This window comes from Opisthocomus hoazin, chromosome Z (assembly GCF_030867145.1).
Source record: "Opisthocomus hoazin isolate bOpiHoa1 chromosome Z, bOpiHoa1.hap1, whole genome shotgun sequence".
Lineage (NCBI taxonomy): Eukaryota > Metazoa > Chordata > Aves > Opisthocomiformes > Opisthocomidae > Opisthocomus > Opisthocomus hoazin.
This window is the reverse complement of record NC_134454.1, coordinates 4,729,905-4,801,416: the sequence shown is the minus strand read 5'-3', so window position 1 is coordinate 4,801,416 and position 71,512 is coordinate 4,729,905. Positions and strand designations below refer to the sequence as shown.

At 45.7% G+C, this 71,512-nt stretch overlaps 1 protein-coding gene across 1 annotated transcript; it reads left to right on the top strand.

Moving 5' to 3' along the window:
* Window positions 1–11,335: 11,335 nt before the first annotated feature.
* PCSK1 (proprotein convertase subtilisin/kexin type 1) lies at window positions 11,336–44,040 on the top strand. Its single transcript, XM_075411224.1, has 14 exons — window positions 11,336–11,515; window positions 13,356–13,460; window positions 16,923–17,033; window positions 19,295–19,441; window positions 19,904–19,980; window positions 23,486–23,574; window positions 27,647–27,819; window positions 30,094–30,306; window positions 31,482–31,582; window positions 32,568–32,801; window positions 34,396–34,553; window positions 36,663–36,796; window positions 38,624–38,785; window positions 41,109–44,040. The coding sequence occupies exons 1-14, from the start codon at window positions 11,336–11,338 to the stop codon at window positions 41,469–41,471; spliced, it is 2,247 nt and encodes a 748-aa protein (XP_075267339.1). The 3' UTR covers window positions 41,472–44,040.
* Window positions 44,041–71,512: the final 27,472 nt, after the last annotated feature.

The following is a 71,512-nucleotide window of genomic DNA, read 5'->3' as shown; positions in this document are numbered from 1 at the left end:
GAGAGTCTCTGGTTTTGCTGACTTAGGGTACAAGGAGTTTCACCAGAATGGTACCTTTCAGTCAAACAACTTAACTTTTTATGTGGTACATTCTAGCATATGGTGAAATACTAAATGCTAGTCACAAAGTCATGTCAGATTTTTACAGAAGAAAACCGTTAAAAGAGAAGAGAAGAAAGTGAAATGTCTACAGCAATTCAAAGATGAGCTGGTATGGCTTGCCTTCTATATTGATTCTGCTCTCTGCTTAGCAACAGGATTTCATGCTGGTTATATAAAAATACAGAGAAACCTGCAAATATTCTCCTGCTGTTGCAAAAACACCCAACAAAATTATTTAGGGTAACCTGATCTAGAAATGTTGCTGGTGTTAATCTTAGATGGCATTGTTATTAACTGGGAAGATTTGAACAACAAAATACAAAGCCAAAGTATTTGATCGGTGGGGAACTAACTGGAAGCACTTGCTTGTATCTGAAAAAGGCTTTGTCTTTAATTTGATTAAACAAATCTCTATATGGAGCCCTGTTCAAACACATCACAGACAACTGAGAGAGAAGACAAAGAAGATGAGTTGATGGAAAGCAGCTCAGAAAAGCAGGCTGTCTGTAATGGCATATTTCAGAGAAGAGGGTTTATTGAAAGTTATATAAAATTTCGAGATAAAACAAGTATTTCTGTTTATGTAGTTCCATGCAACTTCCCAGAAATGTGATGGTCGCATACCTGTCGGTCTAGGTTATTCTGATTATAAACAACACCCAATCTGACAGCTGTCGCAGGGCTACCGAAACATTTATTTGAGACAATTGGCCTGAAGTTTCAAACACATTTACTTTGATTTCGTTAACCTTTTATGTCTCCTTTCTAATGACACTCGATTGAGTGTATTCCCCAGAAAGAGCATTTTTGCCTGTGGCTAGGCAGCATCATCCTGGATGATGCTTAATGTTTTCGGCTGTCACTGGAATTGAGTTTAGCTTGTTGGGAGCTGAGTTTTCTTTTCTTACATGATCAGCCTCATCTGCCTGCACGGTCCCCTCTCCCGTGTCCCCCATCCCGTGGCACTGTGCTCTGCCTAAATTGTCTTTTCTTAGAGGAGAGGCTGGAAGATTGCTCTTCCCTGGACCCAGCAGTGGTAGCTAGGGAAATCACAACATGCCTTTTGTACACAGGAACAAGAAATTTCTGTCATTGTTTGGCATGATAAAGGCGATTTAGGGAAGATTGCTTTGAAGACATACATCCTTGTCCTTCTTTTGTGGCTTCCCCAAAATACAGGATGAGAATAAATCACCCAGTGACATTTGAAGCTGGTATTTTTACAAGTTATAAAGGAAATTGTTCTTCAGATAACTGGCAGCCGCCTTACGGTATCTAATATTAAAAGAAAGTCACAGAGCTGGGCTCGGGTTACCTGCTCCGTTCAGCAACCCCTGTGCGATGTCTGTGCCTCAGGGTAGTTTCCTCGCCTGTTTAGAGAGTGCAGCGTCTCCCTCAGTGCCCCACCAGCCCAGCTCTTTGCTCCTCACATGATTACCAGTTCTGCATCGCTTGCAGGGATCGGCTCTCGCCTACGCCAGCGTGCGATGCTGAGACAGTAAAGGTGGGGAAGGGGTCTTACATCTCTTCTTGGCTCCCCTATCTTTACCAGCAAAAGTCCTGAAACTCAACATGCACAATATCTTTGTGATCATCTACATATGCTAACGGCATACTGTAGTGGGCTGATCCTGGCCAGCAGCCAAGCATCCACCCTGCCTTCCACTCGCTCCCCTTTCCTGGGGGATGGAGAGAAAAAGATTCAAAGGAAGGAAAAAAGACTCATGAGTTGAGATAATGGAGTTTAATAAGGAAAGCAAAAGCTGCACATGGAAGCAAAGCAAAATGAAGAATTCATTCACTACATGCCATCGACAGGCAGACGTCCAGCTGCTTCCTGGGAAGCAGAGCCGCAGCTCGGTTAATGGCTACTTGCAAAGACAAATGTCACAGTCACTAACGTCCTCCCTTCCTCCACCTTTCCCTGAGCTTTTGTTGCTGAGCTTGATGTCATATGGCGCGGGATGTCCCTTCGGTCAGCTGGAATATCTCTATACCCTCTCCCAGGTCCATCTCACCCCCAGCCTCCTTGCTTTGGAGCAGGGTGGAAGAGACAGAGAAAGGCTTGATGCTGTGTGAGCACTGATCAGCAACAGCCAGAACACCAGTGTGTTACCAACACTGACTCAGCCACAAATGCGAAGCACGGCACTGTGTAGGCTGCTGTGAAGAAAGCGACCTCCACCCCAACCAGACCCAGTACCGGCACCAAAAAGGATTGTGGTGAGTTGAGCTTGGTTGACTGCCATATGCCAACCCAGCCATGCTCTCGCTCCCTTTCCTTGGTGGGGGCAGGGGAGAAACGAAATGGAAAAGCTTGCGGGTGGTGTAAAGACAGGGATATCATTTACTGTCTACCATCATGGGCAAAGTGAACATGACTTGGTGAAAGTTAATTTAATATTGCCAAATAGAAATAGAGAATGGTTAGACACAAAGATGAAAGCTATAAACACCTCCACCTTCACCCTGGGCTCAACTTCATGCCTGCATTCCTGAATACTATACCTCCTCCCACCCAAGCGGTGCGAGGGGATGAGGAATGGGGTCGTGACCGGTTCATAACATGCCCTTTGGCACTCCTTCCTCTTCACACGTTTCTCCTGGCTCAATGTGGGTCACTTCCCTGGTCTGCAGTCTTTCAGGACAAACCCATGCCAGTGTGGGGCCTCTCCATGGGCCACAGTTCCTGACAGAACCAGCTCCTGCATGGGCACCTCTCCCCACACCAAAACATTCCCCACACCAAAATGAAAGTAACATCATCACAACACCAACAATGGTGGACAATTTACACACACAGTAAAACTCCACAGCTTGACCCCTCACAACATTACAACAAAATATTCCCCACAATCATTCCACTCTCTGGTGATACCCAGCCCAAGTTTTGTCCACTAACTCTCCCAGTTGCTGCCTTTATCTCAAATTCCTGATCAGACCCTTCCTCCTCCTAACTAGACAGAAAGGGATTTCCAGGTACCATCCCCTGGTTCTTCCTGCTGACCCGGGGGAGCGTGTCCAGAGAAGGGCAGCGAGGCTGGGGAGGGGTCTGGAGAACAAGTCTGATGAGGAGCGGCTGAGGGAGCTGGGGCTGTTCAGTCTGGAGAAGAGGAGGATGAGGGAAGACCTCATCGCTCTCTACAACTCCCTGACAGGAGGCTGCAGTGAGGTGGGGGTTGGTCTCTTCTCTCAGATGACCAGCGATGGGACGAGAGGGAATGGCCTGAAGTTGCATCAGGGGAGGTTCAGGTTGGATATTAGGAAAAATTTCTTTCCTGAAAGAGTGGTCAGGCATTGGACCAGGCTGCTCAGGGAGGTGATTGAACACCTCGGTGGAGGTGTTCAAAAAATGTGTAGATATGGCACTTTGGGATATGGTTAAGCAGACATGGTAGTATTGGGTCAATCGTTGGACTTGATGATCTTTGAGGTCTTTTCTAGCCTTAATGATTCTATGGTTCTATGACAAGAGGAAGTGAGAAGGCAAAGCCACCTGTAAGCTGGAAGGCCACAAAAACAAACTGAGGGAGGAGACAGCTGCTCGGAAAGGATCACTGCTTCCTCACTAATCGATGGTATGGATCCATCCACCTCCAAGCCCAGTGCTTCTTTGTGACTACTGGGGCGATGACCGTAGTTGGGGTTGGGTCAGTATCTCATCCATAGCAGCCCCAGGGGTGGTCTGTGTCCCTGTCTCAACCGTGGCCCTCCCATGGTGCTGAATGGAGGCATGACAGGCAGAAGCCAAGTCGCAGCAGAGTTATGAGAGGTCAGGGTCTCCCTGAGGTCAGCAGGGCCAGGGCAGCTCAGCTGGTATGGCATGGGACACTTCATCACAGAGTCATGGGTTGAAGCCCATGGAGGAGGGAGAAGGTGTTTTTATCTTTGCTGCTCGCCACCCTATTCTACTTCCAATCAGCAACAAATTTCTGCCAATTAAAGTGAATTAATCAAATTAAATTAATTTTCCCTAACTTGTATCTGTTTTGCCTGCAAGAGTAATTGGCAAGTGATTTCCCTGTACTTACCTCGAGCCACGAGCTACCGCAGCTTATTCCTCCCCTCCACCCTGCCGAGGAGGATGAGTGAGAGAGCGGCTGGGTGGGTGCCTGGCAGCCAGACAAGGCCAGCCCACCACACATGGGAAGAAAATTAATAACTTTGTTCCCTTAATACTCTTTTTTATTTAGGGTGACATCTTGTTCTTGTTATTTTGGAATTAGATTTCTTGAAGTGCAGAAGGGTTTTGAAAACCCCACTATGCGAATCTGCTGCGGAAATCCGCTGATTTCACTACCGCATCTTTAAAGCATTTTCTAAAATGTGTACCCTGTCCCTAAAAACTGTATTTGCTTTGGCTGCCTCACTGCTCAGCACTGGTAAAAACGCTTCCCGCTAATGTGCACGACACGGATGCGCAGAAGGGCTGGCTCTGTATTCAAACAGCGGCTTTGGTCAGGGGTGAGTGATTTCATTTGAAATGCCACTGCTTTATCACAGCTGAAACTCAGCTCAAAGAATATTTAAAAACTCTTCTCCGACAGTCAGTGCTGCTCCAGTAGCTCAAACAGTTGCGCCTTTCAAGCTGGATTTTAATCATTTGATATAAATCAGCACTTGAGTTATGCAGTGAAAGCACATGGGTAGCCCTTGAAAGCGTCAGAAAGCACAACGTATGGCTGAGTGCCGCTCAGCAGGGTGGGACAGATAGCACGACACCCGAAGCACGGCCCGAGGAGGAGCAAAGTGCAGGCAGAAGACTTGCCCATCCACCACCTGATGCTGCTTTGGCGGTACTGGTCAAACCAACGTGGGGACATTTTAATTTCAGTTTAAGAATGGTTAAATTTTTTCTTCATTGACTTAATGCAAGACAAAGTTAAGTGTTTGAAACACGGATGCCCAGAAAGGAATCTTCCTCTCTTTGAACAAATCAGCCTGATTTCCAGCGAGTTTTACAGAGAGCGGGTGCATCTCCTGGTGGGGTGACCATGGACAATGATGTGGCCTCAGAAGGGCAGTCAGGTACCGTGACACACAAGGGTGGCATCAGAGTCTGGACAGGCGGGACACAAAGAAATGCCATGGGAAGATGGAGATGAAAGCCACATGCTTCCACTCACCACATGTTCACCTGTGCTTGGGGTAAGGACCAAAAGGGACTTGGTAGGTGACGGGCACTGTCCTCCTCTCTGCAGCAGGCTGGCCATCTAACGTCAGCCATTACTTGCCACCGAAAGGGTTGTCAAGCACTGGACCAGGCTTCCCAGGGAAGCAGTGGAGTCCCCATCCTTGGGGGTGTTTAAAAGACGTGCAGATGTGAGGCTTGGGGACTTGGCTTAGTGGTGGACTTGGCAGTGCTGGGTTAATGGTTGGGCTTGACGAGCTTGAGGGTGTCATCCAACCTTAGTGGTTCTGTGATTCTGTTCTATTCTATGATTCTTTTCCCTTATGGGTGTACGTTACAGTCCCAGCACAGACTTTGGTAGGAAGCAACTGTAATTTAGTTTTTCAGTTTTGTTCAGTGCGACTACTCTTTCCTTACACAAGAATATTTTCCTGAAATTTTAACCTAAAATCATGATTTATTGTCACTTTTTGTGACTCACTCATAAGTTGCAAAAAATAAGAAAGAGAGAAGGAATAGATTTTTTTTATGTAGCTTTTTATCGGATGGGGCTCTGAGCAATGTAATCCAGCTGAAGATGTCCCTGCTTGCTGCAGGGGGGTTGGGCTAGATGACCTTTAAAGGTCCCTTCCAACTGAAACCGTTCTACAGTTCCGTGATTCTATGATACAGCTTTTTGTACAGCTCTGAGTGGGGTTTAATCTGTTTACCCACGTATTTTTACTCTCCTCTCATGTATTCATGCTCTCTGCTCTTTCCGGTCTTTTCTCTTTTTCATCACACTTGAAATGGAACACGAAAAGGAATAACACTCTATAAGAGACATTGAAATTAATTAACGTACTTAGTCTTCTAAAAAGACTTCTACAAACCCACCCTCTTTAAGCTGTGTAATGAAAATTGTAACTTTGAACTCTTAGAAGTGTTTTCACCAACGCTAAATATTATTTATGCTGTTAGTAAAATATGTCAACAACTTATTTGGTCCTCAGTTAGGTATTTATTGAAGAGCTTGCAAGTGAGGACAATAAAGTCTCTTACTGTAAGTAAATTATTATTAAAAGCATAACCTAAAGATGCAGAGTTTAAAAACGTTGGGTTTTATATCTACGTAGCTGAAGTTGACAAAATGTCCCTCTAAAACCTGCCCTTTCTTTGATCACCTCTGCTACCTCTATTGCGAACAAACAGGATATGAACCTGCAACTGTGCCACTTTCCATGGCCCGCAGTAAAATACTTTGGGGGGGACCTTGCCTCTTTCACATATTGACATTATTGCTGTTTTTCTGGGGTTTTCTGCCTCTCCTACAGCCCTGCCTATGCATTTTCCAGGCTTTTTGCTTGAATTAATTTCAGCGGCAGAGTAAACAGAATTAGCCAGGTTGCCACAAATGGATGGTTGTTCACCAACTGCTTCCTGCTTGCCCGAGAGCGTGCAGCAGGTGATGCCAGCTGTCATTAGGCCCCTATTTAACCGCACGTATGGCTGGGAGGGCATGTTTGTGTTTCATTTGTACAGATATGATTAGCTGTTCTCAGTGTTCGTCTGCCGTAAAACTGAAGATGTGTCATGCGCTATTACCCAAGCAAATGTAATGCCCCCAAAATAAACATGCCCCAATAGTTTGCAGGCAGTAATTGACACAAAAACAGGTGTTTCCCATATTCTGTGTGATTGCCTACACATATGGCTTCTTTTGTACTATCCCTCAATCACTTCGTAGCGTTGGCTCCTGCAGAAAAAGAAATAGTGTTACCGAAAAAGAGTGGGTTTCAAGAGTGTTCTTTGGTCCACAACGATTTCTTTCAGAGCACGGCTTGCAGTGGTCGAGCCTTTGCACCGAGATGTGGTCTCATCCCCCTCTGCCAGTTCCGCAGCAGGGTGCAGGGACGCAGTGACACGTTCAGGACGTGTTCCTCCTGCCTCGTAGACAAGCCTCTTCTGGCTTCCCACAGCGATGGCTTATCGTCTGCCCATGAAGGACAACCAACATTTTAACCTAATTCAATTTAAATGCTCAAAGAATGCTCTGCAGGTAGAGAAAAAACTTAGTTTCATTTTGTAAAATCAAATGGGTCAACTTCATGAAGAGACATCAGAGATGAATTTGCTCTCTGGCTTTTGCCTTGTGACTGGTTCAAAACGAAATGTCATTACACAATATCCTTCTCTATCAAAAATATTCTTTCAAAATAATAAGATGATAAAATGATGGCATTCCCCTGAAACCTTTTGATATTTTTCTGCAGATAAACTTATTTCACCTGCCTTTCGTTTTCCTCATGCTCTGTTCCTGTTTATCTCTGCTCTTTCATTATTTGCCTCAGCAAGGAAGACGATCGCCGCTCTCCTACGAGGTGCACAAAGATGAAGGAACGCGACTTTATCTCTTTATAGCTTCCCGGGGTGCTTTCGTTTCCGTGACAGCTTCCTCACCTCACAAGCTGCAGGGTTTCATGCCTGCGCTTCCCACCTTGTGATCGATATATTCCTCAGGGTACCGGCTGCTGCGGAGAGGCGGTGCAGCTTTCGAGCCCTGCAGCCTTCTCCCTGTGGTGGATTTTGGCTGGCTGCGTGGCTCCGGACGGGTTTGTGGCCAGCGTGGCCGTGGTGAAGCCACATGGGACCAGCTGCTGGGAGCAATTCCCACGGTGGCCTCAGACCCTACAGCTCCTCCCGGGACCTCTTTCCAGTACAGCCCACTCCCCGTTACCACGTCCCACAGCAGTCAGGAGCAGGTGTCCGGAGCGATGCCACAGCAGTTAAGCAGAGAGTTGGGCTCAAAAATGTGGATTTGTGCTTTGAGTGAGAATTGCTAGGTCTAAACGTGTTTGCCCTACTAATGAGCAAGGAAACTGAAACATAGAATCGCAGGGTGGTTTGGGTTGGAAGGGACCTTCAGAGGCCGTCTAGCCCAACCCCCTGCAGCGAGCAGGGACATCTTCAGCTGGATCAGGGTTCTCAGAGCCCTGTCCAGCCTGGCCTCAGATGTCTCCTGGAATGGGGCATCTGTGATGGCATAGCGTGTCACACAGAAGTGCTTGGCTTTTCACAAACAGCCTGTCTCTCTTGGACATCTTTCTGAAGGATCAGAAATGCAGGTACAAAAGCACAGCCATGGCCTGAAACTCTGACATGTCTTTTGACGATGAGGAAGAAAAAGCTAATCCCAGGCAGGAGGGGGCTGGAACGTCGCCTTTGGCTACGGTGGGGCTAAGTCTTCAAGTCGGGTGTGTAAGAACATTTCCAATCCCATTTTCATCCAGACGTCCTGGAATAAGTTGCCGAACACTAACACGAAGTTCTTCAGAACACCCCTGCAAGCAAAGTGTGCTACAGGGGAGGCATCCAGAACACAGACAGATGAAGACCTGTATTTATAGTTGCTGAAGGAATATGAGATTTGAGACAAGACTCCTGCCCCATGGGTTCTGATTTTAAGTTCATTTACACTGCTGTAAACATACTTTTCTTAATAAAAAATTATTTTAGGAGAATTACTGATGATTTACACCCTCGCTAGGTGAAAATTATTCACGGCTGTCCTGGGCTACAGCCCTTTGTGGGTTAGGTTTCCATATTCAGTATCACACACTGTATTGATGGACATCTTACGTATGTGCAAGAAAACATTTTGCACTTGGTCTATAAGAAGACACTTCAGCTTGGGGAACGTAATGATTCCCACTCAGCTGCCACCCACCGAAAAAACCTCAAGAGCTGCTTCACTAACAATCCTCCACCAGAAGCAAAGAGGTCCTTAGCGAGACATAGATCCCCTAGAATCATGTTTATCTTGAATATCATGTTAAACTGGAACTATACAGCAGAAATTATATTTTTATAATTGGTCTTGTGTTTTTTTCTGATTTTAGACTCAGGCAGAATACCACTGGGCGCACTGGGGGCTAAATAAATCTTTCACTGATAAACAACAAACCTAAATTTTTTATGGAGCATGAAACAATTATCTTTGACTCCACCTGATGCTGCCGAGCAAGCTGTTCCTTTTTATTGTGCTGTTATTAGGTGGGAACGTAGTGGGTTGGACAGCATCCTCTGTTAACGGATGGGCTGACCAAGCCTGTGTAGCACATAGCTCATTCTGTAGCACAGCTCGGGGCTCCGTACACAGCCCATCCAACTCAAGTCCTGAACAGAAGGGGATCCCAATAAATAAACAGGCATTAATGAATTAATCATTCAGAAAAGAGTACTGAGATTTTCAAAACACTCTTAGGGATGTAGATGTTCTCAGTGCTACTAAAACTTGGGAATTTAAATCGCCGTCATACTTACATCTGGCTCTCTTGTCATTTCTGTGCACAGACAATGTTTCTGCACAGTTGCTTAATACAAAATGCAAAGTTCAAGCCAAGCTGCAGCCTCAGTGACGGGAAATGAGAGGTAAAAAGCTCTCTGTGTTTTAAGCAGAACAGCAGTGGTAAAACTGATATGGGAAAACCCGCGTGGACCCAGAAATCGCTTGGTGAGACAACCGCATTGAAAGAAAGCCTCACAAACACATCGCTAAGCATGGAGCGGAGGGGTCTTCAAGGCATCTGTCCAGGAAAGTGAAGGAAATAAATGTTTGGCAGTGAACGCTGAGAAAACCCTGCAGCAAATACAATAAATTAAAACGAACAGAAAACACACGTCCTAGTCGCTGGCCTGACTTTGACAAACCCTGTCCTGTCCCCACACCGTGCTGCAGAAAGCAAGTATGGGTGAATTCTGGGATGGTGCTGCAGTGTCACTTTACTGGTTTATTATTATTTGTTTTTATTCTATATTGATACCTATTGATGTTCTATTGGCGTTTCTGGTATACTTATTTCATTCTCACCGTTTTTCCCTTCCCTTGATCCATTCCGACTCCTGTTCTTGCGGGGTCCTGTAGAAGCCACGGCCCGTTATTTCAGCCGCGGTGGTCGCGGTCCCCTCGTCCCACCGGGAGCACGCGGGCCCGCGGCAGGCTGTCGGAGCCATACCTGCCCCGGCACAGTGATCTCCAGGGCTGAGATCCCAGGGGCTGGAATGCCGGCCTTTGGCAGCATTTTCCACCCCTCGTTGTTTTGTATTTATGTTTTCCATTACCTTCCTATCTCAGCAGGTAACAACGAGGAGGGCAGGCACATCCATCACTCTGTAACACACAGAAGGAAACCAGTGCTAAAGCTCGGCTCTGCGGTTTAAAAGCAACTTCTTAAAATTTCCAGAGTGAAAGCTGGAAGAACCAGGCACCGAAATACAGTCAGCTATAGACTGAGGCTGCCGACAGGTTCTGTGTCAGGCGCAGAGCGCTGAGGGAACACCGGGAATTTTTTAAGAGGCGTTTTCTGGCAGGTGGGGGAAGACGATGCAACGGCAGTAGGAAAGCTGAATAAAACGGAAGGAGCTGGGGAGACGCGGTCGGAAAACATGGAAATAAATATTAAAAAAAAAAAAAATCGAGTAACTGCGGGGAAAACTGCAACGTGCGAACCACCGGATGAGGTTTTTAAAAAAAAAGAAAATTTAAAAAATATTTTGAAATGAGTAGTTGTGCCTCGGGATGAGGAATTTTGGGGTGCCGATGGAGGCCGGGTACCTGCGGCGAGCCGGGAGCGCCGGGGAACGGGCGGGGGGTCCCGGGTGATTAGCTTAATTGGAAAGGCGTCTCCGGGCGGGGGGCGCCGAGCCCACCCGCGGAGGGGCCCGGCGGGAGCGGGGGCCGCGCTGCGGGCTCCCCTGCGGCGCTCGGGGCGGCTCGGCGGGGGTTGAGGGGGTGTGGGGGGGAAGCGGCCCCCGTTCCCCGTCCCCCGGGAGCGCTTCGCCCCCGCCCGCTCGCCTCAGCGCACGCCCCCCCCCCCCCCCCCCCCGGGGAGCTACCCCCCGCCCCCGGCTCGGGGGCCAGGTACACTTGACGTCAGGATGGCTGTCGTCGTTTTGACGTGTAAACACTCATTTCCATCCCGGCTCCGGAGGGTCCGGGCGCCGCGCAGCCCCAGGCAGCCGATCCGAGCCGATCCGAGCCGAGCCGCGCCGGCAGGCAGCGACCCGCTCCGCGCCGCCGCCCCGCTCCCCCCCCCCCCCCCCGCCGCAGCCCGCCCCGCGGCCATGGACGGGCGCCGCCGCGCCGGGCGGTGCGCGGCCCTGGCGCTGCTGGCCGCCTGCTGCCTGGCCAGCGGCGGCAGCGCCGAGCGGCAGTTCCTCAACGAGTGGGCGGCGGAGGTGCCGGCGGGCCCCGACGCCGCCAGGGCCATCGCGGAGGAGCTGGACTACGACCTGGTGGGGCAGGTACGGGGATCCCTTCGCGCCCTCTCCAGGGATGGCTGTGCGTGAGGCGACCGGGCAGCGCCGGGCAGGGCACCCGTGCGGCCCCTGAGGGGATCAGGCAGGGACCAGGCAGGGCACCCCACTCTCCCTGAGGGGACCGGGCAGGGCACCCGTGTGGTCCCTGAGGGGACCGGGCACTGCACCCCGCTGTCCCTGAGGAGCTCCGGGCAGGGCACCCGTGTGCTGTCCCTGAGGGGGCCGGGCAGGGCACCCAAATGCTCCCTGAGGGGATCAGGCAGGGACTAGGCAGGGCACCCCACTCTCCCTGAGGGGACCGGGCAGGGCACCCATGTGCTGTCCCTGAGGGGACCGGGCAGGGCACCCGTGTGGTCCCTGAGGGGACCGGGCACTGCACCCCGCTGTCCCTGAGGAGCTCCGGGCAGGGCACCCATGTGCTGTCCCTGAGGGGGCCGGGCAGGGACCAGGCAGGGCACCCCGCTGTCCCTGAGGGGACTGGGCAGGGCGGGCAGGGCACCCTGGCTCTGCCTGAAGGGGTCGGGCAGGGCACCCATGTGCTCCCTGAGGAGACCGGGCAGGGACCTATAAGGGCACCCCGCTCTCCCTGAGGGAACCAGGCACTGCGTCCCGTTATCCCTGCGAGGGACCGGGCAGGGCAGCCCGCTGTCCCTGAGGGGATCAGGCAGGGCACCCCGCTGTCCCTGAGGGGATCGGGCAGGGCACCCGTGTGCTCCCTGAGGGGATCGGCCAGGGACCAGGCAGGGCACCCCACTGTCCCTGAGGGGGCTGGACAGGGCACCCCACTGTCCCTGAGGGAACCGGGCACTGCGTCCCGTTATCCCTGCGAGGGACCGGGCAGGGCACCCCGCTCTGCCTGAGGGGACCACGCAGGGCACCCCGCTGTCCCTGCGGGGACCGGGCAGGGCACCCCGCTGTCACCGAGGGGATCAGGCAGGGCACCCCGCTGTCCCTGCGGGGACCGGGCAGGGCACCCCGCTGTCCCCGAGGGGATCAGGCAGGGCACCCCGCTGTGCCTGCGGGGACCGGGCAGCGCGTCCCGACTCTCCCCGCGGGGTCCGCGCAGGGGGAGGGCGCGGGCAGTCCCGTCCCCGCACCGCCCCCCCCGATCCTTCCCCCCCCCCCCCCCCCCGGCGGCTCCGTCACCGCCGCGGGGCTCCTCTCCCGCAGGGCCCTCCGGGCGCTCTTTCGGGATGCCGCGACGTCAGCGCTGTCAGGGATGAGTAACCGACCCCGGGCGTGATGCGTCGCGCCCCGGTGGGTCTGGCCCTGCTCCCCGCCGCCGGTGTCAGACGGGCCCTGCTCGGGAAGAGGGGTGCTTCGAGGCGGCGGGGTGCAGCCGGCTCTCCGGGCGTCCGGCCACCGCGCAGGTGAGAACGCCAGTTCTGTAGGTGCCGGTTTACAAACCCCCATCCCGCAGCGAGGTTTGTGAGGCCGCACGGAGCTTTTCACACCCGTTCAGCTGAATCCCAGTAGGAGCGGGCAGCGCTGGCGTGTGGCCATGCGTAAAACCTGTCCCTCGAAATGTGTCCCTGAGTGTACTGGTCACTCACACAAGCACTGCGTTACCGAGTGCTGTGGCATTAATGATTGCTTCCTCACTAGGTTAAGTGAAATTGCTCCCCCAGTTTCTCCTGGCAGCACACTGACTGTGATAAGCACTTCTTACTTGAAGAATACTTTAGTTTAAAATGCCTGAAGGATAGTTTCTTGCTCTTTCCTTTCCTCTTTTAAGCAGAACTAATTCGATCAGGTTGTGGTTGTTGATATTTGTTTCCAGTGGGGAAATACCTCTTGATGGTTAAAGTACGCCTCTGTCTTACAGATCGGATCACTCAAAAATCACTACCTATTCAGACACAAAAGCCATCCAAGACGGTCTCGAAGAAGTGCCATTCATATCACTAAAAGACTTTCTGATGATGAGCGGGTGAGCGTTACGTTCTCTTTCGTGCCCTCTGTTTATCTGTCTCCTGATTGCTAGCATTGTAATGAGGTCACAGGCAAGCTTTACTCGTTCTGCAAGTCTAATATATTCAGCCATCCATACTCGTGCTGAATAATACTTTATTATTCTGTCATTAACAGGCAGAATCTGACCCTCTCTTCCTGTATTTTTTGCAAGTGCTTTCCAAATTAAGATTTAAGATATGCAGCATTGCAGAGGCTGGAATTTCAGATGTCGATGTGTTGCTGATGAAAATACGAACGAGAAACCACAGGGCTCGATTCAGAGTAAAAATCCATAGATGCAGTTAGTTTAATCAGGCCACGTCTGTGCAATTACCATGGGAATTAGGTTTGATTTAAAGTGACTGAATACGAAAAAAAAATAGAGAGGTGGAAACGGCTGAGGTTTTGCTGGATTTGCTTTGTCTGTGACAAGCTAAGAAGCCTTTCCTTAAGGATCCATCACACGTTCGAGACTTGTGGTTGTTTGGTGCACTGGGATCCCACTGCAGTCAGAGAACAGGCACGCTGGAGAGCTGGGGCTCTAAGGCACGGTCCACTGGTGAAGCAGACCCCCCATTGGTTTAACTTTATTTAGGAGAGGAGCATGTCGGTTTGTAAACATACGGAGAAAGTGGGGCGGGTGGCAAATTTAGAGGAACAGACCACAATGCTGTCAGCCCGTCTTAAAAACAGTTTCTGGTAAATCTCAGAACAACAGAATCTGATTTCAAGTCATCATTACTGCAGCAATCGTAGTCAAAATATGAGCAGTTCTGAAACATGAAGTAACCTGGTTGTGAAAACCAGCAATTTGTCATATGTGGACAAATCACTTCAGAACGAGTAATTGGTTATATGGATGTTTCAGATGCAAATGTCATCTAGGAGGGAATATGCTATGAGTAGCTAGAAGAATTAAACAAGGGGGTGAGACAGGGTATTTGTTTAGCCTGTGCTGTTTCAAAACTGTATGCTCCCATCTATGCCCTTGCAAACATTGCTTTTAACAGTTAAAGTTTTCTAGGCAAAATCATTCTAAATGGGGCATGTTCAAAACCACAGCTCTAGTGTAAATTAGTGTTCTCATTTATACCCATAGCTATGATCAGATGTTCAATGCCATCGTAGTATGATGTTCAGGAGCAGAATATTGGTTGCAGTTCCTCCCTTTTTTGGACTTTGAATGCATCTCTTACAGAGGGAAGCATGACGATGTTTAATACACCAAATTCTAATGTCATAAGAAGAATGGAAGCAGTTGTGTTGCACAAATCACTGCCAAACATTATTGCAGACTTACATACTTAGATCCAAAAACAGAGCTTCAAAGTGCTGCAGGTGATTTGCTAAATTTACTCCCAATTTCCCTTGTATTTACCATCTAGTATGCAAATTAACTATGTGAATGAATGAGATGTAATTATGTCATTATGTAAGTATATAAACACAAAGCAATCATGTAATGCTGTGTAGTTATACATGGACCTTTGCTCCAAAGAGCTACTCTTCTTCAGCAGCAGCCTATTTAAAAAGATTTAAATTCAGTCTTTAAAAAGACAGAGAGAAGGGAATCCTGCTTTCGTTTGTATAATGCCTTCATGAATTTTACGGTATGTTAAGTGTGAAAGCTGGGGTAAAACTTGGCTCGAATCTGAGTATTTGTCTGCTTCCTATAGATGTCCCAGTGTTTGTTGTAAAACAGATAAAGGCTGTGAATATATTGAAAGGATATAATTACCTGGTTCCTTAACTTCTTACAGTATTTGCGCTGGCTTCCAAATCTACTTTCTCGCAAGAGACCTGAATCAAGATTATTTTCACTGCTTTCTATGTCAGTGACCGGAGATTTGGCACAGGGCCTTCAGCTCTTGCCGTAGATGGACGGTTTGAACCTCACCCAGCTGCTGAGTGACAAACGTTTGGCTTGTTTATCTGACATATGTGCTTGGTGGTTTCGGCTCATTTCCCTCAGTGCAGTTGTCCATGTCGAAAAAAATAACAAGGATGGAAGTTGTCAGTTGTTAATTACTGTTGGGTGATGAAGAGGCCAAGCTTTGCTGTGGGCAGGGAGGAGAGATAAAGGTAATTGCTCTAACCTGTGCACAAGTATGTATGGCCCTGGATATCAACAGCGCAGTTTAAAATACTTATACCTGCACGGGTAGATTTGTCTTCTGTGACTTCCTATGGTTTGTAGGGGGGTTTAGCACTAAATATAGAGCAAAGTGAATAGCATGAGAAAGCTTTCAGTAAACACGCCTGGTGTAGCTACCATTTTTAAGGGTTTATGTTCTTGTAGTGAATTTTCATTAGGCTGTCACTAGAAAATTGTACTTTAACCAAATCGATACTTTTTCTAATCACTATAATTTCTGAGTCACTCTTATTATTGTGTTGTATATGGTGATAGATGTAAGGACCATAAAGCCATTAGAGAAAAATAGCCAGTAGAGAAAAATAATTAAATCTATTCAGACATTTAAAGCAAAAGGCTAGATCCAAGGCGTCCTCCACTTGAGGCTGACAGCAGGGTCGAGGCAATCTACTGAACCTGCTCGTCCGGCAATTGGGGTGAAAAGCACCAGCTTGATCTGGGTCAGAGTGACCGTCCAGGTACTAGCAATGAATAACGTTTTATTCCCACTTCCAAAAGGAGCGCACAGCACGGAGAGAGGTATCGGAATCAGGATTTGATTTGCACTGGGTTTAGTAATGCGTTCAGGGAAACAAAGCGGGATACGCTTCTAAAATGCCGCGCACACTTTTAAAATGCAGCGTGGTGACTTAGAGATTGCTGTGTCCATGCACAAATGCTGTGCAACTCATTGTACTGATGCTTTAGCAAAACTCACAGAAGCGTTTCGGCTTTCGGTTGCCTGAAGTGGAATTATGCCAGTGATGAAGTTAGTCCAATATTCATAGCTTACTAATTGATCGCACTTCAAAACATCACTGGGAAGGAGACTTGAAGGTCCAGCTGGGCTGCGGGTAACAGCATTATTATGATTGCTAGACTAAAGCCAGAGATAATCTTTCTCCTTTCCCTTTAGCTCCCTGTAGAAACAGGCATTAAAATGTATGTAGAAGAAAGAAGCAGGCTGTGGTTTTGCTTGTTTTGGTAACCACCACTGCTTAGATAGCCTTCTAACCATACTACACGTTTGACATAAAAGCCTGCATTGTGTGGCACTCACAGGAGTTCTACTGTGAACTTGTACTTGATTTTTTAATGAATTGATTCTGTGGCATCGTGATTTCACCAAGTCCTCTGCCCCAAAGTACACTGTACTACAGTATACGTAATCCTCCCCTCTGCACTAAACATTATTCATTTTGCTTTAGGCATCAAGATTTTGCTGTGTAAGGAAACTCCTTACCCTCTAGGCTAAGAAAGTCCTAACCTATAGAGGCTTACTTGTATTTATACAAATAATTGTAGGTGTCATGGGCAGAGCAGCAATATGAAAAAAAGCGAACTAAGCGTGCCACCGTGACAGACTCAGCAGAAAATCTGTTCAATGATCCTATGTGGAATCAGCAGTGGTATCTGGTAAGAATTCATTTTGTTGTGGAACTGGGGATGGTGAATTTCGGTTGTGCTATCAGCTGTGTTGTGTCACTTGTATCAGAGTGATTGCACTGAAGGGAGTAAATGACGAGTCCCTCTCATTAGCATATGCTATAAAAATGAGAGATTTCTGTGGTAATATTTCCAGGCAATCTTCTGTTTTCTTTGAAGCGTCGTTTGTGCAAAGATTTGAAAAGCCAATTCAGCTGCTGCGTAGGGTGGGGTTTGGTATTAGAAAGCAGTGTTAACAGATAAAAGCTACGTTTATGATAATTTTAAAATATTTGCTGTTGGCATATAAGAATTCCCTTGTCTGGTGTGAAGCTGGCCATGTATCCTTTAGTAAAATTGTTAGTGCAGAGTGCATACTCGAGACGAAAACAAAAGCATATGTGTGCGTGTGACAAGCACCCTCAGCCACTTCGGCTAGGATTTAAAGGGAAGAGAGTCTCAACAGCTTACATGTTCAAAACCTCAGCGAAAAGAAATTTTCTGACCTCTATAGTTTCTGTCTTCATGTGACAACTCGGAAGTAACAGCTGATCATTTATGTTTTACATGGTTTCTTTCGAGAGTCTGTATTTCCACTGTGGGTCTAGCTGTACCTTCAGTCTAGGCTTCATTGCTTTCACTCAGAATAGAGATGGGATTAAAGGTGAGTGTAGCAAACCAAAAAGAAAGGTCAAGCACAAATGTGGCCCGAGTGGCTAGAAGTACCTTTCTCTTCTTCAGTTCAGCTTGGAGAAAACAGACCAAACTCTAGCCTGTTTGTGTAATGCTTTGCCCTCTTTTTCCTTTGTTTGAGCCTGGAAAAATAAACTGTAAACCGCATAGCATAAAATATTTCCATGAAGATTCCTGCAGACTTCAATATAAAAAATGGTTATCTTTAAGAATTTGATTTTTTCTTGAAGCTGAGTATCTGTTTGCTTCTTTGCCTGTTTCAAATAGGAAGCAGGAAATTTCCTAGCTGTCTATATTGGACAAATACACAAGCACACACGGAGTTCAGAAAAGCAGTTTTGTGAAAAAAAGCCCCAGTGTCTTGCTCTCCAGGAGATATAGTTTCTGTTCCTACCTTTCTGTCGTTTTCACTTCTTTTCCCTGTAGTTTTTTGACATGAGAAACAGAAACATGATGCTTACTCTTGTTTGCAGTGCACCTTGAATTTCTTCTGGTTAAATGCATAAATGTGTTAAATGCTTTCTTCCAAAATTTGTTCCTCGCCTTGTAGTAAAAAACTTATTTTTGCCTTATTATTGTGATTTGATGGGAACAGTTTTTAGCTCTATTCAGTGGATCTTCACACATCACCAGAAAAAATGATTATTTGATGGATTCTAGAGAACAAAACTTGAAACCTCAAATAATTCCCTGAACAGCAGCAGTCAGAAGAGAAAGCATAAAATGAAAGAAAGGCCATTCCCGTAAAAAAAATCTTTTTCTAAACCTTACATTGTATGCAACATTCCTTTGGAAGTAAAGAAATGAAAAACCTGCCATCAACTAATGTAATTATGCACAGAGAAACAGAAAGAAAATGCTTTTTTTTACACCATTTTTTTTTATGAGGATTGTAAGCAAGCTTTTGAAATTAGATGTATGTACTGCACATTTAATATTAGAGAGGAAAAATGACCCATTTCGGAGCTGCTCTTCAAAGAACTTGCTGTAGAAGAGAAGGCTGTAGATGATTCATGCTTCCAGTTGATTTACTGCAGGAACAGTAATGAGGGTAGTAAACAGAAAGTTGTGATTCAGCACAGTTGTTCCTAACCAAACGACTACCTTAATTGTTTTATCCATTAATTATTTTGCTCTGGCTAACTTGAACATCAAAGGAGAAAACACATTTGGAGAAAACGCGGCTCACTGTACTGGGGGGTTCTGTCTTGGCTTCTCATCAAGTGAAAACAACAAACATTAGCGGGTCTGATTATTAACTCATCGTTCCAAGGTTCATCTGTACATCCGTACCACTCCCGTGTTACTGCTGCCTACCTCTGATAAATAAAAGACACTCTTTGTTCGGAGAGGGTCTTCCAGGATCTGCAAGTAATGGGGTAAATCTTTCAGTGCTACAAGTATTTAAAGTGTTATTTTTATTTTATATTTGTAAAATTTGAGGCAAATATGCAAGTTCAGGCTGGGATGATTTAGAGCACCCTTAAAAAACGACTTGGGATCTGTGTAGTGTAAATGGATAGAAGTGTTGATGTATTTTATTCCTTACTGTCCCCCAGCAAGATACAAGAATAACTCCATCCCTGCCCAAACTGGATCTCCATGTTATTCCTGTATGGCAAAAAGGCATTACAGGCAAGGGTGTTGTCATCACAGTACTGGACGATGGCTTGGAGTGGAATCACACTGACATCTACACTAACTATGTAAGTTTGGACATTAGAATGCCATGGAATAAATTAATCAGTTATAAATTTGATATAGGGATGCTCTTGTCCAGCTTGCTGTCAGTTCTGTAAGTCAGCTCCTGCAGTACAGAGACTGAAATATTTGCCTTAGGCAGAATTTGGAACCTGGTCGGTGTCACAGGAATCCGAATGTTACTTAGCAATGATAGCAGGGGTTTTTTTGCTGTTTTTTTTTTTTTTTTTCTCACGATAGATTTAATTTCCAGGCATGTTAGAATACAGTGGTTTAATGCTGTGTTATTAAAGCTCCTTGAAAAATTTATGGAATCATTAATGCCTGCTGAATTCTACCAACTTGATGGCTGTCAGCAAGAGCCACACCAAATAAATACAGACTCTAGAACCCATTTTGTTACACATTTTAAAATGCATTGTTTAGTTGTCTGATTTAATTCTGTCTTGTTTTTTTTTCAAATGTAGGATCCCCAGGCAAGTTATGATTTCAATGACAACGATCATGATCCCTTTCCTAGATATGACCCAACAAACGAAAACAAGTGAGTAGCCTCCCAGTTGTGCGCAGAGAACAAAACAGTACATTATTAATTTGTCTGTTAGAACATGCAAATACAGAAACATCTATGTATGTCCCCTATGACAATTATATAATAAAAGGAAGCATTTGTGTGACAGAGTCAGAGGATGGTTGAGGCTGGAAGGGACCCCTGAAGTTTGTGTGGTCCAATCCCCCTGCCTGACCAGGCAGACCTAGAGCCGGTTGCCCAGGACCATGTCTAGATGACTTTTGCGTATTTCTGAGGAGGTAGACTCCACAACCACCCTGGCAAACCTGTGCCAGTGTTTTGCCACCCTCACAGCAAAAAAGTGTTTCCTGATGTTGGGAAGGAGCCTCCCAGGTTTCAGTTTGCACGAAGATTTGCACGCACCATTGACACAAACACTGGAAACTAAGGAAATTATATTCCCAGATGAAAAGCTTCATAAATGTAATCTTCCTATAATGACCTGAACTTCTTTGTATGTGTAAAGTACTGATATGTTTCTGTAAGTTGAAGGGAGCATTCTGTTCATGTCACTGTGTGTGTTCTAGAGTGATACCTCCCTAAGCAGATTTTGACTTCAGTTCTCTGCTTTGCACTGGGAATTTTAAAAGAACGTGTCTCCTCTGAAGGGCTCTAGAAGAGACTGTGTCTTAGAGGAACCTACTAAGAAATCCATCCCTTCAGATCAGCTTTTGTTTCCCAATGTTTTCCAGCTGTTTTCCAATGTTGGTAGCACCTTTTGGACCAATGGAACAGCTTCTAGCTCGGTGCACACCATCACACGTGAAGTCATGCTTCTGACCTCCTCTCGTGTGGGTATGAGACGTGGTCAGACACTGGAGGAGGATACATTCACTCCTGGGACAACCTTTCTGTCTCTTCTGAGGCATATAGAAGCTTATTTAGACCAGTTTTGGCCTAAATATCCTCAAGGTAATAACCTAGGAAGTTTCAAAAGGCTTGAACACAAGACAACCAGCCAGTTCACTTGGTGGACCTGTGGGATTTTTTTTGATGCCCTCGCTAGAGCTACCCCTTTGGTACTGTGTGGAACATCTTGATGGGCCTGTCGCACCTAGGCTTATCCATGTTAGTTCAGGGAGCGATTTTGTCCATCAGAAAGAGAAGAGAATGGACCTCTTTAGAAACTGGTACACAGAAGAAGTCAATTTCTTAAACCAATTAGGATGCTGCTACTCGAGAAATATACAGTAAGAAACTGATGCACTGTCACTCCAATCTTCAAAAAGGGCAAGAAGGAGAACCCAGGGAACTACAGGCCAGTCAGCCTCACCTCCATCCCGGGAAAAGTGATGGAGCAGCTTATCCTGGAGGTAATCAACAAGCAAGTGGAGGAAAAGAAGGTTATCAGGAGTAGTCAGCATGGATTCACCAAGGGGGAATCATGCCTGACCAATCTGATAGCCTTCTACAATGACATGACTGGCTGGGTAGATGAAGGGAGAGCCGTGGATGTTGTCTACCTCAACTTCAGCAAGGCTTTCGACACAGTCTCCCATAACATCCTCCTAGGGAAGGTCAGGAAGTATGGGCTGGATGAGTGGACAGTGAGGTGCACGAGAACTGGCTGAATGGCAGAACTCAGAGGGTTGTCATCAGCGGCGCTGAGTCTAGTTGGAGGCCGGTAACTAGTGGTGTCCCTCAGGGGTCAGTACTGGGCCCAGCCTTGTTTAACTTCTTCATCAACGACCTGGATGAAGAGTTAGAATGTACCCTCAGCAAATTTGCTGATGACACCAAACTGGGAGGAGTGGTGGATACACCAGAAGGCTGTGCTGCCATTCAGCGTGACCTGGATGGGCTGGAGAGCTGAGCAGAGAGGAACCTGATGAGGTTCAACAAAGGCAAATGCAGGGTCCTGCACCTGGGGAGGAACAACCCCATGCACCAGTACAGGCTTGGGGTGGACCTGCTGGAGAGCAGCTCTGCGGAGAGGGACCTGGGTGTCCTGGTGGACGACGGGTTAACCATGAGCCAGCAGTGTGCCCTGGCTGCCAAGAAAGCCAATGGCATTCTGGGATGCATTAGGAGGAGTGTGGGCAGCAGGTCGAGGGAGGTTCTCCTTCCCCTCTACTCTGCCCTAGTGAGGCCCCATCTGCAGTACTGTGTCCAGTTCTGGGCTCCCCAGTTCAAGAAAGACGAGGAGCTACTGGAGAGAGTCCAGTGGAGGGCTACGAGGATTGTGAGGGGACTGGAGCATCTCTCCTAGGAGGAGAGGCTGAGGGAGCTGGGCTTGTTCAGCCTGGAGAAGAGAAGGCTGCGAGGGGACCTAACATATACTTACAAATATCTGCAGGGTGGGTGTCAGGAGGATGGGGCCAGACTCTTTCCAGTGGTGCCCAGTGACAGGACAAGGGGCAATGGGCACAAACTGAAGCAGAGGAAGCTCCAGCTGAACATGAGGAAGAACTTCTTCCCTCTGAGGGTGACGGAGCCCTGGCCCAGGCTGCCCAGGGAGGTTGTGGAGTCTCCTTCTCTGGAGATATTCAAGCCCCACCTGGACGCGGTGCTGTGCAGCCTGCTGTAGGTGACCCTGCTTGGGCAGGGGATTGGACTGGGTGACCCACAGAGGTCGCTTCCAACCCCTGCCATGCTGGGATTCTGTGATTCTGTGATTCTGTTCCCTATTTTCTGTCAGGAAATACAGTAGCATCTACAACATAAATTAGTGTGTGAGGAAAAAACCCGATCAACCAAAGGATAAATGTCCCATGAATAAGACATTTGAAAAATGACATTTCTACTTTGTTACAGTATTATATAAGAACAAGAAGCCACTATGCTCTTGTTTGAATGACATTATCTCTTAAATCTGCCTGTATTACCTCTAATCTTTATTAATAAGTAAATGGAATTCAGCCCAGAAGCATTCAAACACTTCATTGAATAACAACCTGTAGTATTAAATAACGCAACTCTCTTACAATTACACTTACATGAAGATTTTCTGCATTGTGGAATAAGAATCGCCTAAGGCAAAAAAATATTGCGTAGAAAATAGTTACAAGAAAAAGTTAGCAATGGTGAGGATGCTTTAAAGGCTAACTTTCTGAAACCCTAAATAAATGCAGTAATTAAAAAAAGAGTATCTAATTGTGTGATTAAAGAAGACTTGTGTCGTATTTCTGTCTGAAGAGGTTTAGCAGCTTCTTAGCCCCATACTTTTACGCTGCTTTTGCACTCTAATAAAACACTGGTATCTGATAGGTCTGTGGACCTCGGTGTGACTGAGATTAGGTATTTGTCATCTCATCACAGTGTTCTCTTGGTCATTAAGCAGGTAAAATTATGTTGATTGAGGGCTAAGAGAAACAAGTATTTTTATGTCATGTAGGTACAACTCAAAAGCTATTCAATAGCTGAGTTGCATTCGTTTAAAGGAAGGCTTCCACCAATTCAAGAAGGTCATTGATGAGTCTTTGTGTACATTACACAAAGATGTTATGAGATGTTGTTTGTTCTTACTGTATTTATTCAGGCATGGGACAAGGTGTGCAGGAGAAATTGCTATGCAAGCCAACAACAGAAAATGCGGAGTTGGAGTAGCCTACAATTCCAGAGTTGGAGGTAAGAAAACCTAAATAATTAGATGTCTAGTGTGAATGGAAATGAGACAGATCCTGGGAAGTGCTGAGCGTTTTCAGCTACCATTAATCTGAAATATGAGTGATTGGTCCTTGTGAGAAAACACCAATCTTGCAGTGTTAGGCTACAAAATCTTGTCTGGCGATAGCGCAAAGCATTACATCTATATGAGAGCATTTCTTGAATGTCAGCATACTTTCTGGAATTTGGTTATCAGCTGAATATAGGTGGAATATATAACAACAGAAACAATGGTATAGGTGGTGATTATGATTATAATAGTAATATTAATATTAATAATTGTAATAGTAATAGCAACAACCTATATTGTACCCAGAGATAAGTCTATATCTTCTAAGCAGTGCTGGACCCCTTGTAGTTGGTTATCCTGGAAAGAGGCGGCTTGGGGGAACAGAGGGATTGAGTAGAGTGAAAGTAAGAATATACAAATTTATACCTACCCTTGCTTGCAGGGTATTGTGTCCATCTACAAAATTGCATTCGAAAGGTCATATCAGTCAAGATACTCGAACTGCTGTGGTTTTTCTGTCAACAGCTTACTTCTCTACTATCATCATAAGTTAATTTTGAAAATAAGTAGTCTTGCTTGCCCGTCAATCAGTGTTGTCTTTTTTTTGTTTTTGCAGCGATGACTGAAAGTTTAATCCATTAGAGGTTTATGAAATACTCATGATCAAAGTATCAGTTGCAAATGGTTATTAAGCTCAGAGGAAGATACTTGCACAGTCCTGGTTTTTCCATTACTCCCTTTTTTCCTTTTGAATAAAGGGACGATGAGTGGCAATTGACACCCATAGCTGCCATTCCCACCATTTCAGTCTTATGTTTGTAGGTTCCCATTTACTCTACTGAGCTGTCATAGATGTCAGCTTTGCAGTCTGCCTTTGCCATAATGCATTATGCTGTTGTGCTTTGTTTAAAGAAAATATCTCACTCCTAAGACGAAGACGCCAAATTTTCAAAGCAGGGCAAAACGGATGACGCTACAAAGATGTCTGAACTCCTGCTGTGCCCATATTTTAAGGCATTTACATCTACAGAGAAAGTTCTTCCACAGTTATTTGCATATGCTCTGTGTTCATTTGCAAATGCAAACTACAGATCTGTGCAGGGTGATTTGTCTAGAAAAGGAAAATAACAGGAGGAAAAGCAGTCCAGAAATCCACGTTACCCAGAAAGCTGTGTATACCTGGGCGGGGGGGGAGGAGAAAGAATAGCAAACTCGAAAGAAATTGTAAGCTGTAACATATGACCAGCCTGATTATGATAGGGATGTAACAAAAATAAGTTCAAAGAGCAATGCAAGGCAGGAGAAGTCTTCAAAAGATTCAGAGAAATGTGGAGTGGCTAAACACTGGAAGGCTTTTTTGGTTTTCCAGGCTATACACGATTCATTTCTTCACAGGCTTGCTTTCTCCTATTTTTTTCCACGTCCGTGAAATGACACATTACACACTTCTATTTGACATTAGTTCAGGATGTCTTCTGTAAGTGGCTGTTTGCTGGTAGCGATTGCCATACTGGATAAATGCGGTGGTCCGCAGCCAATGCGTTCTCTCTGATAGTCAGCAATAGCTGCTTTAGGGAAAGAAACCCTGACATTTGGAATAGCTTGTTCTCTAACCTTCAGCATCAGAGGTTGGTTTGACTTTGTCTGGAGGGGTAAAACAAAAGATTCCATTCAAAATTTTTTGTTTCCCATGAAAATGCTGGCTTCAGTGATCCCGAGTATTCTCACTGGTTGCAGCAATGCCTGGCCCTATTCTGAAACCTTGATTAGTCTCTTCGGTACTTTGTGGCTGTGAATCCCGTAGGCTTTTCTGTGCACTGTGTGAAAAAAGTACTTCTTAATGATGCTTTTCAAAGTGACGCCTTTCAGTGTCCTTTAACAGTCGCCTCTTGTTCTCCATGCAGCTGAGAAAGCTGCATGTGTGTGTGTGTTGATCACCTTTGGGGCAGAGCAGGGTGAATAAACATCTGTGTGTACCTAACCATAGCGCTGTGCTACGGTATTTCTCTGGTGCTGCCATGGAAATCAAATGATTAAGAAGCTCCATTTTACAAAGGACTGGATTGAGAGTTCCCGCACAGTGATGTGTTGCTAAAAATAGCCTTCTGCCAGGCAGATACATGTATGTGTCTGAAATTACCTTGGGCTTTGCCCTTTTGTTTTGTGGGACTGATGATGGGAGCAAGCATGTGCAAGAATAGGAGAGAGTTTATGCAAGAGGACATAATTAGAGTCTGCTTAGGGAAATACCACTGCAGTCATCAAATCTCTGGGTTGACTTAAACAAGCAGGATTTTTGGAGATCACAAAGACAAGACCACAGGCTTTTTTCTTGAGCTGTTTTCATCAGTGTGCTGTCAGTGTTCTTGTTTTCTTCCTTATTGCGTTATTTATCTGCAGGGTTGGCTTTGTCCTCCTCTGTGGGCAATATCTGTGCACTCTGCATTCCCAGTATCTCATTATGTGTTGCAAGCTAGCACCCGGAGCTTGCAGTCATTTCCACACAGGCAGATCTTTGCTCACAGCGCGCTGGTATGAAAGAATATAACAATTCTGAGCCAACTGAAAAATGAGTATTCAGAATGTTACGAGTTTAAGCCTATCCAGGGTAAGTGGTGTTTTTGGTACCTGAGGCGCAGGATATGCCTTGATTCTTTTCCCAGCTTTGTGAGTGATAGTGGAGTAGGTGTGGTTGAGCAGATTAACTCCTTTGTCTGTTTTTTGCCTCTAATTAATATGAAATAATAAAGCCCAGCTTTATCTCGGAGGTATTAAGAGTCTTAGAGGCCAGCCGTTTGGGAGAACAATTATGCTTAGTCTTTTTTTTTCCTGCTTGATAGTATAAAAAAGAACACTGAGATGCAAGGGTGAGTGTGTGGGGTTTTTTTCCCCGCCTTTTTTTTTTTTTTTTTTTTTAAATAGAACAATCACATTTTGCCTGCCGTGCTTTGGAAAAATCACCATTTTGCTGAAAATACTAGAACATGAGTACTCATAATTCACCAACTGCCATTAATGGTGCAGCTGCTGTAGTACTAACTTGCCAAGTTCAAGACAGCCCAGACATTTTTATTGCTTGAAAACACAGGCTGAATCCTGACTGCTGTGGCTCTTACATCGCTGCTGTTGCTGGGAGAGCCAGAATGGGAATTTTGCCAGGTTTCTGCTACTTCTGTCCTCCTCCAGCACTGGACAGTGGTAACAAAATCCTCCTGCAGAGCTAGGGATTTGCAAAGCGAGAGACCCAGTGCAGATGAACCGCTGTCTGCCACTGAATTTTAAGTACCACTGAGATCAGGCTTGCTCTGAAGAAGATTAGATCATGCAGTTCCTAATAAAATGTTAATGGCTACATATCTCTAGCATCTCTGGACTGCTTAAAGTAGAAAAAATGCGGCAGTAAAACAACAGTGAGAATTTTTTGTGGTGAAGATTGAAGAGCTAGTGAAATAGCAGGATCACAAAGACAGCAAAACATTAATGACTGTGAGGACAATGTGTTTAAGTGAGAGTGTTCAGCACTGCATCTTTGAACTAGGACTCTTAGGACTCTTGATAATAAAGGTAGGGTTGATAAATTCTGTTTAGTTTTAGTGGCATTGATAAATTCTGTTTAGTTTTAGTGGCATGCTTAGCAGTTTGAGAAGTCTTTGTTACAGATTTGGCAGAGAGGATGAGAGTCAAGAAAGACCTCAGTGCAATAAGAAAAATTAGGGACGGTAAGCAAAACATGATCTTCTTGGCTTTCTGTAGAAAGAGAGAAAGATGTAAATAAGAGGCAGCCGAGATTTTAAGAGGGTTTTCTTAATGTTTGTGGTGAGCACTGAGCTCCGTAAATAAAGGGTGAGTGTACTGATTCACACTGGCGTGAACTGTCCTTGGAATTACTTATATGAACAGCAGTAGGCTGTGGTTGCAATAGTTATGTATTAATTTTGCTGGAGACTTTACAAACACTTAACGAAGGGAAAGAAGAGGGAACAGAGAGTGAATCCAGTCTGCTTTTTTTTTTTTTCTGTTAAGGTATACGTATGCTGGATGGAATAGTCACCGATGCAATTGAAGCCAGTTCTATTGGTTTCAACCCAGAGCATGTGGATATTTACAGTGCAAGCTGGGGCCCTAATGATGATGGTAAAACCGTGGAGGGACCTGGGAGACTGGCACAGAAGGCTTTTGAGTATGGGATAAAACAGGTACAGTACTTAAGAGAAAGAGACAATAAAATGTGGCAGAGAACAAAATTCTAAAATGTTTGATATCAGGGAAGAAGCAACAATGGTTTGTGCTCTCTTTGCTCAAACATATTTGAAAAGGAGAAGATATATTTTAATAGTACAGGTCAGAAATTACCAGTTGGAACAGGACTTTTAAAAAAGCACCGTTAGAGCTTTGGAAGCTGGTTTTATGCTGCCGTTCTCCACAGATAAGCTTTCTTTTTCCATCCTTACTTCTGCTGCCTTTGTCTCGCCCTACCCCCACCCTTCTCTGCTGCTTGTTTTGCACTGAACAGTAATTGGATTTCTCCACTGAAAGGCTATAAAATTTAATACAAAATTTCTGCTTTCTGAATATTTTGCTTTGTGAAATAGTCATGCATTTTAGCACCCTGTGCATGGGCTTGTATTATGTTAATTGCGTTAGTTTATAAATTGGTGTGTATCGTGATCCAATTTAGATGAAGATAGTAGAAATGCATAATGAAGAGTATTGGAAACAATGTTTTACAGTTCCTTTTTATGTTATCCTCTTTAGATCTGGTTGGATGATAAGTAGGGTGCAAACTGAGAGCTACTGGGGATGTATGGATAAGCTGCTCTTGCTCTTGCCAGTGAGGTGAAAAGATGTCTAAAGATGGACAGGTACTAATACAGTGAGGAAAACTGAAACAGAGACAGCAGAGGAGAGAAATGGAGGAAAGCTTGAAGGACAGAAGCAAAGAAAAAGAGGATTTTGGAAAAAGGGCAGTTAACATTAGCAGACGGAAGGAGAGAAGAAGAAAGAAGAGTCTGACAGCTGACAAACATACTCTGAGGGAAGAATGGAGCCCGAGAGGAGTGGGCTGGTGATAAACAGAGATCTAAGTTCAGAGGTAGGCAGCAAGAGCAGAGGGAGAATTAGAGGAAATGATTAGGCAACCAATGGTCAGTGGTCTTACTCTGAAAAAGTAAGTAATCTGGTGAAGAATGTATCTTTTTTAAATAACTTGTTGTATTTCTTAAGGGAGCAGATTTACCCATTAATTTGTCAGGCTTCCTTTTGCAAGGGTCTGAATGGTCTTCATTCTGCTTAAAGTCAGCCAGAGTTGGGGTTGCCCATCGCTTTCATCCCTCACGCCTCCATTGCTGGCCTGGCAAAGCACTTAAGCATATGCTTAGCCTTAAACATCTGAGAGGCACTCTAAGTGAAGTCAAAGGAGGTGTTTACACATACCAGTGCTTTTTGGGATTGCAGCCGTTAGTCTCAAAGGAAGATACTATCTCCTTTTCTGTAATTGACATGGCTAGTCCTTCCCATTTTAGCAGAGTACAGCTTACTTTTCTTTATTTGTAATGATTTAAACACTGCAAATGTCTTAGCACTTGCACAAATAACTTCAAATCTCATATGAGTGGAATGGTAAAAGTCTGTAACTCAACTGCTGTCACCAGAGAAATGTATGTATATTTATAATGAACAGCGTAGGAACTTTTGCTTTTCACGCAAAATGGATTTTTTTCCTCTGAAGGACTAGCACAGAGTAAGACTGGGTGGGGCGATACCTGTTTCCTCTGTGATAGCTGTGGTGGTTTACACGCTGTCAGCTGTCAGCATCAGTTATTAGCTGCTGCTCCCTCATTACAGACTGGAGACCCGAGCAGGGAATGGATGTGGTTATGTCTGGAGGCTGGTGGTACTGGCCCACAGATATGTAAGAGAAGGGAGGGTTTTCAGTCAGATGTGCTTCCTGGTTTGCTGTGTTTCAGGAAGCGAATGCTAAGCGTGGAAGGCTTCCTTACAAAAAATAAATTGGTGGAAAGGTCATATCATGTACATGATTCACACTGCTTGTACCTCTGTGACTGCAGGAAAAGCGGGTGAAATAAGCCCTGATAGACTTGCCATTTATTAAAAAAAAAATGAGCCTTTTTCCTAGAAATGTTCAGGACCAAAACATCAGCATGTGGGAAAACTTACCTGTTGAGCACTGACTCTGCTTCTAACCTAAAAACCTATTCTGAGGAAAGTTGCAGTACCTGGAACACTAAACCTAGACTAGTCGAACTAAGAGATGTACTCTAGGGTGTGAAGTAGGATACCTCAGGTTGCTGGTTTCTTCTGTCTCTGTGTTCTCCAGTTCTTATGGAAAATTGTCCTTTTCTGCCTGAAAGTGTTTGATATATTAGGCTTGGGGGGTGGGTGGGAGGAGTTGTTAAGAATACATTGCAGAGCCTGAAATCTCTTTACTAACCACTCATTTCCATTTTCAGGGCCGAAACGGGAAAGGCTCCATTTTCGTATGGGCTTCTGGGAACGGAGGCCGTCAGGGTGACAACTGTGACTGTGATGGTTACACTGATAGTATCTACACTATCTCCATTAGCAGTGCTTCTCAGCAAGGCCTTTCGCCTTGGTATGCAGAGAAGTGCTCTTCAACTCTGGCCACAGCATACAGCAGTGGGGATTATACTGACCAAAGAATTGTAGGTTGTTTTTACCAGATTCAGAACAAATATAGAAACGTATTATGTGTGCAGATAACAAGTGAGAGCTCTTAAATGGTTGGTTTCAAGTGCCTGCTTTACGTTATGTGTTACATGCTTAGTGCTTTTGCCTTGAAACACTGAGGGATTTGTAATCCAAAAAAATTACTGTATTCCTAGAACATTTTCTACTGTAAAGCAATGGCTAACAAAATCGTTGTGTCAATGCAGTTACATAAGCGTGCTGAATTTGTCTGCTGTTTGTATATGACAGAGGTCTTTGCATGAAGTTTGATATGGTCCACTTCTTCAGAAATGGCGGATGAAGAGATACTTAGAGTAAAAGGGAAAAAGAACCTGTGAAGTTGGTGTACAATATGAGTCAGTACCTCTGATACACCTTGCCATTAGCTTTTGTAAGATTATCAGCCCCCACATAAGGCAGCAACAGTAGCGATTCCAAACCTGTAAAAGGTACTCTGCAAGCAGGCAGAGCAGCCTATGTGTCTTCATTAACTGTGCAAGAAATAACTTTTACTGAAGAAAATTGCTGTGATAAAATAATGTTTAAGTACTTACAATTTCTGTTCAGCCCTGGTGGATGCTAATTTTACAATAAGCTACACTGATGGGGATTAAAACAATGTCATTCCAAGTGAGCCAGGAGATCAGTCCTTCCTAAGTGGCTTCTCTTCATAGCTGAGATGTGGATACATGGGCAGATGAGTCTCGTATTTAATTTCCAAATAAAGCACGTGTTTCATTGCAAATTATAGTTCTTCTGCTGAAGAGGGAGCAGAACACCAATACTAATCCTATGAGTAATTTTCCAGCAAGCAGTAATTTTAAATGTTCTAGGCCCAACACAATGATCTGTTTTTATGATTCACCAGTAAGCCTGAAACACTTATTGTGAAACCTTAGACTAAAATAAGATATTCAGTGTGGGAGTATTTTGTTCCAACACAAAGCGTTTTGATACAAAAATTATAGCTGAAGTAAAAAGAGTGGATTGAAATATGAACGGATTTAAACATCCATCACTTTTTCTGCTGGTGAGGAATGTATTAATACGCACCAAGTAAAGGATACATGGTTACGTTTGTGAGTGTGGATATGACTGTATTTACAACTGTTTATTCATACAATCTGTTTTTTTTGTTTTTTTCTGTCAGACAAGTGCTGATCTTCACAATGAGTGTACAGAAACTCACACTGGCACCTCTGCATCTGCGCCACTGGCAGCAGGAATTTTTGCTCTGGCGCTGGAAGCAAAGTAAGATGTCAAACAATTACCTTTGAAACTCCTCTCTCTCAGCCACCCCACCATCTCCTCCGAAATGTTGTCTATTTGAAAGTAGCACCATCTCATGCTGTAGCTCCACTTTTTGTCAGTCAGACTTTCTCAGCCTGATGACAAAAATAAGCAGCTACTTGCCTCATCACCTTCTAGTAAAGCAGAACCAATGTAAGTAAAACGTGATGACCAAGGGAATTTAGTCCATTTTGTGCATTGGCAACAATTGTTTACTAAAGTCTGGTCAATGGCACTTAAAAGTAGTGAGGCTGCACATGTATCAGAAGAACGTGTTTTAGAGACAGTAGGTTGCAGGCATTTTAATTATGTCTTTAGTCAATTTACAGAACGTTTTCTGCCAGGGATGAGACTTAATATGGAAGGTACCCAAGCTTGACTGTCAGAGCAGGCAGGGAGCAGGCAGGTTCAGATCCTGCAGGGTTGGTAGTCAGAATGTACGACTTAGAGAGGGTAAGAAAGAACAGGACAGGACAGGACAACATCTTTTTCACAGAAAGCACTTCTGGCATTAGAGTGTAGGCTTAGTACTTGAATGGTGTAGGTTCAGCTCCATGTTCTGTTGCATACTCCTTTGATGACATAAGCCACGATACTTAGGGCCATATTTTAAAGGATAGAGTTAGTCACAGATGGAATCAAATACCTGGCGAATTTTCAAAGTCCAGATCCCGTAAAGGCTGAAGGGAACTACTAGGTACTAGGTAATGAAATGCCTGAGTAATTTTGAAGAATTGGACTCTAATCCTGCTAGATACCCGTTCTTCATTTACACACAAGTCTTGTCTACCTGGAGAAGTATTGTGGGGACAAGGATGCGACATGGTCTGTATTTTAAAATAATGGGATGCCATATACCTTCAAAGCGTGTTCTGTTATGGACTGATGATTGAGAGAAAATGGCAGGTAGTCCTGAAACAATTAACCAGGGACATTTTCTCAACAGCCCAAATCTAACATGGAGGGATATGCAGCACTTGGTAGTGTGGACCTCAGAATATGATCCACTGGCTGGAAATCCAGGATGGAAAAAGAATGGAGCGGGACTGATGGTCAACAGCCGATTTGGGTTTGGACTACTCAATGCCAATGCATTGGTAGATTTAGCTGATCCCAAAAGATGGAAAGGTGTACCAGAAAAGAGAGAGTGTATTGTCAAAGACAAAAGCTTTGAACCAAGGTAAGAATTTGCATTAGCAGTGGCTAAGCTTACATCTATCTAGTAAAGCCCGAAGGATAGTATTCTGCACAGATTACTGTGAACCAGACCCAGAGATTTCTTTTGATTTGTTTGGTTTTGCCTTACTGTATTCCTCAGGGGCAGGCAAGCAGCATTGCTTTGCTTGCTTTTTTTAGTGTAAGACTGATGGAAATTACTAGCATGAAGCCTTAACAAAGAATAAGATTATTATGTCTGCTTGTGCAGCCAGCGTATGGATGGATGATACTGTGAGACTGGACTTGGTCAGATAAGGTAGGAATGTTTAGACCGCTATCAGAAGATGAACAAAAAGATAGAAAAATCTCCCAGAGATTTTTTTAAAAAAAATCTGTAATCGGTCTTAGCAATTCTTCTCCTGTGACAGGCATGATATGAGTTGAAATCAAGGTGATATACTGAGCTTTAGTCACATCCGTAGCACATCTCTCATGAATACAAGTGCCTCAAAGGCTCACTAAAAAGACTTAGCAGCCACATTCACAAGTGCTCCCAGCATGGTGAGCCTAAACTGAGCTCAGCATACAGTTAACTTATAATTAGTCACTTAAGCTAATCAGTAAGGATATCTCCATCAGTAAGGATATCTACAGCATTTTTATCTCTACTTGTTCACTTAGGGTTTGTTGTCTAGAAAAAATATGGCTATTTCAAAGATCGAAATTAGACTGTGTGAGTGCACCAGAAATCTGTCTGTAGAAACAGATTACAGTGTTTTGGAGTGTCACTGCCTGATAACCTTGTTATTTATGCTATTTTCCTGTCAATTTGCTTTTATGAGCGCTCTCCTTTCCACAGAGTGCTGATCCAGTACTGATGTATGTAATACTTGCTGTTTATGTATTTTTACTGCAATCCTCTATGTTATGTTATAGAAACAAAGATCCCAAGATTCTGAGATTAGAACTGTTCACGTGTAGATTTAGATACACCTTTATCATTAGAAGTAATGGAAATTATGCAGAGAAAACTATGCGCGGTACCTCTCTGTGTAGAGAATGTATAGAAGTTGTAAGCTTTTTCCTTGAGATGGCATTGACTACGAAGGTTAAAAAGGCTGTGCCTGATGCAGTATTTTAACTCCGTGATAACAGCTCTTCAGGATATTTGAAAGAGGGATCGAAGTAGAAGTCTATTACAGTCCTGTGATGCAGCTGACAGCACAGACTGGTTTTGTTTTTTTGTAGTCTTTCTGGGACAACGAAGTGTTGACAGGAACCCTTGATTATCAGACTCTCTTGCTGGGTACCAGGGTGTCTGGCACAAGGGGATTGGACTAGATGACCCGCAGAGGTCCCTTCCAACCCCGAACTTTCTGTGATTCTGTGATTATGCCGTGCCTGTCACTTGGTCCACTTTCGTATTATCTGTGCTTCCAAAACTTCCCATGGTTTTTATTGGATCATTCAAAAAAACAATGAATGTAGAATTTGTCTTTACTTCTTCCTTTCTCATCCTTCTGAAAAGGGTGTTAAATGTGTCATTTGCACTTCACATAATGGTCCAGAATCAAAATTTTCGTTGAGTAATCAAAGAGCTGCTGTAATTTTGCCAGATTATTAAGAGCAAATGAGGAAGTCATCATTGAAATTCCCACAAAAGCCTGTGAGGGTCAAGAAAACTCCATTGCATCTCTGGAGCATGTGCAGCTTGAGGCAACGATTGAGTATTCACGTAGAGGTGATCTTCATGTCACTCTGGTATCTCCATCAGGTACGGGACGCAAAGACACGCTTTGTTTGTGTTGCTGTAGTGTGTAACATTTATTTCATTAAAAACCACCTCTGTGTTCTTCAGTGGTTTAAAAAGACCTAAATATATTGTTAGACAAATCTAGTCATCTCCAGCAAGTGAGTGTGAGGACAAAGCACCCTAGGGACTAGAGAACTGGTTCTCTGAAACCCTTTTCCAGCCTTCATGTGTTCTGGGTAATTTTTGCAGGTTGAAAAATCGTACTTCAGGAAATGAAGGCACCGTTTCTAGTAAGTTTTCGTTCTGGGAACAGGACCTATAAAAACTGAGAGTTTGTGGCAGACAAGATGTTATAGTTCAGTAAATAACACCGTAAGGAGAAAGAAAAAAGAGTGGAGAATGAGTATGAACAACTTTGTAGCAAGTAAGATCTGTTAGATCAACTGATAGAAAAAACAGGCAGGCTTTCAGGTATGAATTTAAACATCAGGCTAATCTAATTTACTGGTATTAAAGGCAAATCTAGTAATTCACAGATAATAAACCGGTAGAGCCTTGTTCGTATCATTATTGCAGGACCTCACTAGAGAACAGGGTTAAGATACTGTACATACAGTAGGTTTCTAAACCCTACCTTGTCTGGGATTCCTTTTAAGCCTTACCTTAATTCTTCCTTTGCTGAGTTTACATTTTGTCTTATGGGAGTGATGTTGCTGTGAGGTGTTTTGCCCTTGGTGGTATTTTCAAATTTGATTCCATCTCAGATCTAAGTTTTATTTTGGGAGTAAGTACCTGAAGAGGCCTATAGGAAAGATGGGGAAAATATTTTCAGCAGGGCTTGTTGCGACAGAGCAAAGAGCAATGGCTTTAAACTAAGGGAGAGCAGATCTGGGCTAGATGTAAGGAAGAAATTGTTTTACACTGAGGATGGTAAAGCACCGGAACAGATAGCCCAGAGAGGTAGTGGAGGCCCCATCCCTGGAAACGTTCAAGGCCAGGCTGGATGGGGCTCTGAGCACCCTGATCCAGTTGCAGATGTCCCTGCTCACTGCAGGGGGGCTGGGCTAGATGGCCTCTGAAGGTCCCTTCAAGCCCAAAGCATTCTATGATTCTATACATTGTGGAGATGACAGCAACAGTAGGTGTCATTCTGCTTTTACAGAGGTATTTCTCTCCCAAGACACCATTTTGCTAATGTGTAGGAAGCATGGCTTCATCTTGGAAAAACACCCCTTTTCGAAAGAATGGTGACGTCATGTGTTCTTCATCTTTGTGTCTATTCCTGTGGGTTTAGCTGAGGTGGCAATCGTGAGGTCCTGCTGCCTCCACTGTTGCATTGAGTTGCTGTCATGGTTAAACTGTTCTTTACCTTGGTTATTGCTGTTTTTCCACTTTCCTCCATAACAGTACTACCAAATGTATGTCATTCCTTTTCTATATTTATGGTGTTACTGTTAAATATATTTATAGCTTGTGATCAGGCTGCCTGGGGCTTCTCTTCTCCTTGCTATGTAAATGTAGCTCCCTTGCTCTCTCCTTGTATGCAAACAAGCACAACAGATTTCCTACTGTGCAGTGGAATCTCTTGTGCTGCTCTAATACTTTGTAAACTGCAGCATTTTTGTAATGATAATAATAACAATGCAAATGCTTTTCACCCAGTTGGAGTTCCAGGCTGGAACAATTTACATCCATTGAAAAATAAAAAATACGGTGATGAATTCAGGGTAAGGCTTTGGTTTCACGATACCGCATGAGCTGGTTTTCCTTCAAAACTTCCATCTCAGACGTTTACTGAGTTGTTTATCAGTGGAGAATACTGGTTGTGTCTGACCTCTCTTTATCATGCTTCTTTATGTGCATCCACTACTTCTTTGTGTTGGAGACTGAGCACTAAGCAAGATGTACCTTTTCGCTATGGTGTAATGTGATAGTTTTTATGCTCTCAAATACTGCTGTGAAAATAACTGAAGGAACCACTGATCAGAAACAGCATATTTTCCATTCCACAAGCCGCTGTTAAACAGTGTATTTTCCAAGTTACCGATGGACCAGATAATGTGCAAGCTGAGCAATGTGAAAAGGGAATATGTATGAACAGTCACTACTGTAAATCTTCCACTAACACAGGGACCAGCACTGTCTTACTGGCTGAGAGAGAGAGAGATAAATCTCCCAATGGCTTTAAGAACTGGGACTTCATGTCTGTCCACACGTGGGGAGAGAATCCAACAGGCACCTGGGTTTTAAGAATTACTGATGAGGTAAGTATGTCTGTATGTTAACTATCCATGTTTGGCAGCTAACACAAATAAAATGATCACAAACTACTACCAGGCATGTTGAATAGTGAGTCTTCACATTAAGCATGCTACAACAAGAGTTTATTTACCCTATATATCCATCTGGATTAAAGAAATAACATAGGGTCAGATTTTCTTTATGTAATTGCAAAGGACCATCCTCATTTCATGGACATGAACCTGTCAAAAAAAATTTATGCCTATGTTTTTCACGCATTATATGTCACTGAAAGAAATCACTTAGTATAATTTTCTGTGATTCATGGAGTGAGATATGTAATTGAATTAACATATGATTAACTGCAAATTAGGTTTTTCTTCAGAAGAGAGCACAGGATAGATCTGGTCTTCTCTTGGTGCATGTGCATAATTTGCATTAACTCAAAACCTTTTGCATTAATGAATTTCTGGTGACCTTAGAGAGCTATTCTGATGTATACCTTTCCCTAACTTCTTTCTCAGAGTAATTACTGCTGAACAGCATTTAAGGATTAAAGCAAAGAAATCTACACATATGGAATAAATAAGTTTACTAAAACCACCTGGGTATATGGATTACAACAGCGAGACACCACAATAAAGCTGCTTGATAGGCAACTGAAAAATCATTCTCTTCAAAGAGAGAGTGATCAAGCGCACTCATCTCTGGAGAATTTCATTGAAGTTGTCTGTTAATAAGCTTGTCATTAACAGTTAGATCCTGACAGAAACTGAATGCTTCCTATCAGACACTGAGCCTCCAACCCCTATTGGCCTCCAAGTGTAAACATGAGGATAATGCCAAGTACTAAACAGATGGACAAGGCAGTAGAAGTAAATACTATTATCAACAACGTAGTGTTAATGGTGCAGGCTTATAGATAACCCTGTGGCTACAGATATCCTGCTCTTTGTAATTAATATAATGCATTTTTTGGAACGAAGTTAAGAGCATTTTGTTTGCAATTATCTCTCATTTTCCTTTTTCGAGTGAAAGATTCCTGAAAATTACGATAAATGAAGCTTTTTGGCCTCAAGAGGTAGTGCACTCTTTCCTCAGCTTGTAGGGTTTTTGCGATTCCTGAAATAAATTTTCACGTTATTGACCCTAGCTGAATCACAGATTCCTGTAAATCACATAATTCCCATTAAAAAAAAAAAAAAGATTACTTGTAATTTAGGTCTTATGTAAGTTGTGTTTGTAAACTTTGGTATGGACTACTATATAGAAAACAACAGCTATCTTTAGTCACTAAATGACTGAGCAAAAATTCTGAAAGAAGCTTTGGTAAAATGAAGTTTCAGTGGTCTCGGTACTGATCTCTTCCACTTTCTACTATTTAAATACCACTGCCAAAACGAACGGACAAAGCATTTGTTGCTCACTTCCACAAGCTGTGTTTCAGATTGCTGTTGTGCACCAGTACAGAATATTATTCCAAATTACTATTCCAGTGGCAACTTTTGTGAGGAAGTTGCCAAGGAATGGCTTAGTGAACGAATACTTGTAACACAAAATACTACTGCAGTAATTTTTAGCATTCTGTGTTATGACAAAATTCCACTGATGCTTACACGATTGTTGCATCAAAATGTGAATAGTTGGAGTAGTAAAGCCCTTGTGTTAAATCCCACTTTCTGATATATCCTGTCTAATATATCAGTCTTTTGGTACTTATAAATCATTGTCTAAATTTAGATATTGAAGCATTATAATTTATTGTAGTCACTTCTGTCTACTTGACGATGAAGTGTCCTGTTTACTCGTATGTCCTGAGAAGCTGTGCTAATGCCATGCTTGTCCTTTAGTCCAGAAGAATACAAAATGAAGGAAGGATTGTAAATTGGAAATTGATTTTGCATGGCACTGCTACCCAGCCTGAACATATGAAGCAGCCACGTGTATACACGTCCTACAATGCTGTGCAAAATGACAGAAGAGGAGCGGAGAAGATGACAGACTTCGTAGAGGTAGTGTTAGATTGATTTTTTTCCTTACGTGTTTTTTCAATTTATAAGAAAATGGTATTTTTTCCTACTAGGAGGACACATATTCATTCTGTATTCATTTCTTCTAGCCCCTGACCACTTCTGGATTGTCTGTTGCAATTTTGTCCACGTCAACAACTGATGTTTTTATTAGTCTCTGTTTTCATATGCCATCATCTAAGGATTTTAGGATGGTAAGGGGATATTGCTGCTAAAGTAGTGAACTCAAAGCTCATGCAGCAGACTGGTACAAGGAGGGAGGAATACACCTCTGACAGACACACTAAATTTATCTAATTCTAGTGGAAGAGGTGTCGCATCCAAAAGGGTCTTTGCCTGCTGGAGTGCTTCCAGGGAGTTTGGAAGGAAGTTAGTGACAGAAGACACGACAACAGTCAGAGACTTGCTGGTTCTGAAGGTTTGTTTAAGTGGATCTGTTGCTGCTAGCTCCTTTGTCACCCCTTTTTTACTCTTCAGCTAGAGTGCTCTAAACATGCTCCAGGCTTCCGAGAGTGACAGTGGGTTTCTGCATGCGTGGCATGGTAGTATTGAACATTTTCACAATACTTGAATATGTCAGCATCTTTGGTATACTTTTATTAATCATATCACATCAGTTTGTCTCCCCATTAAGTAATTAGGATGTCCACAAAGTATAGAGAGATTAACCTTCCTCAGCCAGGTTATGAAAGAGAACCTGATGAAGTTCAACAAGGGCAAGTGCAGGGTCCTGCACCTGGGGAGGAACAACTTCATGCACCAGTACAGGCTTGGGGCAGACCTGCTGGAGAGCAGCTCTGCGGAGAGGGACCTGGGTGTCCTGGTGGACAACAGGTTAACCATGAGCCAGCAGTGTGCCCTGGCTGCCAAGAAAGGTAATGGGATCCTGGGGTGCATCAAGAGGAGTGTGGCCAGCAGGACGAGGGAGGTTCTCCTCCTCCTCTACTCTGCCCTGGTGAGGCCTCATCTGGAGTACTGTGTCCAGTTCTGGGGTCCCCAGTTGAAGAAAGATGAGGAGCTACTGGAGAGAGTCCAGAGGAGAGCTACGAGGATGGTGAGGGGACTGGAACATCTCTCCTATGAGGAAAGGCTGAGGGAGCTGGGCTTGTTCAGCCTGAAGAAGAGAAGGCTGAGAGGGTACCTTAGAAATGCTTATAAATATCTTCAGGGTGGGTGTCAGGAGGATGGGGCCAGATTCTTTCCAGTGGTGCCCAGTGACAGGACAAGGGGCAATGGGCACAAACTGAAGCAGAGGAAGTTCCACCTGAACTTGAGGAAGAACTTCTTCCCTCTGAGGGTGACGGAGCCCTGGCCCAGGCTGCCCAGGGAGGCTGTGGAGTCTCCTTCTCTGGAGATATTCCAGCCCCGCCTGTACGCGGTGCTGTGCAGCCTGCTCTGGGTGACCCTGCTTCGGCAGGGGGTTGGGCTGGATGACCCACAGAGGGCCGTTCCAACCCTGACCATTCTGTGATTCTGTGATTCTGTGATTCTGTGATTCTGTGATTCTGTGAGTGTGGTCTTCAAATACATTAAAGAAGTGTCTGCAGGTGTGGCAGCCACGTGCAAGAGAAGAAATTGGAAGAAAGTAAAAGCGAGTAAGTACTGTAGGAGAAGATGGTGGACATAGTAAAAACCAGATGAAGATAAAATGAGTGTTCAGTTAGAAAGACAATCCTAGTGTAAATGAGGAAGCTGTGCAGCAGCGTACTGCTGTGTCAGTATGGTAGGCATCATAGACACTGTTGAAACAAGATCCTGCCTCTGAACGACTGTACATCTGTATCTGGGATTAGTCTTCCAAAGTTTCCAAGATACACGTCATGGCCGCCCGTTAGCCATACTTCTACTGTCTTTCATCAGGTGAGATCATCTACAGAGCAGGTTACATGAAGCACCGTTTCAGTCCCTGTCACAAGGGTATGTGGCACAGTCAGAGCTGCCATCACCACTGCGTATACTGCCTTCAGTTAGACTGCTGAGGAGCTGTCTCCCATAGTACAGCCAGAAATATCTCTTAAGACTGGGACAAATCCTGCTATGAAATGACATGTTGTATCCCGCCAATGTGGAATCCGAATCTGTAATTTCCTACATTGTGGGAGGATTTGCTATTTTATACAATATAGTCCTTTTGATAGCCTGTTTTGATGTACAATGGCTTAGTTCTTTTCTAGATTCTAAGTGGCTCCTGAATGAAAAAATAGCATCTACCCACACACAGATGGAAATCACTAATCAGAGCAAATCTTAATCCAGTCTGTTTTTCATTGACGTGAACTTTTTTTTGTGCTATGCTATATTCTAGGACCATACCACACAGGAGAACTTGAGTGAAACACCCGAAGTCACAGAAGATACCAGCAGTAGCAGTGATAAAGCAGAAGATAAAATCCCATCAGAAGCTATGCTACATTTACTGCAAAGTGCTTTTAGCAGACAGATGGCTCAGAAGCGACTGCCAAAGAAGACTGCAAGTGAGAAGCTAAATATTCCATATGAACACTTCTATCAAGCCCTCGAAAAACTAAACAAGCCCTCCAAGTTGAGAGACTCAGAAGAAAGTCTGTACAGTGACTACGTTGATCTTTTTTACAATGCCAAACCATACAAGCATAGAGATGATAGACTCCTGCAAGCTTTGGTTGATATTATAAATGAAGGAAACTAAACTATAGGGTATGGCAATGAGTTGGAAAATTCATTCTCCCCACCTCACCTGTATTTTTTTTCAGAAGTGTGTTGTATTCTCTAGTTGTGTGATTGCTGCTTTGATTGCTTCATATTTAATACAAATACTAAGGAAGGGGATAAAAAACGGGTGTGGGAGGATAAGGCAGTAAACTGATGCTTTTTAGTAATAGCTTTTTTCAAAGCCTTTCTTCATTACCATCAGAGTAGATTTTTCCCCTCAGGCACGAAATGCAATAGTATTCCCCTGAAAATCCTAATGCTCTATTTTAAACAATTTTTATGTTACTTATTCTTCCTCCCTATTCACTTAGCGTGCAGTAGGATTCAAAACCTGAATTACCAAGCAGTTTTGAACTGAACTGCCAAAGCTGTGGGGAGATACTCTTATCTCCGGATTTGTAATCAATATTACATCCTTTCTTATATTTGCATTTATTCCAGATTTAACACTTGCAGCCAGTGCTGCTTCCATCATAGGTTTTGTGTTCCTTCTCCAAGCAACAATGCTCCTTTACCCTTCTGTTCTCCTGTAACGGAGCAGCTGGGAGGCTGGGGATGGAGTGGAGCATCAGTGAACGCTGATGGTTATTCATGATTTAGACTGCAGACGTAAAAGAGCCCCAAATGAGGAATCCCAGACATGGGATGGCATTCTCACCACCTGACTTTAACTACCTAAGTGAAGTGCCTGAATTATGAGCCTAGTCTTGCTAGGTTGTAAGTGGTTAATGAAGACAGAGACTCCTGTAGATAGTGCTTTGGAGCGCTTGGCTAGTCTTTATAGTGGTTCTGAGTTATCTGATCTGTTTGTATTGACTCTGAGAGCTTTGGGGGACCAAGCTCTTATCTATGGAACCTCAGTTACATTTCTGAAGTTGAATAATATAAATGCCTTCTGAGATGCCGATGTCTGCAGTGGTGAGGACAGCAAAGCTGAGATCACTTTGTCCTTTGCTTGAACTGTGACCAAAGCGAAACAGAAAGGACAATTGTACCAGCAAAGTCCACTTCAAGACTGGGTCTTGGAGTATCTGTGGTAGATTAGAACATTTCATAGAATCATAGAGTCATTAAGGTTGGAAAAGACCTCTAAGATCATGAAGTCCAACCATCATTTCCCAAATACCTAGGAAGCTAAGGCAAATGGATGGGGAGGAGTCTGAGAGAAAAAAAAATACCCCGTGAATGGACTCAGAAATGGGGGCAAGAGCCCATGGGATGTGGAGGAGGGAGAGGAACAGAAGGAAGGAGAAGGTGGAAGAAGAGGAAACAGAGGTGGTTGTCAGGAACGCAGCAAGGGCGGGCGGCTCCCCAGTGTTAGCAGTGTACTAGACAAACCGTTTTCCACACATACCCCTTTAAAGTCAGAGTCAAGATTGACATACTATCTTACTTTTCATAATGAAAAAATAATAATGCAGTGTTGGATGCTCAGAAATTAAAGGGGATCTAGAACAAAGAAACAAAGATTCCCAGGGGATAATTATCCCACTGCAGTGCTAAAGATAACCCAAACAAGTGCTGACTGTTTTGTTACTTTTCTGTCTCTCTCATGTAGTACTGAAATGTGTTTTCCAGACATTCTAGAAATAGTTGATTGTCCTTCACTGTCTATTCCTTAAAAGTATGTGGGTGCCTGCAAGACAGGAGTTCATTATTTTGGTCATAATTCATCAGTTTGGATAGAAATTTTTCAAACTTCACACTAAATTCTGTAATTTAAAGGTAAATCTATTTTCTGTAACAGTACTCAAGTCTGCTTTGATAGAAAAAGGGACTGCTTAAAGACAACTTTGAAAAGTGTCTTACCAAACCTAAAATTTAAAAATCTCTGCTTACTCATTCTTTGTGATGGTTTCATGCCTGTCTTGGGCCTAGTCTGCTTTTGCCAGCTTTAGGTTGATTGAGCTTAGTTGATTTGAAGAATTCTTCCCTGATTCTAGTTCATACTTCAAAGATAACAACTCCACCATTGGATGTCTCTTATACCGAATTGCTGCCTCTCTACTAAGAAATTTGCTTAGGATGAGAAGTGATTAAAAAAAAATCCCTGCAAGTGGTCCAGATCAGAAAACTTACTTGTGCTGTCCCTTCAACACACAAGTGTTCTGGCAGTACGTAACTACTGAAAAAGCAAAATGTAAAAATTTCTAATTGCTGATATTGCAGAGTGACAGCACTAACTTATTTCCACTAATGTTTGGTTTTCAGAATTAGGAGTTAATCTCCATGATAAATATTCCCGTCTGGTGAGGCAGGGCCACTTTTAGCCCAGTGGAATGAAGCTCAGAGGCTGATTCCCTCAAATAGCAGCGATTTTAGCCAGTCGTCATCCAGGTATGTTACAGCGAGGAAAGTACTAGTAACTTATCAGCCCCTGAAGTTTTCAGGTTAAACAGGTGGAAAACAGGACCCTCCTTGTTTTAAGATCAGTTCCCATGTTGTAGCCAAAGTTTCATCAGAGAACAAGTTTAAAATCTGTCTTTTGAATGTTTCCAACCCAGACTAGATTGTACAGGAATAAATTATTTTTATTGTTAGTCTTTCCTTGGTGCCTGTGTGGGTTTTGTGAAAAACGTAAAAGGAAAAAATGTTTTCTCTCAGAATTTTAGATTATATTTTCGTTACAGGTATTTATAATATAGCAAAGATTTTATTGAACAGACAGAATTTTAAAAGGCATAATAAATTGTATTAAAGAACCAGATTTTTCTTGGGAAAGAGACAATTTCATCCAATAAAGGTATTTTTTAAAAGGCATGTTCAAACAGCAACTGCAACATGTATGTGATATGATGTTAAAATGTGTCTACTAGTAGCATAATACAGTGTGTTAGCAGAGCTCAGCGTGTGTGGTGTTAACATTTGTAAAGAAAACACGAAGATAACATCAAGACATTGACTTAAAAGGACCGGGAAATACAGTTTAGAATTAAAAATAGCGGCTTGAGGGAGTAACAGGGGGTTGGGTGGAGAAAATGTGTAATTTCTTGGAGGTGAAGACCTGCAGAGGATTTCCTCACCAGGATCGCTGGACTCTGTCCTTTTCGCAGCTGCAGCCGAAGTAAGATTTGCCGCGGACGTCAATGGCAGCAGCACTGTCTCTAATTCAGACCCAGTGGTGCTGAATTACAAAATTCTGCGTAGTTCACATACGGATGTGTGTGAGTAGCACTATAATGAAATAATACAGCAGAATGAGTCAGGGGGTGAAATGAAATATGCAGGTCTTCATTTCTTTGCGTCAGAGCAGCAGCCATTAAAATGTTTGTTGGTTTTTTCCACCCCACTACTCTTATTTCAAGCCGGTAAAGAAACAAGCCCTTCTGTTACCCTTGATGTACTGTCATTAGATGTGGGGAACTGGTTGTTGGGGTAGCTGTCTGCTGATCCGTGCTGAGAAGCAGGCTCTGTGGGCACCATTTCGCTGTGCGCACGGTCTGGGGCGTTCCCTGGGCTGCTCTAACTGTGCTGGTGCCCAGATGTGACCAGAAGATGCAGCCGTACCTGCTCCCACTGTCAGGCTGAGGGGATGTCGTGTTTGATCTGGTTCCAAAGCTGTAACTACTTGAGGACTTACGGATCGTGCTTACACTCATAGCTTGCTTCTCAAGTCTCAGCTAACTACTGCTCAGTTAACAAAACCTGCTTTGTCAGATGCTGTAAGGATGATTAAATCTTCTCCTGTGCTTCCAGTAAGCTACATTTCCATAGCAGAAATAGTTCTAGTAAATGTGCATATAAAACAGATTTCTGAATTAGCTTAAGGAAAGAAATCTAGGTCTGCATTCAAGCACTAATAACTAGCTTCCACACAAAACAATGGCCTTTCTCTTGAGTTGGCTTGCTTTTTAAATGCCAGGTTGCATTTAAACTTTCTACCTTTAGCTGTGCTGAGCTATCTAGCAGAGTTTCTGGTCAGTCGTGTCTTGTAGCTCGAAACTGGGGAGTTTAGTTTTCAAAAGAAGTGTGCTCTTCCTTACCTCTCTCAAAGTCACCTCAATCTGAAAACAATCATAAGCGTTGTCGCTGAAAGAAAATTATTTCAAAGGAGAAAATGGGACTTCACAAATACATACTAGTGTTTTCTTCATATCGGAAATTAGGAGTGGACGTAGTTTGCTTACGAAAAGAGCATGCCTGCAGGGAGGGGAAACATCTGAATGTTGCTGATGAGCTTTTGCGAGTCTTACGAGCGGATGACACGGGAGGTGACAGCCGTGCTTCACTCCGTGTGCGTCAGAGCAACGGGAGGAGCAGCGCTCTCCCTCCTGCAACAGCAAACCAACCTCTGCCCCTGCAATTTTCCAAATGCTACAAACCTGAGGAACGTTGAGTCCAGAATTAGTTCAGCTCTGAAAACAATGGTAGTTTAAAAATTACAGGAAAAAAACGGTCATTATTATGCAACACCACTTTTGTGTTTATGCAAATATAAAATATCTGCACAGCTGAAAGCCTTTTAATCAAGTCTTTCCTTCCAGGAAGTCCATTTCCAGAGCTCCTAGGAACCACGACGTTCACAACAGCGTGTTAGAAAGGGACAACTCTAGAAATGTGTATTTTCCTCTGAATCAGCTACTCAGCTAGCTAATATTTCTGACTGCAGGCTGAAAAGGCTCAAAATCCAACCCTGCTAGGCGCTAACAGAGATCGTTCCAGTAAACATTTTTCTATTTAATGACACAAGTACTCATTAAAAATATCGCTTCTCTTATTGCAGTTTGTGAGGATAAGATAACCAGAAAGAATGAGAAATCTTGCTTCCAGCAAGGCAGTAAATGCCCAGTGGAAAAAAACAGGTCAAATGTGTTCCAAGTTCTGCTGAGATACCAGAGAAAAATAAATAGATAGTATGTGAATATGGGTAGTTATCAGGAAAATATATCTTAGTGGTTACCTAATTTGAGCTGTTTGTCTGCTTCCAATCAAATGTAGCTGAGCCTATATCTCTCTCTTTCTGATGTATGCTTGCCCTAAAACAAATGAACTGGTTGCTGCTACATGTACCATTTTGTTTGACTATGCCCGCGTTATCAGCCGGCGTTTCATACCATAAACATGCAGCATAACACCACGCCATATATTCTGATAAGGAAATGCACTTGGATCTAAGGACGTGCAGCTTCGCATGCGCTGACCCACAAAGCGCTCGTGTGAGACCGGTAAAGGTCAGGCAAAGTGGAGAGCCGTGTGCCAGCTCCATTAGACCCAGCGAATTACTCCTGCGCTCAGGAAGAGCGGTGGTGTGATGCAGAGCATCGCAAACCTCCAGGAAGCCAAGGCAATGTTCGGTGCCACGGTTCAGCTGAGTTACCATCCTGCTAATTAGCAGTTTGTAAGGGGCACATTAAAAACTGAGGATTTAGAAAAAAACTTGCAGCTATTAGTTTCTACTCTTTCGCACCGTATTTCAGTCACCCCGCTTTAGAGTGGTGCACCATACTTGACTGAAACTTGTCTGAAAATACCTGTAGATGTTAAAATCACTGCTTAGCCAGTGAGTTACATCAGGCTGTCTGACGTCAGTGCAGTTCATTGCTTACACCTTTACCTGAAAAAAATGTACATACATGTTGACATGACTCTGTGTAAGCTCTCTTTGATGGCAGAACATAGCAACTCTTGGCAGGAGCAGCAAGAAGGAAGAGGATGCAGCACTGATCTCCGCTCAGATTTGGCATCACAGTAGTATTGGTAATGTGTGTTGTTTTGGAGGATGGCAGAGGGTGAAGGGAGATTTATTCATCTGATAATTATTTTAACAGCCGGGGTATATTTTGCCAAAGAATTCTCTATTTCTGCAGTTGCTCTACTAACAAAATAACCCTACTTTTATTATGCAAACAATAGCCGTAACTCTGTAGGGAGATTCGAACAGTTTAGACAGTAACATTATTCTGGCTTTGTGAGAAAACAGAGGAGTATTGTATCGGGCACTGTAAATGCTGGATCTTGGGTCTCTTGTGAAAACACTGCAGTCAAAATTCCTTCATGGCTTTGAGCATGAAATTTGAAATTCTTTGGGGAAGGATATTCATAGTACTCTGAATATTTCTTCAGATTTCATTCAAAATTAATAGAAATAGTCTCTTTTAGATCATCTACAGGATTCAGAGGTTGCTCTGAATCACCCTGTAGAGGCGACTGTCTCATGGGTGCGTAGCAGCTCGCTTCTGAATCACACGACTAATTCAGGGGCTGAATTCACATGCTTAAAGTTAGGCAGTGTGAGTGTTGTCCTCATTTCCTTCCCCTTCTTGCTCCCAGTCCGGTGCCGAGCCGTGCTGAGCACGCCCGGGTGTGGCGGCTCCGTGCTTTTGAAAAGCTAGGCTGAAGATGTTGAGCCTCCGCTCCGACATTGGGGCTCTCCAGGCCGGTGGTTGCTACAGAAAATTTACAAGGATCTTCCACTTCCATCCAAGATTGTTCTCTATAAAGACCACGTGTGACCCCACCAGGCTTGAGGAAAATCGGCTCGGAAAATACTGGGCGTTCTCCACTTTAACCAGTCATTTAAGCACACACTGCAGGTGATGTAAAACCATTGACCGTGTGCTTAACCTTACCCAGCTTGCTTAAACCACTCTCCTCTCCTCTTGAAGCCTGTGTATGGGATGAAGTACCTGACTGAGCACCTAGCTGAACCTGCAAGGATTGGTCCTCTGGGGTGAGGAGGCGTGATGTTAAAGTTCTGCCTAGTTATTGCAAATGTCTGCTTGCAATTCTGTATGAAGTGTCGTGACTCATGCCTGGATTTCCATACAGTGTGTAACTGAGTTTGGCGAGTTGCTTACATTGCAGCGTACTGGGTCTCAGCCTGACGTGGTGAATCACTTTCCTTCGGGGCAGCGCGCGCAGGGCCTCCTTCATCAGGGAGACAGCACCCATGGAGCCCCAGGCAAGCCCTGTAGGTTTCGAGACCTTACTTCCATATCAGTTAGCTTTGTGGTCTTACCAAGCATTTCAGATGTTTGGGCATTTCGAACCGGTGTGACCTGAGTCTTCTCGTGAAGTTCAGAGAAGGCTATCCGTTGAATGAGAAGCTAGACCATAGCTTATTGTAGTAATCAGTTTAGTTTCATATTGCTGTGCTGTACAAATGCACTGGGACTGAAGAACAGTCTGAAGACAGATGTGCTGCTGCTTACTCTGACGTAAATTTTGGCTAACTCTGCTGTCCTTACAGGCTCACTCCAAATGTTCTCATGTACCCGAGAAACGAAACTAGCTGAAAATAGCTTGAGTCAGGTGTTATTCCATAGCAGTGGAAAGGGAAAGAGGGAGATGACAGATTGGAGACAGAACCAGACAAGAAAGAGTGAATTCTGTGCTTTTCCATTCTCTTTATTCAAGTAGTTACCCTGGCTTCAAAGGACAGATTTTAAAGATCTTTCTGCTGCTCATGCTGATGAGTCAGATATGGCTTGTTTTGTAACAAAACTCATTGCTTTCTTGATCTCTCATGTCTCCCTTCCTTACCAGAATTCTAATTATAAAATCCAAAGCCCAGCATTTCCAGATACGCAAGGTTCATCAGCTCTGCAGTTTGTGTTAATCAGCTCAGTTCCATGACTTTGCCCCTGTAATTTTATACTAATTGAGAGTCTAAGCCAGTATCTGCTTTTAGAGACATTCATCAACATGTGCTTACCTTTAGAGATGCTCAGTGTTTACTTTTCTCAGCAGAGCTAACGGCAGTCGTGTCAGCTCGGCTGGCTGCCGTGCTCAGCAGCCCCGCACACACCTCTCTGAGGCATCGCCACAACACCTTGTTCTTGTGAAGCTGTGCTGATGTTGGAGCCTGTCCTTGCTGAAACTTTACAAGGGAGCGGGAGGAAGCAGGGGCCCAACTTCCTTCACCTTTCAACGGCATCTGAGTACCTAAATCCCTTAGGATTTTTTTAAACCCCAGCCCATATTGCGTCTCTCTGGAACAAAATATCCCTGCCCGGATTGCGAAGTGCGGCTTGGGGATTATGCACTAAACTGAGCGTAATCATCTTCTGTTAGCACAGCGCCGAGACTCAGCCTGCACATGCCTTCTGTTTGCCTGCATCTGCAGCGCACAGAGTCACACAATTAGTTTCGTCGTGTGGGTGGAAGTAACGCTGGAAGAGATTTAATTTACTGCATTGCACCTTGCACGTAATAAAGGCCAATGTCTAGCTCGCCCTGTCTCCTTCCAGGGCCCGATCAGCTCGCCCTTCCCTCAGTCACGAAGGGAGCTGATCTGCTCACGCTCCTCTTTTTCACCAGGCAGTACGGCTCTCACTCGGTCTGTTCAAAGAACCGAGCCACGAAAAAGAGCCAACAACACCATAGGCTTTGTGCATCTGGAAAAGGACAGTGTTTTTCCTTCGGGGAGGCACCCTCCTTGCCCTCAGCCCTCAGTGAATGGCTGAAGGTGGTTTTCCCTTAGAGGCTACCTGCGTGGAACTGATCACAGGATGTACAAGAACTTAGTGAAAATGCATCTTTTTCCCTAACCTGGGACAGATTGAACAACCTGTGAAACCTGGAGTAATTCTCGTGGTGATGACAGAAGCAGGCTGGTATTTCACCTGGGTGCAGCCCAGCCCTGACCGGCCTGATGTGTGCTGCCAAAACGCCCAAATAAAAAGTCATTTCTCTCTGCTGATCTCCACCCTGCCTACAATCAGCTGAGATTTCATCTGTGCTGGGCAGCGTTTTCTGATATGTCTTGTCTAGGTGCACTTACTATCAGTGAAACCGTCATGCTGCCAGCGTAGTTCATACTGATTCTCCAAAAAGAAAAAATTATACCAGAAAAGCACTTGTTTTGCTGGTGTATGTTTTCACCAAGGTGTTCTAGCAGTCCAAACATTTCTTGCCTCTTTTACATTTAAACAGAAACTTGTGTTTTGCATTTCAGTGCATTCCCAGTGCAGTGAAATTAGTAACAAAGCACAGTATCTCATGCATTTCCTTCTCATTGAAATTGCAGGATCTACAAGTTGTGTGCAAGTTTTTCAGGTCCCATAATGCGAGAATTTATTGGTTCCTTTGCAGGTAGCAGGGCAGACTCCAGATAGTAACCAGCCTGAAATAAGGGCATGCTCAGGACTAGAAAGCTGTAAATTAGCCAAGAGATGTGAGATGTGAAACAGAACTACCCAGTCTGAAGATAGTGGTCATTCTCCTCTAGAATTACTGGTAACACACACACACAAGCACGCATGTATCCCTGTATAAAGCGATATGAAGCTTATAAAGATAAGCATTGCTAACTCCTCTCTTGAGTAGTGTTAGTTTTCCTTCAGTGATGATGTTTCACACTCGTTCATAGACAGCAACTGGAGAGCAGAGTGCAGCAGCTCCCTGGTTCCACCAGCTGCCCTAGGTTTTAATTTTTTCCAGCCTGGAGATGGCCAGGAGGAAGATGAGCACTCTCACTTCAGCTAACTGGAGAAGTAACTCTGGAGAGGTGAGATCACCTTTTGTTTACCCTGAAAGGGGGGAAGGCTGAGTCACTTCAGACACATCACGTGTTTAGTAGCTTGCTGTGCCATCTGTGTGACTGCTGTTCAAAATCCTTCTGATTTGGGGTTATTCTTAGCATGCCCTAACCACTACCAGTGACAAAGAGGTTGCTCGGAAGCCCCTCAGCCAGATTAAAATGTTATTTATGATATTTTTAGGTTTAGGTAATGTGCGAATCCACAGCAGTGCTTTTCCCTCCTTAATGATACTCTGGCTTCATCAAGATGAACAGAGCCTGACCCAGATGAAGCTGTGCTGTAACCAACCAGCCTGGCAGTAACTGCGACAATTGGAACTCCTCATCTCTGTCCCGTTGCCCAGCAGCTGTTCTTTACAATTTGGTGTGGTGAAGACCGTGCCTGTGGTGATGGCATTCGTGTTTGGTACTCTTGCCATGATCCTTCACGTGCAAAGAAATCGTTTTTGTTTTCTGAAGAATCACTGTCAGCCTCCGGGATTTTCCCGGCAGGAATGACTTGCTGTCTTCTGCTGTGAGCAGAAAGGCTGCAGGTTTTCCAGGGAGCTGCCGCTTTCCAGAGCTCCTGCTCCCTGGAAGCTGCTTAGCACCTTGCTTGACACAGCTCTGCTTTCTGCTCCAGATGGGCAGAGAAACCCACGTCCCACTGATGTCCAGCACAGAAGGTGCCTTTGCTGCTCCTCAGCAGGGCAGGGTCTGCCTTGCAGGGTCAGCAGTTTTGGATGGGCAGCTCCCTCCGCCGGCACGTCTGCCTGAGCCCCTCCTTGCCATCCGGAGACTGTCTGAAAAAGGACACATGGGAACCGCTGAAGGTTTCCCACGACCTGTAGGAAGCACTTCTTGCCAACGCTGTGCAGCACCTACTGTGGACAAAGGGATTCCAGCATGTCCGACAGAGAGATTTAGCTGGGGAAGAAGATGGTATCGTGATGTTCTCTTCCCAGAGCCCCCCAGAGCAGTGGCTTTGCCCACAGCTGGGTGACCATGAGGACCAGGCTTGCATGGAGTCGTAGACCTCGCATAAAGCAGGAGAAGACCCAGGAGGCTCGCTATGACTGTCGCTGGATGGGCACCAGCTCACCTCCTGCAGTGGCTGCAGGGCCAACGGGTGTTGTGGCAGGCAGCAACCATCCTGCTCCCTGCTGGAAAGCAAAGTGGGGAGCTGGGGCCGAGGAGCGGAGGGATGGGAGAGTGGTCACTGGGTCTGCTGAGCTGCCTCGGCTTCTGTCATGCCGGTCTGCCTGCTGACCCGATCCGACCCTGGAAAGTGTAAAGCTCCTCTCCAGTATTGCTCCCAAGCTTCCCAGTTGGTGCTCAGGGGAGCCTAGCCTTGGGACTGGCGATGGTCAGACGTATTTCTGACATTACAAATAACCGGCAGCACCAGGGGATTCCTCCTTGACCCATATTATGTGGAGGAATTAGCTCTTCGCAGTACCCAATTTTTCCTGTGAACTCGAAAGGGTTACTCTCTATGGCCTTCAATTTCCGTTCCACATGGCTCTGTTGAGATAAAAAACACCCTGTGGGCTTTCTGCCTGCTTTTCTGACTCTTTAAGAATTTTACAAGTCTTGTTGCAGCCGCATGGTGACATGGGGAAACAAACTCCACAACTGCGAGAGTTATCAAGCAGGTCTGTTTACTGCGGCGCCGGGTGCGAGGGGGATCGCTCCTCCTAACTTGCACACCGAGTCACGAAGCGTGCACCTATTTATTACAAAGCTTATCTAAGTAGGCTGGACTATTGCAAATATTTCTAAGAATTCATTATCATACTCCCCCCCCCCCTTTAGCACTTGCGCAGTGTTGCCTGGTGGTCGTCTGTGGGGGTCTTCTGGATGAAGGCTCGTAGTCTTCCTCGCTGTGTGCTTTCACCTTTGGCTCCAAAATTCCTGAGTTGTCTGTGTTGGCTGAGTCCCAAACCATAGAAACAGTTTCAGCTGGAGAGCTGCTTCTTACAAACAACAAAGTTCTGGTTATCAGTCCTTGTTTCTCTTCGTTGGTCTCCGAGTAGGCCTTGTTAGATACATTTGAGCCACAACAGTCCTTGTTAGCAAGATTACAAAGAACAGAACTAAGCTAAATAACAGTGTTTAACTCTTATCTTAACATAGCTGCAAAGCTATGTAACAAAATTAAACTAAAACTATAGCAAAATTGAACTAAACGTCAATTTCCCACATCAGTGGACACACATGGGTGCCTGGAGAGACGCTCCCTTTGTGCTGCTGTACTGCTGTGGCCCTGCTGAAATCCAGAGCAAGGTGAGCAGAAGTGGGTGCACTGGAAATGAATCTGTAACCACCTATAACTGCTTGGAAATATTCTTTCTGTGCTGTCGCTCTGCCTTTCTGAGCTCAGATAAATCAGAAGCGTTATTTCTGTAACACTGATCTTTTTCAGGCAGGTGTTAATGTTGCATCATTTCCACCTTGCTAACTATGGAAGATGATGTAGGTTTTTACCCTCGTTAGAATTATGAGGAGCGGCTGAGGGAGCTGGGGCTGTTCAGTCTGGAGAAGAGGAGGCTGAGGGGAGACCTTCTCGCTCTCTACAGCTCCCTGACAGGAGGGTGTAGTGAGGGGGGGTTGGTCTCTTCTCCCAAGTAACCAGAGACAGGACGAGAGACAATGGCCTCAAGCTGCATCAGGGGAGGTTCAGAATGGATATTAGGAGAAATTTCTTTCCTGAAAGAGTGGTCAGGCGTTGGACCAGGCTGCCCAGGGCAGTGGTGGAGTCCCCATCCCTGGAGGGGTGCAAAAACCGTGTGGATGTGGCACTTCAGAACATGGTTCAGCAGGCATGGTGGGGTTGGGGTGACGATTGGACTTGATGATCTCAGAGGTTTTTTCTAACCTGTGGTTCTATCATGATCCTATATTAGCTCTTGTATTCTCAGATGTGGGAGTTTCCATACACGCTACGGTCCAAACACTTTGGAAGGAGCCGCCTCTTCCTTGCTTGACAGGCGAAGCGGTGGTGTCAGTGCTCTGAGCTGCATTTTGCCTTCCGACGCCTCCTCAGATGTAGGTGATGGCCATGCCGCTCCCGTCCTCCCCAAGCCGTGGCTTTGCTGGTCTGCGCTAGAACTGCATCACTTCCAGGCTCTTCCCAGAGATCGAGCCGCCCGGGCCCTTCGCCACCGCGTTTGGTGCCCTTTCCTGAAGTTTGGCAGCAGCAGAGGTGTGTGGGACGGAGCAGCTGAGCAGCACAGCGCTCTGCAAGATGGTGCTGAGGCGCGGAGGCGGCTGAGCTCCCCGACGGGTGACGCAGCCTCGCACGTCCCCGGCGCTTGCTGCAGCACCTTCGCAGAGCAGCTCATCTGCTCTCCTGCTGGAATTGCTTCCCCTGTTGCTGCTTCCTAGGTGTCCACTTGCCGAAGTGATGTTTCCTCTGGCTGCAGTTTCCTTGGGTTTCTCTTTATTAAATTTGTTTTCCACCCGCATGCTTTGTGCCTTTTGTTCTCTGCCCGTGATTCTGGTGTCTGTTGCTTTGCGTTAATTCGCAGCTCTCACCGGTGCTAATTAACCCTCCCAAGTATCAGATCTCATTACATGCTCCTCGTTTCTTCTGCTAGATCATTAATGAGGAGGTTAGATAGAACGAGCCCTGACACCTATCCCTTTGCCATCGTACTAAACAAGCCCTCCCCAGTTCACTGTATTGTCACATCATATTTTTTATGTTTTTCCAGCCAACTTTAAAATGAGAGTGCTCCTTCCAAGCCCTATTTACATTAATTTATCAGAAGGAAATGTCATTAGTCTGTCAAGTGTTCCGCTGCAGTCCAAATCTGGTTGGTTTTTGCTCTCCTTCAACTTTGCCTTCTAGTGCTTATTTGGCAATTCTTTCAAAAAAAGAAAATCAATAATATTGTCAGGCAACGCTCATTTCTCACTGCTCAGGGTTGTTTTGACCATCTCAGTTTCTGGCGGTATGAATCACCGTGTGTAATCTGTGCTTTACTTCTGTGCCAGGATTCATCTCGTCTTTCCAGTGACCAAGATCATCCAGTACGACTGCCTGGTGTAGCGTGTTGTTTCTTAAGCACAGCCTACTGCAGGCGCCGTGTTTTCGCAGAAGCGTGGGAGTGGAGGACAACAAGGCTTTTGGATGGCTGTTCTCTTTCAGCACGCTCAGCTGCAAACCCTGACATGTGTTGCTTGCTGCTCCAGGTAACGGTGCGAAACAAGCAGGGGTGGGAATCACAGAATCACAGAATCACAGAATAGTAGGGGTTGGAAGGGACCTCTGTGGGTCACCCAGTCCAACCCTCCTGCCGAAGCAGGGTCACCTACAGCAGGCTGCACAGGACCTTGTCCAGGTGGGTCTTGAATATCTCCAGAGAAGGAGACTCCACAGCCTCCCTGGGCAGCCTGGGCCAGTGGAGGAAGGGAGGCTGGAAGTGTGGCTGTGAACAAGCAGATGGACGCAGCGAGGTCATCCCAGTGCTCGCAGCTCAGGTTTGGTGAAGCGTTTGCTGGAGGTGCTGTTATTACCTGCTGCCTTGCGCTTCGCAGCTCGCTGTAACCAGCCCGTTCTCTTCTCCTCCTCTTGCTGCTGCGCTCGTCAGCGGCTAATCCAACGGGAGTGACGATGCTGTAAGCGAGGTACGAGCCTTCCTCCCGCTCCAGGGGCTGCCAGCCTTCCTGGGGGCAGAGCATGCGTTTGTGGATATGCCTGTGCGCAGTACAGGAGGGGAACCGTGCCTCCAGATTTAACTTCACAGCCAGTATCATCGTGGTCTTGGTGGCAGCTGCCCCCACTGAACTGCGCAGAGCTCTTTTCACTGGGTTTCATTTTGTGCCCTGGTAGGCACTAATAAATAGCATGTTTTTTGGAGTGGAAAGTGAATCGACTAGCGCTTGTTTTGTATTCTGGTGTGTGAAAATGTGATGTCTTTTTCACACTCCGCAAGAAAAAATGCGCTCAGGTCTTATTTTCCTAGTTTGCAAGAAGACAGTGTATAATTCTAACGCTGCCAGGTGCTTTCCTATTTAGCATGGTTACAAACCAGGCGGAGGGCTCAGGCTGCCTTGAAACTCACCAAGCTTGTTAAAACATAAAAATTGTTCAAAGTAATTGCACAATTACCAGTATTGAGAACATCTTTCTTTTTACCACCGGAAAATTACACCCTGTACTGAGAAGGTAATTTTGATAAAATCAGCACTTTGGGATAAGAATTTATTAAGCAAATAAAGGTCGATTACCACTACTTGATAAAAGCTTGAAATAGTCAATGATGCAGTACTAATAGCATGAAAACCTCATGCTCTTTTTATTTACTGAATCATCTTATGTATGGATGTAATAATTACAGCATACAAGTTCAACAGTAGTCTCAATTTTTCTGTCAGTTAAATGGAGGAACAAAAATATTACTGTGAAGAAGCGAAAAATTATTTTTTAATTTTTGTATCGCCTTGTGACCTTTGGAAAGAATTGCTCTGTAGCATTGCACAATTTCCTTCAGCTCTTTGAGACCATATGTTTTGTTTCTAATTAAAGTGTGACCTGGCAATGAGGATGGCTGCCTGCTTGTCATTAGCTGCATGAAATGTTCCTCCTGACTTCCTTAGGTGCGTAAATACCATGATCTGTTTAATCCTTCCATATTCCTCTAAGGCCGGCAAGTCACCTGCCAGCTGAAACGTTTTTCCCTTTCCCTTGGGCTCTGATGCTCCATTCTTAAAGGAGCCCCCTCCACATGATAGTAAAATTGACATAAAGCTTGCAGGCTTTTTTTTTATTTAGCCTTACTCTGTAAGGGAACGTGAAAGTGAATTGCATTTGAATCAATATCATAATTCCATATTTATCTGCAACTATTTGGTTGTGTTTGTGCCAAACTTTCAAATGCTTTAACTAGTCAGACTGGCGGTTAAAACAAAATGCAATTTGCGTGAGAGAGAGGAAAGTTTTGTTTGGTTGACGAGGCATGAGGGAACATACTGTGTGCATGCTAAATCCAAAGCATGCTCATCCTCTCAGCACGATTTTCCAAGTGCAAAAAATTTCGTCCCTGCATGTGTTAACACAGTTTTATTGGATCAAAACTTCTGTTTAACTGACTAATATGCAGGCATGAAGGTGGCTCTAACAACTTTTTTATCTCTGCTCTATAATCTATTCTTCCTGAACAGGTAATCACTGTTATATCACATTCTCAAAACTTCATCTTTGTATGTCAAAACCAGGTTTGTAAGTAAGGAGAATTAGAAGTCTATGAAAGATTTCTATACATGGAGTTAGGTAAAAAATGCTGCTATTAAGAACAACCGCCAACAACGAGAAACGAAACAAACAGAAAATTGAAAGCCAAGCTTACATGTAAAATGGTTGAGATTTTGTTTCCATAGCAAGACCTAGTTCTTGAGAGTTTGAAAGTTAAAATTTCTGTTTATGGCCGCTCACCTTTACATGGGAACTCAGCAATGATGTGCCCCGGCTATCAGACTGAATACATCCCTCAAAGAAAACCATGCCAGAAAAATACATTCTTCCAGAGGGCTCTGCTGCACTGAATTCTACTGGGAAAAAAAATAATTTGTTTTGTCCTTAGTTGGTTAGCTGGTAGGAAAAGAAATATTTGTGAAAACAAAGTGGTTATAAATTGGACAAATTAGGGCTGGATCCTAGGAATTTGCGTGTTGAAATGCTCAGCAGCTAACTTTCCATCAGCCGGCTCCTGAGGCAAAACCCACGGCATCAAATTAGAGAAGGGAGCAGAATTGGTGCAGAGAGGTCGGGCGTCTGGGGGTCATTACACTGAGCACAAAACTGTGGAAAGGCTTTGGCCTTCAGTCCTGCTGCTGGGGAGCAAAGCTACTCCATCCTGGTCTAGAGGGAGGTGCCCGGTGCTGGTGAGAAGCTCTGGGACCTGACACGGAGAAGTTCCCAGAGCAGAGCACCCATCCTCTTCGCAAATCTCAAGTTAACTCAAAGCAATAAGCAAATTGTCCCTGAAGAGCTGATGACTCCCTGCTTCGTATTTATGCTGCTGTACCCACTGCACTTTTTAAGTCACCTGAGCAAAAGTTTGGGAGTGGGAAGAGCTGCACGAGCGATGGCTCCTGTGCACAGACCGATGCTGTCACCTGCGGCGAGCGGGACGAGCCTGGCTCAGGAGAGCAGCTCAGCGCGCTGCGGTGGAGAGCTGCAGAGAGGGGCACGAGTTAGTCATAGAACCATAGAATCATGAAGGTTGGAAAAGACCTCTAAGATCATCAAGGCCAACCGTCACCCCAACACCCCCATGCCTGCTAAACCATGTCCCAAAGTGCCACATGTGGCATTTCAGGACATGGTTCAGTAGGCGTGTTGGTGATGGATTGACAGTTGGACTTGGTGATCTTAGAGGTCTTCTCCAACCTTCATGACTCTATGATTCTGTGAGCGATGCCGGGCATGAGGGCGAAATAGCAGCTGGTGAGGCGGTCTGGACCATGTGGGAGGACTCAGGATGAGAGCTGGAACACCAGCTGAGGCGCAGCCATTGTTAGACAGGATGAGGACCCGGGGCGCGAGAGGCATCAGGTCTTTTCTGAAGGGCAAAACCTGCCCTCCTGTACACGCTGAAACAAATTTTCTTGTTTTCCAGCAGTTAAAAATGGAAGTGAATCAGCAGTATAATTGATGAGCCCTGATGGGGACATTACCCTCCCGTTAACACCACAACCTCCCATGTCACTGCATTGCTGTCCTGCGGTGAGTCACTGCTCCCGTAACAGCGGGTCAAAGCCAGGCAACAGACACACAGCCGGCTGCTCCAGCGGAAGGATTCGCTCCTCAGAAAGTGGTAGGAAAGTCACCTTTTCTGTCCAAACAGCAGCAGAGGAATTCAGGCAGCTCTGGTGGGGCGTATGTCAGTGCATGGGGCTGTTGCAAGAAGCAGGGGTCTTGCTCCTGCTGAGTCCCTGGGAAGAGGTGGTCCCTGCCAGCGCCCTGGGGCACTGGGCTGGCAGCGAGCATCCCCGCATCCACAGCCCAGCAGCCTGCAAGGGGCTGCCTTCAAATGATGTGTTTCCAGCATGGGTGTGCGAGGAGTGATGGAGCTGAGCAGGGTGGTGGTTGCTCACCAGATTCCAAACAACCTCTAATCAAACTGGCTCTTATTTTGTTTGATATGAGTTATAGGCATCAGGAGAAGCAATGTGCTAAGAGTTGAGAGTTTTGGCCCAGTGACATTTGAAGGAGCAACAGAACGCTACTAAAATGCCAACATTTTGGGTGGACCCCACCAGGGCCTTCTGACCCAAAAGCCACCGGGGTCCAGGCTCAGCACGTTGACGTGGAGCTGCGTCCACTCTCCGAATGGGTGCGAAGGGCTGGAGCGCTGGGCTCAAAGCCAACGGGAAGGGCTGGCAGGCACCGTCAGAACCAACGGAGCACAGACTTCTGCCTCGTGCTCGCGGGGCTGAGTCTCGAAGGTGGGACGGGGAGAGGCAGCACCCATGGTATTGCTCACAGCAACACGGGAACTTTTCAGTCATCTGCTGTGAGAAGCAGAACTTTCTGGCTTGCCTCAGGTGACATCAGCTCTGCTGCTCTCAACCTTATGAGGAAAACAAGCAAAAATCCTGAACAAACTGTGCCTTGTAAAGGTGGGTAAGGTTGGTGTAATTACTCATTTTGTTTCCAACCCTCTAAAGTTACGATGACCTCTCTATGTCACGGCTGCAGGAAAGGTATTTACACTCCTGCCACAGTTACAGATATCTGCTAGGTGAAACTACTTAAGAAAAATCAGTGAAACACCTGAAATTCTTCAACATGGTTCTGCCTATGACAACTGCCATTAACTGTTGTTATCTACCATCTGAATTTACCGATAATCTCTGCCTTCTGCAGCTTTCAGCAGGAGAGGAAAGTGAAGCTGATCTAACAGTTTATAACTATCCCCATTTTTTAGGAAGACATTTGATGTTTTATTTCATATCTAAGAGGTCCTGTGATTGAACAAGAGCACAAACTGGTACTAGGCAAAGCCAGAGAAACAGGCAGAAGAGAAAACCCTCAAGCCTACTTCTGAAATAAGCACTCATTTGATAAGCGAATGGATTATCCAGTCACGGCTCTACAGTTCTGTGAGAGGGAAGAGGGAAAAGCCGAGTGTGACATGCAAGATGAAGCGGCCTTGCAGGGCTCATCGTAACGTTTGGAGCTCCACCTCGTGGAGTTTGGCCACCAGCAGCGGCCACCGGCCCGGCATGATGAGGTCCATCAAAACTCTTCGGTGTCTGGAGCTGAACCAGGCTGTCAGAGACACAGGCACACTTTTTAGTGATTTTTTCACCGTTATTTCTTAATGCTGATAAATGCAGTTCAGGTGCTATTACATCGATCTTAGATGTCAGTGTTGGAGATACTGATAGACCTACCTCGCTGTCCTGGAGGTTTGACCGTTAATTCTTCCCGCTGTCATGAAACAGCTGCACCAAAAGAGATCTCTTTGCCTAATTAAAATAGTTAGTGTGCAAGTATTTGTCATCTTTAACTGAGGTGCTGCCCTGATACTTCAAGAGGTTGTGAAAGAAACAACTCTGCAGACACCAAGGTCAGTGCAGAAGGAGGGGCAGGAGGTGCTCGAGATGCTGGAGCAGAGACTCTTCCCTTGCAGCTGGTGATGAAGACCATGGTGAGGCAGGCTGTCCCCCTGCAGCCCATGGAGGTCCAAGGTGGAGCAGATCTCCACCTGCAGCCCATGTAAGGGACCCCACGCTGGAGCAGGGGGGTGCCTGAAGGAAGCTGTGACCCCGTGGGGAGCCCGCACTGGAGCAGCCTGTTCCTGAAGGACTGCAACCCGTGGGAAGGGACCCACGCTGGGGCAGTTCGTGAAGAGCTGCAGCCCATGGGAAGGACTCACTCTGGAGAAGTTTGTGGAGAACTGTCTCCTGTGAGAAGGACCTCACGCTGGAGCAGGGGCAGAGTGTGAGGAGTCCTCCCCTGAGGAGGAAGGAGCAGCAGAGACAACATGTGATGAACTGACCATAACCCCCATTCCCTGTCCCCCTGCACCACTCGGGGGGGAGGAGGATGAGGGAGAGAAACAGGAGTGAAGCTGAGCCTGGGAAGAAGGGAGAGGTGGGAGAAAGGTGTTTTAAGATCTGGATTTATTTCTCATTATCCCACTCTGATCTCACTGGTGATGAATTAAACTCCCTTTGCCCAAGTTCAGTCTGGTTTGTCCGTGACAGTAATTGATGAGTGATCTCTCCCTGTCCTTGTCTCGACCCTGGAGCCTTTCGTCCTCTTTCCTCTCCCCTGTCCAGCTGAGGAGGGGCAGTGACAGAACGGCTTTGGTGGGCACCTGGCATTTATCCAGGCCAAACCAAAACAATATGCCAATATTGTCTGTAGCATTTGCTTCAGGGAGAACTAGAATAAAGCCACTGGAGAGTGTAAAAAAGTCTCTGCCAGATACGTGCATCAGTGAATGCAGAGGAAGAAGCTAGTAGCAGGCCGTCAGATGGACGTGGCGTATCATGAACTGTTTGAGGTGCGTCTCCTGCTGAAGGTCCTGGGCAGCAGTGCCAGCCCTGGCACAGCCCATCTGCACCCTCGCCAGCAGCCAGCTCCGACTCCTGCGGACGTTCAGCTCTGCGGGTGGCTGGGGAGCCAGATAAGGACATTCATGTGGCTGGGGCTCCTCAAGGTGAGGAGAGAACGCTTGCAAAGAGCTTACGTGCTGTGTTTTCATCAGCAAATGTTGTAAGCACAACAGCAGGACGCTGTAGAAATAAGAAATCTTTCGATGAAAAAAGACGTAAATAGCTGAGTTGTTATTCAAGACAGAAGTGCAAAGCTAGTGGTGAGAAATGAGGAGCAGTGCAGAAATCCTGTGCTGGGGAAAATATAGAATTTAATCCTCTGGACAGAGAATATCTTGCATGAATGCCTACTGCTAAAGCACAGTCAACCTATAACGGTTGTAGTTCCTTTATGGAAACTTTAAACAGATCCATTCGAAACTACTAAGAGAAAAAAAAGCCATCCGTCTGCAGCGCTGACAGGGATGCAGAAGCTGAAGGTTTTAAATGAAAAAACGGGCTAACTGCAGATGCATAGGAGAGCTCTAGCTGGCAGCGTCCAGCTGCCGTTCCTGGGTATGAGGGCCCTGCAGACCACAGCGAAGCTCGCTCACCAACGTCCACGCGGTCTCTGGAAGCAAACCTCTCATTTTGCTCTGTCACATAGATGTGTATGGCTGCAGACCAAGCGCTAAATAAAGCCCTTGCTGAGCAGCCAGCTGGACCCTTTCCAAGACGCTCTTAACAACCGGCTGACACAGCAGAACTGATGTACAAAATCCTCTGTGGAGGGGGGAAATTCGTAACAGCCGCTTTCTCAGCCACAGGAGGTGGTGGGAGAGTTGGGTGACCTCCCCAGGAGCTGACAAGCCAGGCCACTCCGCTGCTGTCCATTGGGTCTTCATGGGCTGGATGCAATCCCCACTCCAACTCCACGGAACCAACCTGGGAGTGATAGGACAAGGGGGAATGGCTGTGAACTAATAGAGGGCAGATAGAGATTAGATATTAGGAAGAAATTCTTCAGCGTGAGGATGGTGAGGCCCTGGCCCAGGTTGCCCAGAGAAGCTGTGGCTGCCCTCTCCGTGGCAGGGTTCAAGGCCAGGCTGGATGGAGCTCTGAGCAACCTGAGCTGGTGGAAGATGTCCCTGCTCATGGCAGGGGGGTTGGAACCAGATGATCTTGAAGGTCCCTTCCAACCCAAACCATTCTATGATTCTGTGATTCTATGAAAACACCCGTGCATCACAGCAGTTTTAGCAGGGACCATCATCTCTGCTGGTGCAAAACCCAGTGCCAACATGCAAGCTCCGAACTGGTGTGGCACCAGCGCGATGTGATTGATGTGCAGAAGCCCCAGATACATTTCCACTAGGCAAATTGCTTTTGGGCTTCAATCACACGCCGAGAGCGAGCACCGGCAGCGAGGGGCGCGCATCAGCTCATCTGGGCGAAAACTCCTATTTCGGCCAAAATGCTCTAGAGGGCACCGCGCTCCAGAGTACCTCCACGTCTGTCCACCTTTGTGCAGAAGGTTGTTTGCCCATGAAAATCGTCATTTAAAATCGCACTTTTTCATTCAGGATGTCTGGGGAGATTCCCCGCTGCTGAGGCAGCGTTAGTCCTTCCTCCTGCTAGACTTCAGCTGCACGTGGGCATCTAACCTTGTCAAAAGGCACGTAGAACAGCAAAAAATGTATTAGCAGCCATGGCTTTTATCACTAAAAGCTGGTTTTGAGTTACTGCCAATGTGATCGAATGCGGCCAGACCCATCAGCTGCAGGAGTGGTCCTTGGGGTGGACCGCTGCCCATAGCTGGAACACCTTCCCATCTCCATGGGCATGCACGGCGGGGTCCCACCCCCTCGTCTCCTCACATAGCACATGCCAGAGGTCCACAACTCAGGTGGCTGAAGAGGAGATGCCTCTTGGGCTCTGTGTAGGCAAGACTAGCTCCAAAGAAGGTTGCAGCTGGAATCTGCTGGGGGGCATCTTGGCAACCATTCATCTTTGTTTTGTTTTCTTTATCTATAAGTGGCCAGACCCTTGGTTCAAACTACCAGCAATTACTCCTTGAATATCCTTGAAGAGATTTCTGCATGAGCAGGGTTTATCTAAGTTCAATGGAAAATGAAATGTTGGCTTCTTCTCTTTGACAGACCTTCCTCTGTTCACACCTCCTGATGCTGCCTCTGACATCTAGCTGGGGAGAAGCCCTATCAAAGGGGCTTCAAACGGTATCTTCATGCTCTATCTTTGTTTCTAGCCCCGGTCCTGACTTGGCACAGAAAAAGAAGACGAATGATGTCAGTAGAAGTAGCTGGTTTTGTCTCTCTGAGATACAGATGTGGGCTTTGCGCTCTGGAGTTGGCAGAAGGCAGCGGGCAGGTGAAGTGCTGGGATTTCATTTCTAAACCTCAGAGGAGATGGAAGTCCAGGCAGTAAAGCAAGTTTCCAGCCACCACGAGATTTATTTATACAAGTGTCTGAAGTTGATTTGTTACTTTGAAAGTTAATTTGGGATTGCAACTATGGGTTAAAAAAGGAATGTTACAAAAATAGCTCTGACATTAGAGTCCACATCATTTTCTGTCGTTTTGCATATAGATGAACTATTGACTTGTAAGAGCTGCCATTTCCAACTGATTCACTGACGGCAGGTGCTTTGTTCGTGATGGCTGTGTTCTGACACCATTAAAGCTGTCTTGCTTGGCTTCAGTGCAATCCGGAGTGGTTATCTTGGGCTGAATTTTCCCTTCAGTTCCCTTCATTTCTTCCCTGAAGAGCCTATTTCTTTCTCTGGCAACATCTGAAAAAAAAACAATAATTAGCAGGAAGCTTATGTTGACAGGTTGACTGATTAGACATAGCGCCGTGTAAATCCAATGTCAGGTGAAACTCTCTGGGTCTTAGGAGCTGGTAGGCTTCCCCATGTGAGACCTGGAAAAGGAATGGAGCTTTGGACGGAGGTTTCACCTCTTGGAAAATCCCGGTAAAATTCTAAGATTTGTACACAAAAGACACAAGCTGAAAATCTCCTTTTCTCCTCAGCTAGTGGGAATTGAAAGGCTGACTAGGGGGAACGGCAATGTTTAAAAGGGAAGCAGCAGTGAGGAGAAGTGAGAGATGAGATCCCCAAAACTCCAGTGCATCTCTGTGATGCGCCGTAGCAAGATTTGTGTTTGCGATAATTTGCTTGTGATAAGATACATCCTTTTTTAAAAATCATTTCCTGAAGGACCACGATAGGAAGTGAATCACCTTTCACCAACCCTGTTCTTGTCCATGTGTGACAGCACCCTGCAGAACAGTCGGTCCTCCGGCTGACCCTGTGGGTCTGAGGGTGTTTCTGGGCAGACGCTGGCTCCGAGCCGGGCAGCGCCGGAGCCTATGCTGCAGCCGTGCTTCCTTTCTCACCAGAGATGGCCCTTGCAGCCCTGGCCCGGCGCCCTGCACCCGGTCATGCCTGGGGACTGCAGCGTGCGAGAGATTTGAATGAGCTGCCGCAACACACACCACTGCCCGGCTAACATCATCAGTAACTGCAGTCCAAATAAACACTTGCTAAACTTAGGTCTTCAAAGAAAGATTTTTTTACAATGGTGGGAAACAAAGCCTGGCGGGGTTGTTTGCGGTCTGGCGGGGAGCCCGTCCTGGCAGGAGGACGGCCATCCCAGCTGCCCATCCTCTGGTCTGGCCCCGGGACGAGGCTTCCTTCCCCTGCGATGTGCCGACCGCCCTGACCAGGTACCACTTTGTCTGGCCTCGGTCCTATGAAAGCACGGGCAACGCCAAGGGAAATAATGCGGGAAAACTGGCTTTGGCCATCCGATAGCTCCACGGCTGGCAGAGATGCATTCTGGTTTAGTCTGATCAGTGGGAGTACCATCAGCTTTGTGTAAGAGATGGGTTTATTACTCCTAATTAAGTGACAGATGGACATTTGCTGGTGCTTGTTGACTTTCTGAACCAGATGAGGCCTAGGTGCCAAGCCAAGTGAAATAAGTAACTGAGGCAAATGCAAGTTTGACCGTGTATCCACAAAGTAGCGGTTTCATCTCTAAGTTGATCACTTAAGATTTAAAGAGTCCCTAAAAACACAGTGGAGCTAGAGCCCGTAATCTTAACTTGCTGGGATGAATCCGTATCACTGAACAGAACAAAGCTTTAACAGTGACTTTGAAGTTTTCTTGGAAGAGCAGAACAGAAGCTAAAGCAATGACTGATAACTAGGAATTTTCTGGACACTGAAAGAACACAAAATACGAAATCTGGAGTCAACCGTACGCCCCAGGGCAGTCAGTGCTGCAGAGAGAGTGCTGGGGACATGCTCCCCCAGCATCCTGGCAGCGGCAGAGAAGAGTTTCGGGGTTGTGGTGGAGGCACCGCAGCACAGTGCTGTAAAGGGGCAATGTCAGAGTTATAGACCAAGGAAGGATAAACAGTAGAGAACCAGTTTTCCTCCTATAGGTGACATATATCAGATCCAACAGCTGTCAGGTTTGCCTGCAGACACAAAAGCCACCGAAACCGTTTTGTGGACCGGTGGAAGTTGGTGATGGACGAGGCGGGAATCGGCTGAGCTGCTGCAGGGTGAGAGCTCAGCAGCAGCAATAGCAACCTGCAGAGGACTGTGCTGATGTTCCCCTGGCTGCACCTTCGCTAACCCATGGCAGGTTAGAGCAGAGGCACCATGTAAATCATCGAAGTTAGGTGTCATAGTTTAACTTGGCAGCTGGCAACTCAGCACCGGACAGCCACTCGCTCCCCCCTCCCCTTCCACCACAGCGAGATGGGGAGGAGAAATGGACAAAAGGGGAAACTCGTGTGTTGAGAGAAAGACAGTTTAATGAGACAACAAAACAGTCACTAATAATAATACTATTAATAATAAGGATAATAATGAAAATACAAAATACACTATGGACAATCCAATTTTTCTCACCACCTGATGAACAATTTACAGCCTGAGAAATGTGTGAACTCCAGGCCAAAAAATCAGGGAAACCAAGAAGAGCTGATCGCTTTCTCTCCACAGCCACCCCTGTTCGTAAACTGAGCAGAGACCATGGTATGCAATATTTCCACTGGCCAGCTTGGCTGTGCTCCCTCCCAGCTCCTGCACTCTGCTCATCAGCTGAATATGAGAAACTGGAAAAAGTCCTTGATTTCACAGCAACAGCTGACAACATCAATGTCACCAACATTCTTCTTGTACTAAATCCAAAACACAGCAGCTACTGGGAGGAAAATGCCCCAGCTAAAGCCAGGACACATGGTTAACTCTGGCAGTGACAACAAAGTGTGGCGATGCAGCCAGCAGTGGCTGGAAGGGTTTAACCTCTCTGGGCAGCTGCTGGCATGCGAGGTTCTCTGCCTGAATCCCAAGCATGCCCCCATAACTTGCGCCAGTGTGGGCCAAAGCTTTAGAGGAAGAGATAATTGGGGTGCCCAGGCAGCTGAGCAGCATGCCTGAGTACTGCTCAATGTGTTAACGGTCTGTCAAAGATAAGACTGTGAGATGACTTGGTGATAATCAAAAAGTACTGATGGTGGAGAAGAGTAGACATCCTGAAGGATTTGTTAATGTCATGAGCAGGAACATAACATGACACTGTATGTCATACGTGGATAAATAGTGAGGCAAGGAATCACTGAAGTAAAACATCCAGAAAATGGGGTATTCCCCTGAAGTCCTCAAGTAAAGTTGTGAAGGCTTTTTTGGAGCAGAGGCAACTCAGCAGAAATATAATGATCTCCCTCAGCAGAGGAGTCACTGGATGAAATGGATCAGCCTGGAGTTTAGACTTGGTATTTTCAGTTTTCTTTGGATTTGGGTTGGATGAATGCATTAATCCAGCATGAATCCACATCAAGTCAGAAGCCCTAGGCAAGGAAAACCCAACCCTGGCAAGACAGAACTCAAGGAGTAACCTGAACTTTGGCTGTTGTTTTCCCATTCTCCAGCAAACAACACACAGAAGCGCTAAGCCTGTTCTACTGGAAAGTCACCCCATCGGTCAGGTAATAGGCAGGTAGATGAGGAGCTCTTTGGGAGATAGAAATCTTGCTCTTATCTGTGTAGGAATGCAGAAAAGGCTGACACTGAAAGTTGCAGGTGCTGAACCAAGAGGAACTAAAGCTTATGCGTGGACACAGTGATGATCTACGTCAAGATCCCAACACAATGGTCATCACCCTTAGCCAGCTTCAATTATGGAAGTGCAGAGGTTGCAAAGTTCTGACAGGGTGTGTGAAAGTGACAGCCAAGCAGAAAAGCCTTTCTGAGCTGCAGTTGCTTTAGAAGATACAATATCAAATGCTGTTTTCGAACATCCTGGAGAATTCATGCAAAAAAGAGCCATCACAAATTCTCTAATGACAGGGTAAGTCTTGAGTCAAGAGCTCTTGCTTCCTTTTGACATCAAAGTCAAGCATGCAAGAGATGCAAATCTGCAGGGAGCCTGGCCGTGTTAGTTCTGGTGCTCATGAAACTGCTCTTTTCCTTTAAAAGAGAGACTTCATGGACTTTGCAATGTACCCTGTGTTTAGGGATACCTTACAGCAAAACCCTTATCCACTAAGAAAAAATAGTATGAGCTGAGCCTTTCCACTGGGTGTTTGATTAGGTGTTTAAAACAGGTAGGTTTACGTGAGAGATCTGCTTCCACCTTTGCACCACAAAGAGATCTGCTTTGGCCTCATCTGGAGTACTCTGGGTGTCCTGGTGGACGACAGGTTAACCATGAGCAAGCAGTGTGCCCTGGCTGCCAAGAAAGCCAATGGAATCCTGGGGTGCATCAAGAAGAGTGTGGCCAGCAGGTCGAGGGAGGTTCTCCTTCCCCTCTACACTGTCCTGGTGAGGCCTCATCTGCAGTACTGTGTCCAGTTCTGGGCTCCCCACTTCAAGAAAGACGAGGAGCTACTGGAGAGAGTCCAGCGGAGGCCTACAAGGATGGTGAGGGGACTGGAGCATCTCTCCTACGAGGAGAGGCTGAGGGAGCAGGGCTTGTTCAGCCTGAAGAAGAGAAGGCTGCAAGGGGACCTAATAAATGCTTATAAATGTCTTCAGGGTGGGTGTCAGGAGGATGGGGCCAAGCTCTTTTCAGTGGTGCCCAGCGACAGGACAAGTGGCAACGGGCACAAACTGAGGCACAGGAAGTTCCAGCTGAACCCGAGGAAGAACTTCTTCCCTCTGAGGGTGACGGAGCCCTGGCCCAGGCTGCCCAGGGAGGCTGTGGAGTCTCCTTCTCTGGAGATATTCAAGCCCCACCTGGACGCGGTGCTGTGCAGCCTGCTCTGGGTGACCCTGCTTCAGCAGGAGGGTTGGACTGGGTGACCCACAGAGGTCCCTTCCAACCCCTACCATTCTGTGATTCTGTGATTCTGTGACATGCCAGACCCTGAAAAGAACACTCCCAGCATCTTCAGGTTATATTTCCAAGACTGATTTGGGCACTCTTTGGCTGTCCAGCTCATCATCTCTAGCTGTTTGTTTTCATGCTCAGTCTCAGTTCCTACCTCCCCGTCAGTACCAGTGATAACTCTGTTGACTCTGAATTCAGTTGTATACAACTGAGTCTGACTTTCTCCTATTTCAAAGTACCATGTCCACCGCTATTGCATCTCTCAGTCCTTAAGCAATGTGGGAAGTGTCTCCTCGTTTTACCCCTGCAGAACTGAGGCCTGGTTCATCCTGAGAAAGGTTAGAAGGGTGCTTCATGGCATGAATCTAGGCTGTTGACTCTCATGCTCGTGCCCGATGCCTCAGACCATCCTCTTCTTGTCACCGGTCCAAGAGCCAACCGTTCACAGGACAACATCAGTGCAATGTGAAGCCTGCGCCCTTTCTTTGAAACTGTCCTCTTTTGACTGTAAGTACCATCAGAAAGCCCCATTCACTGTATTTGGGCTCTTACATTGGAATTACGCCTGCTTTTGTGTGTGCCATCTTGTTGTCCAAGAGCTTTCCGGAAAGCATCCACTTCCAACAAAAGCTCTGCAAGAGTTGGTGGCAGTGTTTATTGATCTATCCATGCGGTGGTCAACTGTAAAGGTAACTAGAAACACATCTAAGCAGAGCTGGAGTTGGCCACAGGTATTCTAGCTTTCTCCTTGATTTTCTCTGGGGAACCATCTGGGGTCTCTGCCCTGCCTTTATTTGATTTGAACTAACTGCTCCACACAGGGGCAATGGCTGGTTTGCGGCGGGCAGTGAAAAGTCTCCTTGCTCCGTTTCTTCATTTGCACAGAGTGGTGGCTGTGGGCAGCGAGAGCTGGAGGAGAGGTTCAGAGAGCAGCCGGCACTCCTCTCTGCTCGGAAGGAGCTTTCAGATGGCCTCGTCTTACTCTGGTCTGGATTGATTCGGGTGAAAAGTCCTTCACTGAAGTGCTTCTTCACTATAGATGGTGAGGCAGCGCATGACTGGCTTCTTGAGGAGAGGGGAACGACACAGCAGAGCATTGTGGTAGTTTTGTAGACGGTGAATTTCTGAGGTTTTTGACAGCCACTCAACAAAATATGGCGTGAGAGACATGCATATCCTCCTTTCTTTAACATGGTCTGATGCTGGTGGATCTTGAAGACGATCCAAGGGCTGGAGCACCTCTCCTACGAGGACAGGGTGAGGGAGTTGGGGCTGTTCAGCCTGGAGAAGAGAAGGCTCTGGGGTGACCTTAGAGCAGCTGCCAGTGCCTGGAGGGGCCGACAAGAAGGATGGAGATGGGCTTTTCACAAGGGTGTGTAGTGGTAGGACAAGGGGGAATGGCTCTAAGCTAAAAGAGGGAAGATTCAGGTTAGATATTAGGAAGAAATTCTTCCCCACGAGGGTGGTGAGGCCCTGGCCCAGGTTGCCCAGAGAAGCTGTGGCTGCCCCGTCCCTGGCAGGGTTCAAGGCCAGGTTGGATGGAGCTCTGAGCACCCTGGTCTGGTGGAAGATGTCCCTGCTGATGGCAGGGGGGTTGGAACCAGATGATCTGCAAGGTCCCTTCCAACTCAAACCATTCTATGATTCTATGGTTCTACGAAAACAGGAGCAATGACTTCCAAAGGGAAATGTCTTGGAGGGATCTGCCGCTGCCACTGCTCTGCCCTGGGGCAGGGCACAACCAGCCTCCCGAGCTCCCATCGCTCCCGCTCCTCTCCCCTCTGCTGCACTCGCCTGCATCCTGCCCAGCGTCACCCCACATCCTTCTCACCACCTCCGATCTCCAACGCCCGACTCGCTCACGGCCTCGGGAAAGCCTGGCGAGCGGTTCGGGGGTGACCGGGTGCTGAGGAAGGGAGGCTGCTGGGCTGCAGCCTCCTCGCTGCGTGCTGCGTCTGCCACTTCGGGTCTGCCGCTCGGCTTCGGTTTGCAATTTACCTAACGTGATTGCTTTAGTTTCAGACTGTGCCAGCAGCTTTCCTGAAACTAGCTGTGAAAAGAAACCAGCCCTCAAACCCTGGTGCAGGTGGACTCTCACCAGCTCCAAACGCTGCGCTGAGAGCGTGCCGTCTCCCGTTTGGTCCAAATCCAGAGAGCGTTTAGGAGCGGTGGTGGGGGGAGAACACCCCCTGACGCCTAGAGATAGAAATCCAAATACACGGCGACTTCGTCGGTGCCCAGCACTGTGCACGTGCACCTCAGCCTTCAACTAAAATCATATAGAAGGATTTAAGGGAGAAAGAGGAGGAAAACAAGGAGAAATTTAAAAGCTAGTGGCCTTGCAACTGTGATTTTTAAAGGCTGTGTTTCTATAACTAAAACAGCCTGTGTGGCAAGCAGCTGTGATTAGTTGCATTAACTGTGTGCTCCCTGGCTGCGTTTCCGGAGGATTTTTGCTGTGCCATCGCTTTCGCCGGTCCGCAGCGCGGTCGGCGTTGCCGCCAGCCTGCTTTCACAGCACGCAGCGCAGCTCCCAGAGAGGCGTTACCGTGTGTGCTGCCCACGAAGAGCGACGCAGCCGCTGCGCAAACGGCAACCAAGCTCGACATGCCTGTGTAGCAGTTCCTAATTACAACG

Bases quoted from the DNA above. Each gene is read 5' to 3' on its own strand.
- PCSK1 (XM_075411224.1), top strand. From the start codon at position 11,336: ATGGACGGGCGCCGCCGCGCCGGGCGGTGCGCGGCCCTGGCGCTGCTG. The intron at 17,034-19,294 runs GTAAGAATTCAT...ACTGTCCCCCAG, and splicing joins GGAATCAGCAGTGGTATCTG to CAAGATACAAGAATAACTCC. The intron at 19,442-19,903 runs GTAAGTTTGGAC...TTTCAAATGTAG, and splicing joins CTGACATCTACACTAACTAT to GATCCCCAGGCAAGTTATGA.